Genomic DNA, 72,089 nt, shown 5'->3' with positions numbered 1-72,089 from the left:
AGCAGAAATCCACCAAGGTGTAGTAGAATGTCACCACAGTGGAGCAGGAGGGCATGGGGAAATTAGAATGGCCTCTCTGGCTGAGACAAAACAGGCTGCATGTTCATTAAAGGCCTCTATGGCCATGACTGGGCAGGCCGGAAACCTGGGGACCACCTCCAGAGTCGTGTCCGGACAAGCAGGAAACTCTACAACAACCTCCTTAGTTGTGTCAGGACAAGCAGGAAACTCAGGGACAACCTCCGTAGTCGTGTCAGGACAAGCAGGAAACTCTGGAACAAACTCTGTAGTCGTGTCAGGACAAGCAGGAAACTCTACAACAAACTCCTTAGTCGTGTCAGGACAAGCAGGAAACTCAGGGACAACCTCCGTAGTTGTGTCAGGCCAAGCAGGAAACTCAGGACAACCTCCGTAGTCGTGTCAGGACAAGCAGGAAACTCAGGGACAACCTCCGTAGTTGTGTCAGGCCAAGCAGGACACTCAGGACAACCTGCGTAGTCGTGTCAGGACAAGCAGGAAACTCAGGACAACCTCCGTAGTCATGTGAGGACAAGCATGAAACACTGGGACAACCTCCGTAGTTGTTTCAGGACAAGCAGGAAACTCAGGACAATCTCTGTAGTCGTGTCAGGACAAGCAGGGAAATCAGGGACAACCTCCGTAGTTGTGTCAGGACAAGCGTCGGGTCAGGACAAGCAGGAAACTCTGGAACAACCTCAGTCATTGTTTCAGGACAAGCAGGAAACTCAGGGACAAGCTCCAAGGTCATGTCAAGACAAGCAGGAAATTCAGGGACAATCTCTGAGGTTGTGTCAGGACAAGCAGGAACCTCGGGGACAACCTCCATGGTTGCATCTGACCAGATAGAGTTCAATGGTCTTAACAGGGCAGACAGGGGGTTTAGTGTTGGCCCCTGTGGCCATAGCGGAGCAGTCAGGGGACATGGCCAGCTCAAACACACAAAATGACTATTGCCATCACAGAAAGCACTGTGGACAAGGGATCAACCTCTGGGACAGACAGTGCTGAGGCCGCTGGGCTTAACAGCGCAGGCCTTGGGATGCTGGCTGCTCTCGCTGACATCAACGGTGGAACCGCAACACTGATCCACCCAAGACAGATTTGGTGGCAGGCATGATGGCTGAGGATTTAGGGATGGTGGCCATGTTGGCTGGAGACATGCTGTGGTGGCCATGATGGCTGACGTCTGCGATGGACCAAGCTCTGCGGCCGTCGGAGCTTGGAATGCATAGCCCCCCACAAAAAATATTTAGGTGATGCATCCTTCTCAACTTTTTATATTCAGTCCCCAACTAAGCAAAGGCAAAAACCAAAGGCAGCAGAGGCGACGTGGATCCAGACGTAATCCAGAAACTCAGAAAGCGACCCTTGAGGACCATTATTGTAAAATTTTGTACTAAGTGGTTCATTAAGTCTGGGGGGGGGGGGGGGGGGTGAAATAAATTATGGTCCGGGAAGTGAGTGTGGTATGCTAATTCCAGGAACTCACAAATGTAGTCAGTCGAGGCAGAGGCGAGGATCTAAGTGCAGAGAGGATGTGTAGGTATTAGGGAACAATATGTAATATTTGGTGAATAAAGGGGTAACTATCAGGGAAATTATCAAATTATGTATTTTGAAAAGATTTTTTAATCAAGGGGTAATTATCCATATAGTTACAGGCTGAGTGTGAATCTGTGGGCTGTGAATTAAAATGGTGGTTGTTCCCCACTTGTTTCATGAGGTTACAGTGTAAGTATAGTATAACCATGTACACAATCTAAAAATCATTCAAACATTTATTTGAAAAAACAACTTAATTGGAAACAGATTTATGATACTTCTTATTCATTTATTACATTTTTAAAATATTTTTTTTTAATTTCAAATACTATCGTCCTGACCGAAAGAGGTATGTTTTGTCCTTTTTTTTAATTCTCTTGCTGTTGTCAGAAGCGATAGTCTACAGTTTAAAAAGTTAAAATATTGGTATTTTTCTTACACTTATCGTTTCAGTTCAGAAGGCATTGATTCATCCATTTGGTTCATATGGATTAACTACATTATTGCTGTAGATTGTATCATAGGACTGAAACTGCTCTCATCAGAGGTAAAAATAATTTATTCTTATTATCTGATCGTGGTTGTATTTCTCTATTAATGATGTTTCATTAAAAAACTAAGTTCGTGAGGAGTACGTTCAAATGATCTATCCAATCATGATGTCATTCCAACCAATTAGTAATCAAGTCAGCAATCGGCAATTAGCATGTCTATCATTTAGCTCAAGTGGATAATCACATTGATACCCAGTCAACTCACCAATGTTTCTTGGCAGGTTTTCAGCATCCAGCCCTCTCCTCGGACAGAACGGCAAATGTGCATACCATTTATTCTATCAGACTTATTTGTAAGTGTGAACTTGTGAAGTGTTATTCGATCTTAGTGCTGCATTCGATACTATTGGCCACAACATTCTTCTGAATAGACTCGAGTTATGTTGGCAATAGTGGAACTGCATTGGCATGGTTTAAATCGTACTTATCTGACCGTTATCAGTTTGCAGCAGTAAATGAAGAGATGACACACCGATCACAAGTTCAGTATGGGGTACCGCAAGGCTCAGTGTTAGGACCGCTGCTCTTCACCCTGTATCTGCTCCACTGGGAGATATCATTAGGAAGCATGGCGTTAGTTTTCATTGTTATGCTGACGATAGTCAGCTCTATATTTCCTCACGCCCTGACGAAACTTACCAACTCACAAGATTAACGGAATGCATAGCTGATATAAAAAAATGTAGGAATAGTAATTTCCTGCAACCTAATTCTACTGTGAGAAGAGTATTGAAAAAGTGCCCTTTGTAAAATGATTGTAAAAAAAAAAAACTGTAATTTAACAGCAACCGAGATCCCAGAACCCACCGCCGATCTCTTTGCTGATCTCAGAGATGCGCTCGCAGACGCTCCGGGTCACTCCCTCCACGATGGAGCTCAATGCGCTGAAGTTAGCCACGTTATACATGTGTGTGTCCTCCGGCGGGGAGGCAATGGCTCTCAGCTCGTTCTCATCGGCGCTCTTTATCCCTGCACACATTCATACAAACACATGGGAAACAGGATATAAAGAGTATCATTAGAGATCAGCCCTGTCCAAATACCCATGGTTTATGCTTTGACTTGTCTACTTACATGACATATTTCTGGAGTTCAAAGTGTTCAAGTGGGCATAAAGACTGCAAGTGTTTTAAGATTTTTGTTTACTCCGTGGGACACACTTAAGCACTGTGTGATTGTAGTGCTTCATTTTCAAATATTTTACAAACTACATCAATCTCATTCAAAACTACACAAGGCACAATGGGAACACAATACACCATGAATAATGACATAAGACACATATGAAGCAAAGGAAGCTCATGACAAGATCACATGGGGCAAGAGAATCACAGGACAGGAAACATGGGTGTAACCTGGGTGAATTTGATATAATTGAAGGTAGTAAAGTAAAAGTAAAAGTAAAGTAGTTATGCTTATATGTATGATGTGTTAATTCAATACATGAAAACATATATAGTGACTTTTTCTTTAAAGGTTTTCATTTCGTTTGGTTGAAATACACTTGCAGGAAAATGTGATTTTTGCAAGCAAGTTTGATCATTTCTTTTGTTATTGGATAAGGGATTGCAAAGCCCACCTTCTAGAAATGTATTCGTGACAGCGATTGGCTGTTGTGAGAAAAGGTAAATATAAAATGTGAATCAGGAGGTGCAACAGAAAAAATCCAGATCGGATTGATGTGATCTATTGTCATTTGTTTATTAACTACCAGTGTGGCCACAGTGTCACGTTCGCACAAAGGAATGGTAGCGATGACTCAAGTGTAGAAAATTATAATTTATATAAATTAAAAAATAAACTCAAAACAAAACCCACGAGGGGGAAAAACACATAATCATAAAACATAAACCAAAGACTCAAACATACCAAGGAATCACGGGGAACCGGGAGACATAGACGAGACATACACAAGGATCCAACCCAGACTGACAAACACAAGGAGCTTATAAGGGGAAGAAATCAAGAGGGAACAGGTGGGAGAAATCAACACTAATCAGATAACGAGGGGGAGAGATCAGTCAATGACAGGAGCACATGCAAGACATTACAAAACCCACATGTGCACACAAGACAGGACAGGGATGTGACATTACCCCCTCCTTAAGGAGCGGCTACCAGACGCTCCACTAGGGCCGGAAGTGGGGTAGACCAGGGGGGCACGGGAGGGACAGACCAGGGGGCACGGGAGGGACAGACCAGGGGGCACGGGAGGGACAGACCAGGGGGCACGGGAGGGACAGACCAGGGTGGCACGGGAGGGACAGACCAGGGGGGCATGGGAGGGACAGATCAGGGGGCACGGGAGGGACAGACCAGGGGGGCACGGGAGGGAAAGGGGAAACAGACAAGGAAGGAATAGACAAGGGAGGGGTAATCAAGGGAGGGACAAGGAAAACAAAAAGTTCAGGAGGCCATGTTGGCCCACAAAGTTCAAATGGCCAGGGCAGCCAACCGAGGTCGGGAGGCCCACCGAGTTCAGATGGCCGGGGCAGCCTGCAGAGATCAGGCAGCCAGGGCGGCGCGGGCAGAGCAGGGTGCCAGGGAGGCATGGTGAGACCAGGACGCCTCAGTAGAGCGGGCAGAGCAGGGCGCCTCGATGGCGCAGGGAGAGCAGGGCGCCTCGGCGGCGCTGGGAGAGCTGGATGCCTGGGAGGTGTGGTGAGAGCCGGACGCCTTGGAAGCGCGGTAAGAGCTGGACGCCTGGGAGGCGTGGTGAGAGCTGGACGCCTGGGAGGCGTGGTGAGAGCAGGACGCCTGGGAGGCGCGGTGAGAGCTGGACGCCTGGGAGGCGCGGTGAGAGCAGGATGCCTGGGAGGCACGGTGAGAGCAGGATGCCTGGGAGGCGTGGTGAGAGCAGGATGCCTGGGAGGCCCGGTGAGAGCAGGATGCCTGGGAGGCACGGTGAGAGCAGGATGCCTGGGAGGCGTGGTGAGAGCAGGACGCCTGGGAGGCATCTCCGGCCCAGCGGCGTCCACCGGAACATAGTCCACTGGCATAGGGACAACCGGAACACGATCCACGGGCACAGGTACACGATCCACCGGTACAGGGACCACTGGAACACAATCCACCGGCACAGGGACCACTGGAACACTATCCACCGGCACTGGGACCACCGGAATACGATCCGCCGGTATCGGGACCACCAGAATAGGCACGGAGGGAGCCTTCCTTCTCCTCCTCCTCCGTTTCCAGACCACCGGAACAGGGTCCACCGGCACTGGGACCACCGGCATCGGGACCACCTGAATAAGATCCACCGGTACTGGGTCCACCGGCACAGGGACCACCGGAATACTATCCACCGGCACTGAGACCACCGGTACAGAGTCCACTGGAACACGGACCACCGGAACAGGGATCCTCTCTCTGGCAGCTCGTTCCTGCTCTCGAGCGAGACCCTCCACCATTGTCTCAAATGTACCCCCATCATAAATAGTTCTAAACAGCCAGTCCTTGGGCTCATCCAGTGCATAAAAGAACAGGTCCTTAAGCTTTAATCCCTCCGCCGCTCCAAGGAACTTGATCGCAAACTTCCTCAGATCAGTCCCTTGTTGGCGGAGGGATGCTAAGGGTCTGAAACCTTAGGATGCGCTCATGTTGGGGGCACGAGATACGAGACGCGCTTCTCCTAATGGCCGGCTAACTTGCTCGGCTTTAAATATACAGTCCGCCCTTATAATTATCCCAAAGATTAATCAACGCAACGGTCAGCCAACGACTCAAATCGAAACCAAACTATCACTCACTACCTGTGCTAAAAGCCAACAATTATTATTTGATAACGGTTGGCAATTGCGTACAGCGCGCTTCAAACTGCCCTGGTTAAAGTGCAATTTGTGAATAGCTCCCGGAACAAAGTTATGAATAAAAAGAATAAGTGCATCGGTATTTAATTCCGATTACTCAAACAAACCAATTCAGAAGGTGCATGAAAGCATTTAAGATGAAACCGGGCAAATGTAAATGTATCTGGTTGTTTAAACCACATGTGTAAATTTTACTCCTGGCAAATAATTAAAAAATAAATGTGTGAGAGCGTGTTATGTTGTAGTCAGATAGATATGATGGTGCTACTGCAACATCACTGCAAATGAGTAAAGCAAGCCAACGCAAATGGCCGTAAATTAAACTTTAAAATAAGTCACACAAAACACAATCATCTTCAATATAAATTAATGAGACTAAATGACCTTACCGGTGCTTAGGTCGCTCTCTCTCTCTCATATTGCGATCTTTGAATTTGAAGTGGGCTGCTGAATAAAATGCTAGAATCTTTTGCTTTGATGTGAACTCCGTTAAATGAGCATATACCGCGGGAATTGAAGATCGGATTTATATTAATTTTGCTGAAGTGTAGGCTGTAAGAAAACCTGCATCTTCTTTTTTTGTTTTGTTTTTGTTTAGATTGTGTAGCCCGTTTCGGGTTTTTTTAGCGCCATTGCGAGCAGTAGGATAGCCTATCAGCCTGCCTCAGCTCGTCAAAAATGCCTTAGTGGTGGTATAATAACTAGCCTACTTTGTTTTTGATGTCAAAGTAGTTATATTTTGTTTCGTTTCTTTATTAAGTTCATTTAGAAATTTTTTTAGAGCAATGTTTTGTTTGTTAAATTAAAGTTTTAATTTTTTTATGTGACGACCCAGTGAGTCAACCGCATTTTTAATAGTCTCTCAAACCAACTCTTGAATTGTCTTGCCTATATAAACTTTAATTTAACAGACAAAAAATTGCTCTAAACATTTTTCGAAATGAACTTAATAAAGAAACAAAACAAAATATATCTACTTTGACATTAAAAACAAAACTGAACTATTTTAATGGCTGCAACAATGTAAAAAAAAAAAAAAAAAAAAAAAAACACGGGCTCCAGCCGGACTCGGGCTGAGAATTTTGATAAGCTGTGGGTTTTTACTAAGGAAAATGACTAAAATAGTAACTCACAGTGACTTGGATAAGTAACTTTAATCTGATTACTGGTTTGGAAATAGTAACGCGTTAGATTACTCGATACCGGAAAAAAAGTGTGGAAAAAAGTGGAAAAAAAACGGCTCGGGTTATGTATATAACCCTTGTTCCCTGAGAGGGAACGAGCACTGCGTCGAAACGCTTTGGGGATGCTCCCTAAGCATCAGCGAATCTGAAGCCTGAATAAACACTAGTCCAATCCGATTGGTCGTGCTTGATGACGTCATTGTGACGGCGTACCCAGAAGTATAAAAGGGGGGCCGGCGCATAATGGCGGCAGTTTCTTGCTCTAAAGCATGCGCTCCAGGCGTGCCGAGGTGTGGCGGTACGACGCAGTGCTCGTTCCCTCTCAGGGAACAAGGGTTATATACATAACCCGAGCCGTTCCCTTATCGAGGGAACTTTCCACTGCGTCGAAACGCTTTGGGGAACGAGTACCCACTAGGCCACACCGAGGGTAGCGCCTGTCCTAGTGTGAAGCCGGAGACCGGGCACAACTAGGGTTGGAGCACCCTCGCGCCAGGCGTCGCAGGGAGATCCAGGCTATAGAACCTGATAAAGGTGTGTGGAGTAGCCCACCCCGCCGCCTCGCAGATATCCTGCAAGGGGACCCCAGAAAGGAGGGCCACCGAAGAGGCCATGCCTCTGGTGGAATGTGCCCTCACGGCTACAGGTGAAGGCAAACTGCGCACCTGATAAGCCATGGTTATTGCCTGGACAATCCAGTTACTGATAGTCTGGGTAGACGCAGGCAACCCCTTCTTGGGTGAGCCAAAACACACCAACAATTGTTGAGATCTCCTCCACTGTGCGGACTTCGCCAGATACAGCCTGAGTGCCCTGACCGGGCAGAGTAGGTGAAGTCTCCCCTCTTCCGCCGTCACGTGAGGCGGAGGATGAAATGCCTGCAGAACCAAAGACCTGACCACCCTCGATGGGACCTTAGGCACATAGCCCGGCCTAGGGTGTAAGATGGCCTTCACTCCACCCGGGGCAAACTCCAGGCAAGTCGGCGTTACTGCCAAGGCCTGGAGATCCCCCACTCTCCTTAGAGAGGTAATGGCGAGTAGAAAAGCCACCTTAAGGGTCAGATTCTTAGGTTCTGCTGACTCCAGTGGCTCGAAGGGGGCCTCCGCCAACCCCTCGAGAACCACTGCCAGGTCCCAGGTTGGAACTCTGGACTGAGCCACAGGCCTCATCCTCCGAGCCCCACGGAGGAACTGTACAACCAGCTGGTGCCTACCCAAAGGCCCATCACCCAGAGGAGTGTGGAAAGCCGCAATGGCAGCCACGTACACCTTGAGTGTGGACGGGGTTAGGCCCGCAGAGAAGCGATCTTGGAGGAACTCCAGCACTGAAGCCACTGGGCAGTTAACTGGGTCCACCTCACGCCCCCTACACCAAGTGGAAAATACATTCCACTTGAGGCTGTACAGTCTCCTTGTGGACGGAGCCCTGGAGCTGAGTAAGGTCTCTACCACCTCTGCCGACAGGCCAGCCTCTAGGTACCTGGCCCCCTCAGGGGCCAGACCCAAAGGTTCCAAATCTCCGGCCGGGGGTGGAATATCGTCCCCGCCGCCTGAGACAGGAGATCCCTCCTCAGAGGAATCTGCCATGGATGACCTGCCAGCAGGGCTATGATATCTAAGAACCAAACTCGCGTCGGCCAACAGGGTGCTACCAGAAGTAGACTGACCCCCTGCCGACGGACCCTCTCCAGGACTCCCGGGAGCAGAGCAATCGGGGGAAATGCGTACAGACGCAGCCTCGGCCACGTCTGCACCATGGCATCCAACCCCAACGGGGCTGGATGCGTGAGGGAGAACCACAGTGGACAGTGGGACGTCTCTCGAGACGCAAACAGATCCACTTCCACTGGGCCGAACCTCTCGCATATGGCCTCCACCACTTCGGGGTGGAGCCGCCACTCCCCGGGCCTCAGCCCCTGCCTCGACAGGATGTCTGCTCCCTGATTTTGAACCCCCGGGACATACATTGCCCTGATGGACAACAGTTTCCCTTGGGACCACAGGAGGATTAGATGCAGATGCAGAGAGGATTAGATTTTATAGCCTTCGTGTAGAACCAGTATCTTCCCGTGTACTCACTTCTCATAGTCGGTAGCACCGAAGTGCCCGTTCTAGTGTCGGTTTGCTATGCCACTCCCTCTCATGGAACGGATACGTGCGCTTATATGCTTCAGTCGAGTTCCCCAGTATAGCAAACCCAGTCGAGTCCTTCGCAACCCGCGGCAGTCAGATGTGGCGGAGCATCTGACGCCAGGTCTAACACTCGTATGCAGTGTGGAACTTGTGTTAGGCTGGGTTCCATATGTAGTGACCCCCACGGCGGTCCCATATGTGTATTCTCCACGGTACGGCTCCCTACGGTGAGCCCGTGTCTTTCCCTTGGCAGAGCCCGCTCTGCCGTCTCAGTGCAGTGACTGCCACCCCTCGGACTCCCGTATGTAGCACTGCCTACGGCCAGTTCATACGTGTAATTTCCACATGGTATCCCCTTTCGGGGTAGTGTGGCTTCCGCAGCGGCCTCCAGGGGCACGCTTTCCCAGCGTTATCCAATAGTCCACTGATTGGGTCTTGTGGGATGGCAGTGTGACTCTCCCTGCAGGAAATTCCCCGACCGCTGAGACGGGTCCGAGGGACTCCTGCAGGCCGCTGAGACGGGTCCGAGGGACTCCTGCAGGCCGCTGGGAGTGGTAAGAACTGTGGCGTTTTCCATACGGATCCCAATTCGTCTGTCTAAGTCCGACGTACGCCGAACGTGACCGACTGAAAGGGAAAGTGTCCGTTCCCTTCTTCAGGGAATGAGGGTTACATACGTAACCGAGACGTTTTCCTGAGACCCTTGGGAAATTGTAATTCTTCTGGTTTACACATTCTTCTTTTATTCTATATTTAATTATATTATTATTATTATTAATTGTTTATTGGGAAAATACAGACTAAATTCCTTGTTTAAATTTGGTAGTTTAAGTAGACGCAGTGGTGTTGTTGGTTACTTATTTGAGTGTAATATCTTCTGAGCCCTATATCAGTAAGAGGTTATAGAATTGTCAGTTGAAGTTTAACAGGAAGTCCAATTAATTAGTCGAGGGACAAAATAAAATAACCTGTGTGTTCACCCTAAAGAGCTTGGTAAAGGGAAAATCTGTCTGATTAGGGTGTTACATGAGTATGAGAACTTAAATATAAAACACACAGATCTGACAATCTAAGCTGTGTGTGTATTGCTAATCTGAGATAAAATAACTTGTGCAGTAGTATGTTGGTCTTATCTAATATATAATGAAACTGTTACAGTTGATTCTGTTCTCATACCGATAGCAAACAGCTCGATCTCAGCGTCTCTGAGTCTCTGCGCAGGAGACAGAACATCATCCTGAGATTTCCCATCCGTGATCAGAATCACAATTTTAGGAACGTCAGGTCTGGATCCAGATTCAGGTTTAAAGCTGTTCTCCAAAATATACGTCAACGCAAGACCTGGAAAAAACACACACGAACACACAGATGCATTAAAAGTGTGTGTGTGTGTGTGTGTGTGTGTGTGTGTGTGTGTGTGCTTGTGTGTGCGTGTGTGTGCGTGTGTGTGCGTGTGTGCGTGTGTGTGTTTGTGTACCTGTGAGTGTGTTTCCTCCTTTATAAGGCAGATTCCTCACAGCGTCGATCACAGACTCGTTAGTTCTGTGAGTGTTCAGATGCCACTCGATCCGTGGATCCCCACTGTACTGCGCCAGCCCTGAACACACACACACACACACACACACACACACACACACACACACACACACACACACACACACACACACACACACACACACACACACACACACACAATTAACACAGACTTCAGAAACACAAATAAAAACACAAGACTGCAGACGCACCAACACGTGTGTGTTCAGAACCAACCACGAAGGCCCTGACAAGGCTTTCCAGAAAGTTCCTCAGAGTTTGGAAATTAACCCGGCCGACACTCCATGATCCATCCACCAGAAACACGATATCTGCGAGGGCTGGAGTTTTACATGTGAAGACGTCCTCTATATAGAGAGACAGGCAGATTATATTAATTGAGATTTTATTCACAACTTGGTGTTTCCACTCGGCATTTTTATGCATTGTCCTAAAATGTGCCCAGAAATGTGTTGATGTAAACCTGGCTGCTTGCTGGTTACAAATACAGAGATAAAAAGAATAAATTTTAAATAAATTTGGAGAAAGCAGGCTGAGGTGGACCTAAGTGGACCAGGGGAAAGGATGGTTGGAGAGGGAGAGGGTCAGGAGACAGAGGCAGAGCAAGTGAGCAGAGTGAAGATGATGACCAAAGTAAAGCAGGCAGTGCTGGCGGCCCCAGATGATCACCACAGGTGAGCAGATAGGACTGGATAACTCCACAGCGGAGCAAAAGACCACCATAGCACTGCAGCCAGGACTGAAGATCCGTATGGTGGAGCAGGCGAGACTGGAGAAATTAAAATGGCCTCTCTGGCTGAGACAAAACAGGCTGGATGTTCAGTAATGGCTTCTGTGGCCATGACTGGGCAAGCAGGAAACTTTGGGACAACCTCTGTGGTTGCATCTGGACAGTCAGAGTTCACCAGGAGCGGGCACGTGGAGACTCGGAGCAAACTCGTGGGGAACTGGGGTGGCAGGATCGCTCCAAAAGTCTGTATGCAAAACAAATATTTGTGCATGCCAGCAAACACGTGTACTTTGTGAGAGGATTTTTTCAACGGCTGGAGAAATTATATGTAAAAAAAAAAAAAAAAAAGAGAAGTCCTTCAACAGCAGAGCACTTAATATTGTTTTAATAAAACTGTTATGTAACAAATGTGACACATTGTGACTTTATTTATTTTGTTAATCTTCATTTTTTCATGACCAAAAAATATTTACATTGAGGAGGCTACAGCTTACAAAACCAATATCATGCAGCTGTCAGACAGAAGGATCATTTTAAGGTTATTTCTGATCAACACATGCAAATGACCACTAGGTGTCGCCGTAGAGACGGGTGTCAGATTGTTTCGAAGCTTCCACAAAATATGGCACATTTGCTTTAACTGTTTGAGGTCTTCATGGCCTGCTCATCCCTACTTTCCAGGCTGTAATCTAAAGCGTTACAACAAACTAATTTAAAACTGGGAAACGCAGAGAGCATGAAAATGCAAGACACACAAAACATGGACTGACGAAGCACAGGACACAAGGGCTATATATACACACAGAGGACAACAAGCTTAACAAGGTAACAAGGTGATGAGACACACCTGGGGAGAATAATCAAGGACCAATGGACTACAAATCATGGCACAAGAAACACTTCAGGAACAAACACAAGGAATTTGTAACAATATAATACACAATCCAATAAATAATCTGCTACAGTTATCATTCATTTTATGTAAAGAAATTTTACACAAGAAAAAAAAATTGTAATTCTATCTTTAATTCTGGGATGAAAAATGCCAACAAGTGGCAGCTGCTTTCTTAGGCATAGTTGTGTTTGATTCTGAGACATTTGTGCACTAAGTCTAAAATAGTGGAACAAAAATCTCAATTCAAATGAATCAAACAGAAGACATCAGTGAAACTGAAAGCCTCTTGATCTACAAATGTGGATAGTAAGATATATTTGTAAAATGTTATGGATAATTGTGCATGCATTTGATAATACATTTCATCTTGTATAAAAGATCATTTTCTGCTTAACGTATTTGACCTACTTATATTTAGCAGACAAACGGGTGTACCTTGTGCATGCGCGATGAGGACGGATGTGAGCATCAGGAACAGCAGCGCTCGGACCCGCATCCTGTGCGCTGATAAACACACAACACACATAAATCACACACTTCAGTAACTGTTTTACATCTACTTGTTCAGCAGACACATTAGAAACATCATCAGTACAGCACAATTCACAATGTATTGTTATTACAAACTGCAAACAATGAATTATAAGTCTTGTAATATTCACAAAAGAAAAAAAAGTGATAATTAAAAATAGTGTGCAGATTTTCATTGCGGTTCAGTGTTGAAAATATTGAGAACACTTCACTAATAAAACCAAGAGATACATTTGACTATTTTTAAAGAAAACTTAAGCTGTTTTGAGGCTTGGTTAAATTAAGGACAAAGGAGACCTATTTATGTTATCCCTCGTGCATCCTTGTGGACATTTTTGTCTTTTTCAGTTTATTTATTTATTTATTATTATTATTTTGACCATGTTGCCTGTGTTAATGCTAACAACATATATTTTGGCACAGTTGCGTATTTTTACTGGAATTTTACTATTTCAATCCCATTTCCTTAAAAAAAAAAAAAAGGTTTTCACTGGGTACACAAAATACTTCCTCTCAGCATCATTTGAAAAAAGATATTTGTGACATCAACCTCAAATTTGGATCACAACTTGTTTAAATATATGGCTTTGCTCTAAATTTACTCTAGCAGTGTTAGAGATCAACATCTTTCAACACCATTTTTTTTCATAATGTTCATTAATAATTTTCATAAACTTTAACCTCTGTAACTTTTTGGGCAGTTCACTTATATTTGTTTTTGACTTTAACAATAGTAAAAAGGGTCTTCTTTAAACAGATTAAAGACTGTGGTTTCAGTGGGGACATTTTTGTCCAAATGATGCTGAGAGGAAGTATTTTGTGTAACTAGTGCACAATTTATCATTTTTTAAAGGAAATGGGGGTGAAATAGTACAATTTCATGTGCCAAAATGCAGTTAGCATTAACACAGGCAAAATGATCAGAAAAACTAAACTCAAAGCACATAGCTGAAAATTAAGAGTTACTATTGAAATGAAGTATTACCCTAGTGAAACAGAATACTACTTCATAGTATAGCTACATGTATTTGTGACACACTATAAATTGGTAAACCTAAAGTCACACTAATTTTGTACTTAATTCATTTTAGTTGTACAGAAGCAGTGCTAAAGTTAAACTAAAGTTGTATTGAATACACTTGTTTGTGCTAAAGTGGAACTATCCCAAGTATACTTTACTGGAGTGTATTAGGAATACACTAAAGTAATAAAACGTCTTCTTTCACTATTTCAAACTAACTATATGCTGTTTTCCATATTTGTCATAATTATATTAATGTTTACATATATTAATGTTTGTAATTACTGCTTTATATGTATGAAAAGCTGTTTTCAAACCTTGCAAAATTGTGGAAAGTGCTAGATTGAAAAAAAAAAAACTGCATTAAACTATAGCCTACCTGATATTCAAAGTGTGGGCAAATTATTGAAAAGGTTAAGGTCATAATTATAAACCTTACTTCATGATTATACTCAAAACACATTTCCTGTAAACCTTTATCTAGGTCTATACTGTTTTATACTGAACACGTAGAACTCTAATACAGTTCATTGATCAACAGGTCAACAGAGGAGTACTTCAATATTTAACAAATTCAATCGTTTTATTTGCAAATTGCTTATTGTTACATTTGCGCTGGCAAAAGTTTTGTAAATCCTGCCCTTACAGCCCCTGTTAGCAGAAACAAACTTGATGCTTCAGTTTATGCCTCACATTCCCTTTAGTTTGGAAAGCTCATCTAAAAATAATTTCATCACTCTCAGATTTGAAATACCTTGGCCCTCATTTATCAAAAGTGCGTACACCAAATTTCCACGGTACACCTTGCGTACACCCAAACCCACGGTGACTTTGAGATTTATAAATATGGACGTTGGCGTACGGCACGCTCCAATCCTACGCCAGCTCAGGAGGTGGTGTATGCACGTTTGAGTTAGTGTGAAAATGTGCAGAAAAACAATTCCTAACACCACAAAACTCACTGACAAGATATGCTATATGACCCACTGTTAAAAACCACAACAACAACATTTAGTGTTTATTTTTGTGTGACTTTACCAAAGCGTTTGATTTGTAGACATATGTAGGCTATTCCTCCAGTCGCGAGCCTGTGCGCTTTATCTGACGTTTCAGGCCCGGCAGCTGCGCACGGACTGGGACTAAAATAATTCAGACTGACAAAATAATAAAAATGACCTTCTTCTTTTAAATAATAATAAAATCAATAAAAACGACATTCTTCTTCTAAATAACAAGCGTCATTAATAATAATAATCATAATAATAAGAAGAAGAATCTTACAAATTGTCATGTAATTAGTAATGTGAATGAATATACTCCAGATCACATCATCATCACTGTCGTACACCCCAATACATGCCGTGACACGAAATTAAATGCTAATTGTTTCAAAACGTGCTGTAAAATAATGCAGTGATGGTAATTTATCATCCAAACAGCTTTAAACTGCTGGAGTGCGCTTCTCAACCCCCACACTATTAACAGTACTCGTAATCTGGGTCCATATTTTGTTTTTGTGGGTGCCTTTAATTCCACTCTTTAAACTCCCAAATAAAACAATTTCGTTATTTTTTTCCACTTCCCTGGTGATGGTCTCAATGGGCACGTCTCAATCATCTCACTAGTCCACTAGTCAGGGCACTGATCAGGGAGTCAGCCCATTGACTTATGTCCTAATCAGTGCCCTGACTAGTGGACTAGTGAGATGATTGAGCGCGCCCGATCTCCACGTCGGAGAAGTTTCGTTTCTTTGCCGTCTTCTGTTTGTCCATGGCGTAAAATGAGGGCGTGGGGGAGGCGGAGACTTGAATATATAGGGGCGTGTTATTCTAATGACGATCGTTTTCAGCCGCCGCATTTATCAAGGGCAAGTATTGCGTACACCTGGATTGCAGAGGTGCGCACAGCTTCATAAATCAGGCGGTGAGAGGAGTGTAAGCATAATCTTACGCCAACATATACACCAGTTTCTACGCAAGATTGATAAATGAGGGCCCTTGTGTTTGGCAGCAATGAGTTTCTAGTTGTCTTTTCCGAGTTCAGTTGTTTAGCAAAAGGGAAGCAAAACCGATTGTTGGCGAGTGTGATGGCATTGGCTTCATCAAAACATAGATCAAGCATAAATGAACTTTGGGTTCATCCAGTGGTAGGACGTTGGGGCAGGCAGAAGGGGTCAAGGTTTAGCTTCAGCAGTTACGCTGTTTTCAAGTCATGTCAGAAAGAATGTATTTGCACATAAACATGATTATGAGTTTTGGTAACTTTGGATTTTCTAAAGACTTTCTGAATTTGGCGCGTGACGGAGTCTTCTACAAACTATACTACAAACCCATAAATATATTTACTGACATATCGCTTGAGACTTACTGATATAAATATTATAATTACACTTTATTTGGAGTTCTTCTTTATTGCACAATGTGTATTTCTTAATGTTAAGCCTAAAAAGTGTTTAATATCACTATTAATAAGGATAGTATGATCACTGTATAATTTAAATGCAAGATTTTTAAAGTACATCTTGCAATAGTTCCACTTTAGCACAATCAAACATACTTAAGAATATCTTTAGTTGGACCTCAGCACTATTTCCTGATAACTAAAGTACATTAAGTACAAAATTACTTACTTACTTTAGTTAACATAAAGTTCAGTTGCATGGTATTTATATTAAGTGCATAGAAATAAATGTATTTGTAGTATATTTAGCATAAAATAAATGGGCGTCGGAACCATTGTGTGTGTGCGGGTACCCCTTAACCGAGAAACTTATTAAGAAACTTATTATTAAACACATGTTAAACGCTTTATTTCCCCTTTTCTAATATTTTCTCTTTTTTATTGAAAATAAATACCTTTTTGATCTGATATGTGATGGGGAAAGGGAGTAGAGCGAGTGTGGCAAAAGACGGATTCGAACCAAAAACTTCAAAACTTGATGCCATGCGTCTTACCCCTACTCTATAGCCACAGTAAAAAAATTCCGTGATTTCTGTAATTTTGTCTGGCCCAATCAATCGTTTCGCAAGCGGTACTTTTTCTGTCTGGACACGGAGCATAAAAAACATGCAACTTGTTCATTATCATTATCTGAGAATTTGTTTTTTTTATGGCAGTTAAATGAATATAGCCTTTTTATTAGACTATTGGTATTGACTGGTTTGAGGTCTTTTTTGGTATAGGAAAGAGATATGGCCTCAAACGCACCATAATGCAGGAAATCACATCTATGAAATCGTTTTTTTTTCTGGGGGAGAACCCCCAAACCCCCCGCAAAACAATTTCCCCACCTATCATATTTTGCCTTAGCCGCTACTGACCTGACCACTTTGCTTCCGACGCCCATGATTTGTAGTAAATTTTGCATAAAATAAATGCATTTCAAATACATTTTAGTGTATTTCTTTTTCACTAGGGTACTGTTTGTGTTTTTGAGTGAAGGGAAACATCTGTTAGTGTTTAATGATCAGTTCTGCTGGACTTTTGAGAGAGTTCTGATCATTAGCATTGTGCAGAAGAGCAGATCTTATGGTTAGGCTGTGGATAACTGCATGTACTAATATTATTATTACTAACATTATGTCCAATGAGCAAGAACTTTCCTAATGCCAGTGCCGTTTGCTTCTACTTGTGCTGTACAACAGAACTCAAAGGGAAATATAAACAGGTCATTTCCATTCACTCTGATTCACACACTTTTGATGAAGAATGTAGGTGATTTTACATCGTTTATTCAGGTAGATTCCATTAATGAAGTCAAGCCTTAAAAACTACTCAGATATATCATGTTTAATATTGTTACCATAAAGTTTTAAGTAAATAGCACATCTTTTTTTTTTTTTTTTTTTTTTGCATTCAATCCTGTGCACAAACACAACTTGTAATCACACACTTCAGTGCAAGTTCTTCTTGTAGCTAATGAGACTTAAATTAATGTGTTTTTTTAAATAAATAACAGAATATCATGCTCACCTACGGTTAAAAATTAATGATCAGATCAGATGAGGCGAATCAATTCAGTGCAGCTGGAGACCAAATGACTCAAAGAGATTCTGAGAAGACAAGAACAGAGAAAAGATTAACATAAACCACATCTACAAAAACAACATCCTTCCACAGCCGGTAAGCTTGAATAACTTAAGAAATTACTAAGATTAAACATGTCAAGTAATTATATGTACAGCCTGCCTGCCAAGAGCGTGAACGATACATCCACACACTTTATTTGGTCAATTTAAAATACATGTCCCTTCATTCTCCCACCATCAAATTAGTGTAAATCTGAGCCTGTGAAAAGGAGAGAACATACTTGAGTGTAAAGTTGTGAAACTTTTTTCTTTCTATGCAAAGAGTGTTGCATATTTCTAAAAGTGCAATACAGAAAATAGTGGAACAGTTACATGATATATTTTTTTTTTTCAAAGTGTTATGCTCTTGATACAAATAGGGAGATACTTGCCAAGCATAACATTGTTACATATATTTACATTTACATTTAATCATTTAGCAGACGCTTTTATCCAAAGCAACTTACAAAAAGGGGACAGCAATAGAAGCAACGAAACAAACAAGGCCAACAACCTGCAAGTGCTGTAAGAAGTCTCAATTAATCAAGCACAGTACACACAAATATGGATGCTGGAAGGCCAGCTAGAAGAGCATTAATAATCATATAAAATCAGGTTGTGCAAGATGTTACAGATACACTTTTTCAAACAAATCCTATTTTTGTAACAACTTCAGCAAAAGGCAAATTTAGGACAGATTACAGAATTTATTTTGTATTTTACAGAGCAGTTTGAACTGTTCGACTCTATCGAATATTTGTATGACAGGGCACAAAAAATTCTTACGTCTATGTTTCAATTGCAAAGCAGCTGAAGTGTTTACTGGGTCATTGACTGATTTTGGACAAAGTTGTATTTAATCAAGAGTCTTTGTCTGGCCAATACAAGTCTTTTCAGGATGGAAAATATTACAAGGAGAAAGAGCCATAGTTTTGGGTTTATACATAGATGACTTTGAAGTCTGCAACCCTCTCTGCACTTCTAGAAAGATTCAAAGCCACTGCTGTATATTAAAGCATTCTGAATTTGGCTTCAAAATGCCATTCAAGTCTAAATTGAATGAATCTAGCATTTCTTGGAAAGACTGATGATGCGATAGTTTGGTTACGAGAGGTTCCTTGATTTATTGGTTATGGATATAAAGACTCTGGAACAAGTGGGGATATTTGTTCCGGCTCTACAGCAGTATGTGAAAGGAACTGTGTTTTGTGTCTGTGCCGATAACCTTGGATTACACGGCCTTGCAGGCTTCCAATTAATTTTTATTGTTGACAACTTTTGCAGATTCTGCCTAATAAGTCATAAACAAATTGCCAGCACTGAGCGGGAGATTCTGGTGAAGAAACTTCCGTAGTTTGAATGGTGTGAAAAAGGAGTGTGCTCTGAGCAAGCACTTATCATACGTTCACCCATCTACAGGATTTCCTGCCATTTACTTACCCTTAAAGGTTTTCCAAGCTGGTATATATTAATTTGTTTTGTTGAAAACAAAAAAAGATATTTTAAAGAGTTTGTAACCAGGCTGATTTAGGCTACCATTGACATGGAGTGTGTCAGACATGATTTTGACCACTTCGTTAAGTTTTGTTTTGAAGAAAGCCTTTCTTTAAAGTTCCATTATGTTAAAATCCAAAATATGTTACTTTTAAAATCTGTAATCACAAAATATTCAGTTATTTGTATTTACTGAATACTGAATTGTGTTCAATGTCACAATATTAATGTTTTTGTTTTTTGCATGAGGCTTCTTTCAAAAACATTAAAAATAGTAATGTCAAATGCTTTGATAATAATAAAAAATATAAAATATAATAGGCCTTTGTAATGTGCCTTTGGGTCTCTCTTTATATTTTAACTATATTCTAAATAAACTACAAAAAAATAGTATATGTTTATTTTTGTAAATGTTGTATAGATTTCCCCTCTGTCACATACCTGACTCAAAGGCGCATCATGTAGCTCATCATGGGTTTTTTGTTTCTCTCAGGTGTAAATCAAAGCATTATTCATGATCCTTCACTTGCATACAATAAAAAGCCTTTGTAAATAAAAAGTGTCTTACAAAATTTTGATCAATTTTTTAAATTTTTTATTGAATGAGTACGCACATTGGCCCTCATTTATCAATCTTGCGTAGAAACGGGCGTATATGTTGGCGTAAGATTATGCTTACACTCCTCTCACCGCCTGATTTATGAAGCTGTGCGCACCTCTGACATCCAGGTGTACGCTTTACCTGCCCTTGATAAATGCCGCGGCTGAAAACGATCGTCATTAGAATAACACGCCCCTATATATTCAAGTCTCCGCCTCCCCCACGCCCTCATTTTACGCCATGGACAAACAGAAGACGGCAAAGAAGCGAAACTTCTCTAACGTGGAGATCGGGCGCGCTCAATCATCTCACTAGTCCACTAGTCAGGGCACTGATTAGGACAGAAGTCAATGGGCTGACTCCCTGATCAGTGTCCTGACTAGTGGACTAGGGAGATGATTGAGACGCACCCATCGAGACCATCACCAGGGAAGTGGAAAAAAATAATGAAATTGTTTTATTGAAGAGTATAAAGAGTGGGAATAAAGGCACCCACAAAAACAAAATATGGACCCAAATTACGAGTACTGTTAATAGTGTGGAGGTTGAGAAGCACACTCCAGCACTTTAAAGCTGTTTGGATGATAAATTACCATCACTGCATTATTTTACAGCACGTTTTGAAACAATTAGCATTTAATTTCATATCACGGCATGTATTGGGGTGTACGACAGTGATGATGATGTGATGTGGAGTATCATTCATTCACATTAATAATTACATGACAATTTGTAAGATTCTTCTTCCTCTTTTTATTATTATTATTATTATTATTATTATTATTATTATTATTATTATTATTATTATTATTATTAATGACGCTTGTTATTTAGAAGAAGAATGTCGTTTTTATTGATTTTATTATTATTTAAAAGAAGAAGGTCATTTTTATTATTTTGTCAGTCTGAATTATTTTAGTCCCAGTCCGTGGGCAGCTGCCGGGCCAGGCGGGCTGGTAAAGCGCACAGGCTCGCGACTGGAGGAATACATATGCCTAAAGATAAAATGCTTTGGTAAAGTCACACAAATTAAACATTGACGTTCATGTTGCACAAAAATAAACACTGAATGTTGTTGTTGTGGTTTTTAACAGTGGGTCATATAGCATATCTTGTCAGTGCGTTTTGTGGTGTTAGGAATTGTTTTTTTCTGCGCATTTTCACACTAACTCAAACGTGCGTACACCACCTCCTGAGCTGGTGTAGGATTTGAGCATGCCGTACGCCAACGTCCATATTGATAAATCTCAAAGTCACCGTTAGGGTTGGGCATCGAGAACCGGTTCCAACTTGGAACCGTTTAAAAAATAACGATTCCATTGGAATCGTTTAGAAAATTTGTTTTCGGTTCCGATCATCGGTTCCAAACGTTATTTTGGTTTCCATGGCCACCTGATTTCCGGTGCCTGCTTGTTCTTTAGCCATGGAAGTCCGGTAAACGGCGCTCTGAAGTGTGGATTTATTTCACTTTTAAAAAGCCTGGGTCGAAACAGTGCAACTAGTGTTGTCAAAAATATCGATACTGAAATATCTGAAAATATACAATAGCCTGCTCAGTTTCTACAATATCGATCCCAGCTGCGCCCTCCTCTCCTCTCCTCTCCTTCTCTGACCGACAGTTGACGCGCAGCCGCATATTCTCACTCAGCCCGGTTAACCCTCTGAGCATGGCGAACGGGCATTCTGCTGGACTTTTCCTTACGACAGCGTGTTAGTGTCAGTGTGTGTGATCGGTCTGAATTTCGCACGGGATTGCACATAATTCTACGAATCCCTCAGATTTCAAGCTCACATCTGAAGCGCACACACACACACATAGCCTACCGTAATAAAGCCCCCTCTGACATACAAGTGCAAATATTTGCTTCTTCCAGCTTATTATTGGTCAAATACAATCAACCAAATTGTCAGTGCACATTTTGAAAAGTATTAATGTAAACACAGTCGTAAACAATTCAGGAAGAAATGAAGAATGAGTAACAGGAGCAGTGTTCAGGATCCATGAGTGCGGCAGTTCTTAAAGGGACAGCAGTCATTTGTTATTCAAAGTCAAACTACAAAAAGACAAACGATCACACTGCTCTTGACTGATCAACTTGTGTAACTTTAATGGTTTTATATGAAACTATTACATTTTTTGCAAAAAAACATTATCCAATGTTATTTTAAATTTAATTAGCCACTTTGCATTTTTTAATTCAGTTTCTTACCTGAATGTTAGACCTACCTGAAAAAATAAAGCAGTCTATTTCATGTATATATTTTATTTTATTTTATTCATTTGTGCTATTTTTTGTAATATGTTTATTTGTTCTTATTTAATTACTGTTTAGTCGTCTTTTTAAATTCAATTTACCATTCGAAATCAAGCTTACTTGTGCTGTGTGTAAGCTATTGCAACACAATTACCCCGTTGTAAAAAATACTGTCGCCTTTGGCTTGGCTTGCTCAGTTGGGGACACTAAAAAAAAAATGATTAAAGTTATTCAACTTATTATACAAATAAAATGTATGAATTAGGTCTTATTTAATTTTATAAACTATAATACTGATCTGCCAACATTGTTGCTATATGATAAATTAAAATAAGCTGATAACATCACTGTTTACTCCAGAACGACTGTACAGCCAAATCTAACTTTGTCGCAATATTGTCCTGTTTGACACTGTGAAGCTGCTATGACACAATCGTGATTGTAAAAGCGCTATATAAATAAAGTTGATTGATTGATTGATTGATTGATTGAGTTACCAAATATTTGTGAGATAATTTTAATAGTAATTGATCAATGTTTATATATGAGAAAAAGCTTAAAAGCTTTATCATATAAAGTGATCTCTTCAGAAGAAACGTTTGATTATATAAAAAATATATAAAAAATATCTAATTGACAGTATATGCAGCGTTTTTCCCCCGTGGTATTGAAAATAGCATTGAATATCGATGTGACATGTTTTGACTCCACCCCTCAAAGAATCTGAATCGAGAATCGAAAAGAACCGGAATCGAAAGTAAGAATCAGAATCGGAATCAGAATCGTTCAAATCAAAATGATGCCCAACCCTAGTCACCGTGGGTTTGGGTGTACGCAAGGTGTACGCTGGAAATTTGGTGTACGCACTTTTGATAAATGAGGGCCAAATGATTCACGAGTTCACACTTACATATAATTATATAGAGTAATATAAATGCGTATTTGGCGTGCTGTCCGGGGGGAGGGATTCAAGCTTGAACTTGGCCCGAACCCAGAGTACCCCCCAAAATGCTGAGAGCATAGGACAGCCGCCTGGCTAATTACCCCCCAAAAAGCTGAGCTTGGCGGGCTGGCATTCGGGAAGGGGCCCGGTTGCTTGACCAGGGGGCCCCTGATGTTGGTTTGGTGTGCGTAGGTGGTAGATTTTCTAAAAGAAGAAAAACAGGAAAAGAGAAATATGACTCTTTCACGCTACGTGGAAACTTTCCACTCTTTCACGCTACGTGGAAACTTTCCACTCTTTCACGCTACGTGGAAACTTTCCACTCTTTCACGCTACGTGGAAACTTTCCACTCTTTCGCGCTACGTGGAAACTTTCCACTCTTTCACGCTACGTGGAAACTTTCCACTCTTTCGCGCTACGTGGAAACTTTCCACTCTTTCGCGCTACGTGTAAACTTTCCACCCTTTCACGCTGCGTGGAAACTTTCCACCCTTTCACGCTTGCGTGGAAACTTTCCACCCTTTCGTGCTGCGTGGAAACTTTCCACTCTTTTGTGCTGCGTGGAAGCTTTCCACTTTCTTTTGTGCTGCGTGGCAACTTTCCACTCTTTCGTGCTGCGTGAAAACTTTCCACTCTCTTTTGTGCTGCGTGGAAACTTTCCACTCTTTTGTGCTACGTGGAAACTTTCCACTTTTCCCGGTGACTCGCTGAAAAACATGAAAGAACAGCATGAGTGTTTGACTGGGAGATTAATTGCTTCATCCGCTGGGCCTGTGGGCTTTAGCTGATAAGGGTTTGGTGGGCTTTTTTGATGTGGAAACGGTTGGTCCTGATGTAACTTTGGAAAGTGTCTGAGGACCATCTCCCGAGATCTTGGATCTGCTGTTGGGAGAGGCCTTTTTGAGCTGCTGTGGTTGCAGCACCAATGCGGAATGAATGGCTTGAGAAGTTTTTTGCTGGGACACCTGACTGCTGGAGAACGGATTTTAGATGTTTTTGGAACCAAAAGCGTGTCACGGGTTTGTTTGATTCGTCTGTGAATAGAGGTTCCAGGGGAGATTTAGCTTGGGAATTTCTCCATTGGAGAGAAGCCAGAACTGACTGGTATGGATGAATTGGTGATGAGAGATTAAAAATTTAGATAAAATGGCCTTTTTTGGTTTGGTCAGTCTTACTTCGCTTAATCAAATAGGAGATTGTTTCTCCATCTAGTACTGATAAGTCTGAGATGGTGGGATGGCTTTTGGGGTCGAATTTTGAAGTGATAGCAAGTTCTGAGCATCTGAGAAACCCAAAAAAAGGCTAGGATAAACATGGCATCTAGTGTCTGGGCGGTATGGAGAGGTTGGTAGCCTGTGCGGAGGGTACGGATACATTTGTTGAGGATGTCTAGTGTTATGGGTTGTCTGGTGTCAGGACGGGTGGGCTGAGATTTTTGAATCCCTTTGATCAGGAGGGAGGTTTGTGAGTTATTTATCTCCTGAGAAGGAGCACCATACATCAGTTTGTGGAAAAACTGAATGCCGCTCAGGTAACCTTTAATAGACCCAACTTGGAGGCCTTTAATGGTATTGAGGTAGGAAATAAATGAGGTGATTGAAAGGAGAGTGAAATCGGGGAACGGTATGTTGTAGGAAATGTGGAATGCTCTGAAATTTCTCCAAGCGGTCACGTTGGTTTGGAGGGTCCTAGGAGTCCTTGGAGGATGGCGTCGAGCGATGCGTTGAGGAGGGGTTTTAGCGGGTGGGTTACGGGAATATTAGTTGCAAATAGTGAGGTACTGGAGTTGGGAATTTGTCCGCCTCTGGAGCCAGCGTCCTGAATTTCTGAAACAAAAAACGAGACAGGGAATCAGCGATTTGGTTCTCTGATCCTGGGATGTGTTTAGCAATTATGGTAAACTGATCACAAGCTGAAATCCAAGTGAGGCGCCTTAGAAGTGGCATCATGGAAGGAGCATGGGAATGACCTTTATTTATGCAATGCACTGTTGCGTTGTTATCGCAATGCACTAAAATGCTTTTAGTGGCCCACTCTTTCCCCCACAGGAATGCCGCTAATACGAGCGGGTAAAGTTCGAATAGCGCTGAGGAATGTGTTATGTCCTGGAGCTCCAGTGGCCAAGGAGAAGCAAACCAGCGACCTTGATAAAATCCACCAAACCCGATTGAGGGGGCGGCGTCTGTGAACAATTGGATGTCGATGGGGCACGAAACGAGGTTGCTATAAAAGAAAGATAAGCCGTTCCATTGGTTTAGAAATTTTAGCCATAACTTGATTTCGTCGCAACATGCTTGAGTTATGGAGATGAGATCCACTAGCGAGTGGACGGAGGATGCGAGTGAGAGGAGATGCGATATGAAGGGACGACCCTGCGGAATGATGCGCATGGCGAAGTTTAAATGGCCGAGCACGGATAGAAGTTCGCGTTTTGAACAGTTGGATTTTTTGAGGAGAGTAGAAGAGACGAGAATTATTCAATCAATTTTCTCTTTGGGCATGGATGCCTAGAATTTGGTTGAATCTAAATTAAATCCGAGGAATTCGATGGATGTAAAAGGGCCCATGGTCTTCTCCTGTGCTATGGGAATTCCGAGCTCCGAAAAAACATTTTGGACAGTGAGGATATGTGCGGCTGGGATGGCGTCGGGGGGCGAGATTATTAAAAAATCGTCTAGTAGGTGAATGAGGTGAGGAATGGCGTAATTGTTTGACAAGATCCAGCAAATAGCTTCTGATAGCATGTCGAAAATTTTGGGCTGCTTTTGCAACCAAAGGTTAAACGTACTGCAAAATAGTATTTCCCATGCCAGTGAACTCCGAATAGGTGCCAATTATCTGGATGGATAGGCATTACTTTGAAAGCAGATGTGATGTCGATTTTTGCTAACCAAGCACCTTGACCTGCGATTTTAATCATGTCGATTGCTTGGTCTATGTCGTGGTATTCTAGTGAAAATTCATCGAGTGGAATCAAGCTGTTTATGCTTGGGAACGGGGAATTGTGCAGTGCTGATAGATCGATAATTAGACGTTTTTACCCAAGAATTTTTTTGTGGCTATTCCAATGGGGCTGATACGAAACAATTTGAATGGGGGATTGTCAAACGGGCCGATCATGAAGCCTGATTCCACCTCTTTTTTAATGAGGTTGTCTACGACTTCAGGGTCCATGAGGGCGGATTGAAGGTTATTGCAGATGGTGTTTTGGGTAATCGGGCATTCTACACCGGGGTTAAAGCCGTTTTTGAGGCCTGATAGTAAGTAGTTTGTAAATTCTGTATTTGGGTGCTGAGCTAGTTCGAAGTCCATACGTGAAATATTTACGGGAGTCGATAAGTAATTTCTTTGTTTTTTATTCACAGATTTAAATACTGGACATACAACGCGGGCATGGGCGCCGCCACAGAATTTACAGATATGCAAATACCGGCAGTGCTGTCTGGTACATTTACCAGCATTAAAATGATTGCATAGCTGCCTGTTTCCTTCGAAGGAGGAAGCGGTTACGTTGGTGGTTGCTGTGCGCGGTACGTAACTGGTGGATCGGACTGTGTTTGTCTCCGGGCAGGGTTGAGGGGTTAACCTGCGGGCATGATGTTGTTTCATGCATTACTGACCTGCAGACTGCACACGAGATGTTTTTGCATCCTAAAAACACCCTGCTGTGGAGATCTGGGTCGAGTGCACCCCAGTATGCACATTGGTTCCACTGTGCGACTCGCACTACACTTTTAGCTGAAAAGAGTTTATGATACGTGTAGAAATGCCCTCCCCCATAGGACAGCGCGAGCTCTGCTATGATTGCCAGGTAATCATTTAGTTCGCGCCGCCTATGGGGGAAAACTGAGCAGATTATTTCAGTAAAACGAGAAAAAGCAATTGAAAACTCAGGAAAAGAAAGAACGCGGGATGAATGTGTATTTGTAGTTTTGAGAGTAACAGAAAAATCCCCGCAGTCTATTTGGCGGACTGGTTCGGCTGCGGGGAGCATGGAGAGAAGAGCGGAAAGGTCTATGTCTGCACCTGCAAGGATCTGTACACGGATGTTTTGTGCCACTGGAGGCGGTTCCAAGGCGAGTGCGTTGGATTGCACGGGCATCGATGTTGCTGTGAATAGAGTGTGTTGTGATTTAGCCTGCAAGGAAGAGTTGGGATGGTTATACGCCGGGGCTGCGGATGTCGGCGGCAGCCTCCCCCTTTGATTACCCTCTGTGGCTTGGGAGAAAAAGTTAGTCGGAGGAAAGGAAGGAAATGAAGGTTGGTAGAGTGAAGTGTGCGCTTGAACTGCAAGCGGGGGCGTGCTCGCCTTGTTTGTGGGGGCTTGTTTGCGCTACCGGAGCTGCGGGCCACTGGCCGTGGGCGGGGTTAAAACCTGCTGGATAGAATTGTTGGAAAGTTTGGGCCTGTGCCGCTAGCTGGTTTCGCCTAGCGGTAGCATCTGCTACAGGCGCTGGAGGCCACTGGAAAGGAAGAGTGTTATGAACTGCCGGAGCATAGACCTGAGAAGCTGTGGGAAGGCCGGCGTGCCCGGCTGCATACGGCGCTGCGGCAGCAGAAGCCGCGATGAAGAGTTGAGTCGCGTCGGGCAGTGGGAGAGGCCCAGCTCCCGCGGGATCTGGTGTGTGGCCCAGGCTAGCTGAAGGCCTGTTGTCGTGGCTTGCAGGGCCGAGCGAGCCGGATCTTGTGCGGGAATCCGATGGTGGTATTTGCACTATGCGGGCTCTGCTCCGCTTTTGGGCCGACTTGGGCTTAGGAGAGAGGTTAGTTTCTTGCAAAGACACACAGAGATCATACAGTTCTGCTTTGTTTAATTTTCGCGAAGCCTGTATGTCCGCGTTACCCAGCGCCTGCCTCAATCCTGCTACGGTCCACTTCCCGATAGGTGGGATTGTCGGGACGGCCGAGCGGTAGGAGGAGGCTGGGGAGGAGGATGGAAGTCTTGCTGGGGGTGGTGAAGATTGGCCTCGGCGTCTTGGCGGGCACAAGCCTGATCGAGCAGGTGCACGGCCGCACGAAGAAGCCTGGGGCTCGATTCCAATGTCCAGCGGCAGCTGGATGTCACTGGTGCCGGCTGGATGTGGCGGCGTATCCCTGGGGGTGTCGCTTTCATCGTTGGACGAATGGCTTAGGCGTTGAGACATTTTTAGCACATGGCGAGCCAAGATGCTGAAAAACTGGTAAGACTGCTGTGTGTATATATGCACCTCTCGTTGATTAGCTGAGTGCTATCCACCTGTGTCAATTATCTGAAAGCCCTCCTCCCGAATCTTTGTTAATGAACATCGTTAAATGTCACAATATTACTGACATTTATCACATATCACATCAGTTTGAAGCAAAAACTCTTGGCAACATCACCCACATCAAAAGTCTTGTGGACACATATCTATTGTGTGTTTTGTGGCCTTAATTTAGTGATTTACATTTTTTGTTTTTCAAAAACAATGCATAAACGTTATTCTCTCAAAAAACTATTATTTACATTCATGTTCCTCATGTATTATGTGGGGTAATATATATTATGGTGGCCCAGTTTGTGCTGAATACAGTGTAATGGCACTTATGCCATTAATGTGTTCATAAGCAACTGAAAAAAAGCAAAAATGTCAGAGCATGTGAAAACTTCTAAAGGGTCTCAAAACTGTGCTCTAGGGGTTAAACAATCTGGTCTTAAAAATGTAGACCATAAGCCAAGCACTAGAAGTAGCTTAGGGTAAACCAAGCTTGTGTGAAGAAAAGGTAGTAAAAAGTCACTGAACCACAAACTCACAATCAAAGAAAAACCACACGTGCACTGATACCTAAATCCCAAACCAATAACTTTATCGTGATAGACGCTACAATTCACTCTGCACCTGCATTATCGCAGTTGGAAACAGACAATATTTTGTCTAAAACAGCACAATGATAACATTTATTTTATTAAACTGTTGTATAATATCAGTAGAGTATTATTTTGGACCAAAAAACAGAACTTACAGTGTGATACTGTGTATGCTGTATATCACAATGTAAATATGAGGCCGTTTTCACACTGACAGTTTAGTTTGAAAAAGGCCATAGTACACATGAAACATTGGTAATGTGAAAGCTGTCATGTGAAAGCTGTCATGCGGACCCAGGTGAGCTGAGCCCAACAGTACTGAATTCGAGATTGCCTGGAGAACTGTGCCACAATTCATGTGAATGTGAAATTAACACGGACTCGGGTGCTGAAGAAAAGTAACATGCGCATGCGTTTTATCAGATGATGATGTATTATAATACTTTTGAGGTGGCTGTGACTCTGAGACATAACTACTATATTAAATAAATGAACAAATTTAAGGAAAATAACTTAAGAAGAAACTATATATACCTTCAATTAAAATATAACAGTTTTAATCATCACTACTCACAAAAGAGTCTCCAGTTTGTAATGTAGATCATCCTTCAGATCAGAGAGCAGCTTCACTCTTGAATCTCTTATTCAATATCAGATTCAGTTCTCTCAGGTGTGATGGGTTTGATCTCAGAGCTGAAACCTGAGCAACACAACCTTCATTGGTAACTCCACAATAACTCAACCTGTAGAGAACAATGACACTCTTCAGTCTCTTAGTTCAAGATCTACAGCTTTTTTTATTCTCACCTTCAAATTCACACCAAAACACCAAAGTGTATTAAATAGCAAAAAAAATTATAAAATAAAAAATAGATGCAGCTCACTACTAATTGGCGCTATGGTGAGCTATTTTTAGGCCAGTCCCGCGGGTGACTCATGTGGTCCTTGTGGGCGACCCTGATGTAGATAATCCTTCAGATCAGAGAGAAGCTTCACTCATGAATCTCTTATTCTGTTCAATATCAGATTCAGTTCTCTCAGGTGTGAGGGGTTTGATCTCAGAGCTCAAGCCAGAGCAACACAACCTTCATCTGTAACTCCACACTAACTTAACATGTAGAGAACAATAACAAATCTTCAGTCTCTTAGTTCAATATCTACAGTTCAGATCAGCAGGAACTTCACAATCAGAAAGAGATAATGAATCCACGGCACCATTAACAGGTCCAGTCTAAGGTTCAGATCCGCTACATGCTCCTTGAGTGGGTTAGTTTCAATATCATTAAAAATTGAAGAATCTTTTATTTTATCTGAGTACCTCTGAATTGTTTACCATTTTGGATGTTGTCACCAAGAAAATCAAAAGAGAGGCTTGTGAAAATAAATTAGACAGGCCAAAATCAACCTGTTCTTATCAGACCTGAGAAAGGAGCTGTAAAATATATATTGTGATGGTTTTTGGTACTTACACCACAAATATATATTTTTAAGCACATCAACACCTAAAATAAAACTCCAGAAATGTGTACCATATGACACCTTTAAACACAAAAATGCCTTACAACGCCGAATATTCAGTTTCCTGATAATATAATTCACATATCAAAGTGTTGCAATAAATTCTAATAATAATAATAATAATAATAATAATAATAATAATAATAAGTAAATGGTGGTCTAATGGGGGTACTGATTATATGGAAAAATAAATGGACTTGAACTTCCATAAACTCATAAAGTTGGTCTGGATTCAAAGTGAAGCGTTTGCGTGACTGTAAACGAAATAAGGCTTTGTTTTTTTCCCTTTTTTCCTTTGATCAGCATACATGCAACATATGCCTAATGGATTCTCTTATTCATTTTGAGCTTGCATTTTTAACAAGTCCATACTTCATAACTTCATTATTAGTTAAAATAATGTGTCATAAGTCTCACGCGTAAATCTTTGGCAAAAGCCAACAATGCATGGCTAAAAATTATCCATTTTTATTTTATGCCAAAAATCACTAGAAGATTATGTTCCGTGCATATATTTTGTACATTTGCAGAAATGTATTAGTAGTAGTAATTTGCACTTCTAAGGACTTCATTTGGACAACTCTTTAAAAGAGATTTTCTCAATATTTAGATTGTGCATGCCTGATGTAATTTTTGGGGTGCTCTATATATATGGGTATGTTTACACGACAACAAAGTGTATGTGTATATGTGTGTGTGTGTGTGTGTGTGTGTGTGTGTGTGTGTGTGTGTGTGTGTGTGTTTCACACTTATATCCACCAATCGGGTGGGCCAAGTAATACATCTTTTTATATTCCAATCAATTGCAGGTAAATGTGAGATAAATCATTGTGTTTGTTTGATAAAGATGTTTTGCGAGCCCTGTGAGTCAATTATTCTGGTTTCCTCTTTCAAAACAATTCCTCACATAAGCTGACAGGGGAGAAGAAGCTCATTAAATATGAAAATCTTATCCAATCCTAGACGTGGGTGTTTACTTACAAGTCTTCAGTGCAGCACACCCAGCAAAACTGAGCGTTCAGGAGAGAGCCTCAAAACCAGTGAAGAAAATAACCTATTACTTATTCATAGAGATGTTTTTTAATGTAAAATCCACACGAACATCATAAGTTGACCTCAGACAACAGTATAATAAAATAAAAAATGGCAGTTCATGACACCTTTAAAAACTTAAAACTTCACAAATACAAAATCATAGGGGAAAAGAACAGGGCTCAGGAACAGAACAACCAACATAATGCAACGATAAGAACTGACAAAGAACAAGACTGAACACAGGGTTTAAATACACAGGCAAACAGATCATGGAAACGAGGCACACCTGACAAGACTAATGAGCCACACCTGAACTGAAACTCAAATCAACATGAAAAACTATATAGAACTAAAAAATAAAGCACAGGAAACACTTTAACGTAAAAGTCCACAGAGACATGGACAGAGACACAGCACATGTGACAAAGCCCCCCTATAAGGAGCGGATTCCAGACACTCCACAATCCAACAAAAAACAAAGTCCAGGAGGGCTGCCTTGAGGGAGTGATGGAGGGCCAGGGCCATGCAGGGGAACAGGCCCAGGATCGGCCAGAGCATGGACAGACCTGGGCCATGAAGCATGGATGGACCTGGACCAAAGAGTGTGGAAAGACCTGGGCTGTTGAACTTGGGCAGACCTGGGCCGTGGAGCATGCACAGACTTGGCAGTTCGGTAAGCCATGGAGGCACAGGCCATTCAAGAGACCAATGGCAGTACTGGTAGCTCAAGGGACCATGGCAGTACTGGGTCAGGGGCTGGAGCACTCTCTGGACTAGACAGGGTCTGGAGACAGAGAACCAGCATTAACTTCTGGAGCAGTTTGAGCTCCAGTAGCTCGTCTGTTTGATCGGACCACACGGGCCAGCCTTCGCTCCCCACGGTCATCAATGAGCCTTGACGCCCATGACTCTGTCACAGGTAAGTCTGTTCAGTGTTAGAATTGTAAATCAGCTCTCTGAAAATAACAACACGCTTACAAATGTCCTTTATTATAAAGTAAGATGCAAAAAGACACTTTACAATCAAAACAATTGACAAAACAAGGTTTTTGTGGTGATTGATAAACAATAGATGTTGAAATAAGGACAGTATTTATTCTCTGTTTCTTTTTCAGATCAAACTCTTATGGTTTGGTGTGGTAATGAAAGTGCACGACGCAGAGGAATACACAGGAACAAGTATTTAATCATAAACTTGACGAAGAACATAGAAATACATAACCAAACGCTAATATAAATGATGACGAATAGAGAACTCAGGGACTAAATGGACAGGGCAAACAAAGGAACTAATGAGGTGATTAAGGAACCGACTTAACACAGGGAAAGAAGGTCAACACAAAGCATAGTGGGAAACGTGGTGAAAACAAGACAAGACAGAGCAGACATGATACAATCACACACGCCATCCTAATAATGCCGTAAACAGGAGCACTTCTGATGGTGTCTTCGTCTTCCTGTCCATCATCATCATCATCTCCATCATCATCATCATCATCTTCTTCCCTACTGTCACCTAATTGGGTAAGAAGAAAATGAGAAAATGTGTTTTATATACAGTAACATTTACTGATGTAAAAGCTATTATATTATATAATATAGTTTTTACATTTGAAAGAAACCCCTTCCAATAGTACTGGATATTATTTATTATTTGTTCACTCTCTTTATCCAGCTAAAATCTATTTAATATAGAAATTGTCTTTGTTACGTATGGTAACCCTCGTTCCCTGAACTGAAAGGGAACGTTTTTTCTGTCTTGTATTTTTGTTTTTATTATTTCTGTCTACATTCTTTTCTGTAGTTTGGTTTAACGTCTGAATTTAAAGACATATGCTAATATAAACTGATATTCCCCCAGTTTCAAAGACAATGCTTAAATTAGTCCCAAGCTAAAATGTATGTTTGAGCGGTTTTAACTGAAAAAAAACACTTGCACTGACATACCTTAAAATATGTCACTGACATTTTTTTTTTTTTTTTTTTGTCTCACAATGCCAGTTGGGCACATTTATAAAAGTTAGTTAAATGGTAAAAAAAAACCTGTGCATGAAATTGCCATTAAGTGTTTATTGCTCCAGATTGCCATCTGTGTCTGACTAATTATTGACTTAGATGACATCACTTTTTTTTAAATAAAAACTTATAACATCAATTTCTAAAGAGTCAGTACTTTTGACATCACTATAGGGTCACTATCTGTATAGGGTTGAGTATACATGTTGTCAATTTAGATGATTTAATGAGTTTAGCCAATTATTCCTCTCCTATAGCAGTGAATGAATGGAATTTGATGCAATACTGACGACTGCATAAAATTCTCTAATATCTTCAATCTTGCAAGTAAAGTATTGTATTGGAACTGGGTTGGGTACTCACATGTGCTCTAAATGACTCTCAGAGCTTCGCTGGACGAGTTGGGGTAACCCAGAAGCCCTTGACCTCAGAAGTCTCAAGGTCACTGGGAGCGTCAGATTGAGGATATGGCACTGCCTTGCCTGAAAACACAGACACAGAAACTGACATCTCCTAAAGAAACCTCTAACAGTGACAGACACGGTGATGCTCCATCTGTGCCTGTCCCACTTCCTTTCCCTCGCCCTTGTTCCATTCCTCTCCCTCGCCCTTGTCCCACTCCTTTCCCTCGCCCTTGTCCCACTCCTCTCCCTCCCCCTTGTCCCACTCCTCTCCCTCCCCCTTGTCCCACTCCTCTCCCTCCCCCTTGTCCCATTCCTCTCCTTCCCCCTTGTCCCAATCCTCTCCCTCACCCCTTGTCCCATTTCTCTCCCTCACCCTTGTCCCACTCCTCTCCCTCCCTCTTGTCCCACTCCTCTCCCTCACCCTTTTCTCAATCCTCTCCCTCGCCCTTGTCCCATTGCTCTCTCTCGCCCTTGTCCCACTCCTCTCTCTCGCCCTTGTCCCACTCCTCTCTCTCGCCCTTGTCCCACTCCTCTCTCTCGCCCTTGTCCCACTCCTCTCCCTCGCCCTTGTCCCACTCCTCTCTCTTTTGCCCTTGTCCCACTCCTCTCTCTCGCCCTTGTCCCACTCCTCTCTCTCGCCCTTGTCCCACTCCTCTCTCTCGCCCTTGTCCCACTCCTCTCTCTCGCCCTTGTCCCACTCCTCTCTCTCGCCCTTGTCCCACTCCTCTCCCTCACCCCTTGTCCCATTCCTCTCCCTCGCCCTTGTCCCACTCCTCTCCCTCTCCCTTGTCCCACTCCTCTCCCTCGCCCCTTGTCCCATTCCTCTTCCTCACCCTTGTCCCACTCCTCTCCCTCCCCCTTGTCCCATTCCTCTCCCTCGCCCTTTTCCCACTCCTCTCCCTCCCCCTTGTCCCATTCCTCTCCCTCGCCCTTGTCCCATTGCTCTTCCTCTCCCTTGTTCCATTCCTCTCCCTCGCCCTTGTCCCACTCCTCTCCCTCGCCCCTCGCCCCTTGTCCCATTCCTCTCCCTTACCCTTGTCCCACTCCTCTCCCTCCCCCTTGTTCCATTCCTCTCCCTTGCCCTTGTCCCACTCCTCTCCCTCCCCCTTGTCCCATTCCTCTCCCTCCCCTTGTCCCATTCCTCTCCCTCGCCCTTGTCCCACTCCTCTCCCTCTCCCCTTGTCCCATTCCTCTCCCTCCCCTTGTCCCATTCCTCTCCCTCGCCCTTGTCCCACTCCTCTCCCTCCCCCTTGTCCCACTCCTCTCCCTCTCCCCTTGTCCCATTCCTCTCCCTCACCCTTGTCCCACTCCTCTCCCTCCCCCTTGTCCCATTCCTCTCCCTTGTCCCACTCCTCTCCCTCGCCCTTGTCCCACTCCTCTCCCTCGCCCTTGTCCCATTCCTCTCCCTCTCCCCTTGTCCCATTCCTCTCCCTCCCCCTTGTCCCATTCCTCTCCCTTGTCCCACTCCTCTCCCTCGCCCTTGTCCCACTCCTCTCCCTCGCCCTTGTCCCATTCCTGTCCCTCGCCCTTGTCCCATTCCTCTCCTTCCACAGAAGTTTGAAGGTCTGGCGCTTCTGCGCACTGTGACCCTCAGAATATGCTGACCCCGCTCTGGGATTTCACACTTCATGGCTGATTTACTGTTGTTCCCAATGGCTTCCTCTTTGTTATAATCCCACTAACAGTTGAGCGTGGAATATTTAGTAGTGAGGAAATGTCAGGAATGGACTTAATGCACAGGTAGCAACCTATCACGGCCCCACGCTTGAGTTCACTGAGCTCCTGAAAGCGACCCATTCTTTCACAATATAGTTATGACTATCCACCCTATCCAGGTTTAAGACTTTTATTGTTTACAAACCTCATCTTTGGAGTCAAAAGTATCCTCTCTTTATGCCTTAATTAATGCTGTATAGTAGGTCACTGTAAGATCTATTATTCTATATTTACCAGGGGTGTGACGAGATACTTAGCTCACGAGACGAGAGATTTGTCCTTAAGAGAGATTAGCGCAATCACATCTTCAGTCATTCTTCCTCTGATGAGACGGACCCTTTCTTGAAAAGTGCACAAAAACCCAATTCAAGTATTGATCTTATCGATATTTAGATTTTTAAGATGATGCGAATCTCTGCTGATACTATCAAAACAATTAGTTGTATCTGAACACCTGCACAAGCGTTAGTCTTTAAGTTTCATTACCATCTATACTAAAAGCCAAAATAAAGAAACTATTTTGTACTGTAATGTAAACATGGATCATGTATAATAAACTGCAGTGAATGCCAAAGGGTAAAGAATCCCATTCTTGTTTTTTAACGAAATTTTAAAAAAGAAAAAAAAACTGTGTAATGCTCCTGTTAGTGTTGTTTTAAGAACCCACCGCTGATCTCTTTGCTGATCTCAGAGATGCGCTCGCAGATGCTCCGGGTCACTCCCTCCACGATGGAGAACAATGCGCTGAAGTTAGCCAAGTTATACATGTGTGTGTCCTTCAGCGAGGGGACGATGGCTCTCAGCTCGTTCTCATCGGCTTTCTTTATCCCTGCACACATTCATACAAACACACAGGGACCAGGGTATAGAGAGTATCATTAGAGATCAGCCCTGTCCAAATACCCATGGTTTATGCTTTGACTTGTCTACTTACATGACATATTTCTGGAGTTCAAAGTGTTCAAGTGGGCATGAAGACTGCAAGTGTTTTTAGGATTTCCATTTACTCAATGGGACGCACTTAATGACTGTGTGATTGTTGTGATTAATTTTCAAATATTTTACAAACCACATCAATCTCATAAAAAAAAAAAAACTGGCCAAGGCACAATGGGAACATGAGGACTATATACAGGTCCTTCTCAAAAAATTAGCGGATTGTGATAAAGTTCATTATTTTCCATAATTTAATGATAAAAATTGAACTTTCACATACATTAGATTCGTTGCACACAGACTAAAATATTTCAGGTCTTTTATTGTTTTAATACTGATGATTTTGGCATTCAGCTCATGAAAACCCAAAATTCCTGTCTCAAAAAATTAGCATATCATGAAAAGGTTCTCTAACCAAGCTATTAACCTAATCATCTGAATCAACTAATTAACTCTAAACACCTGCAAAAGATTCCTGAGGCTTTTAAAAACTCCCAGCCTGGTTCATTACTCAAAACCGCAATCATGGGTAAGACTGCCGACCTGCCTGCTGTCCAGAAGGCCATCATTGACACCCTCAAGCGAGAGGGTAAGACACAGAAAGAAATTTCTGAATGAATAGGCTGTTCCCAGAGTGCTGTATCAAGGCACCTCAGTGGGAAGTCTGTGGGAAGGAAAAAGTGTGGCAAAAAATGCTGCACAACGAGAAGAGGTGAGCGGAGCCTGAGGAACATTGTGGAGAAGGACCGATTCCAGACCTTGGGGGACCTGCGGAAGCAGTGGACTGAGTCTGGAGTAGAAACATCCAGAGCCACCGTGCACAGGCGTGTGCAGGAAATGGGCTACAGGTGCCGCATTCCCCAGGTCAAGACACTTTTGGGCTACAGAGAAGCAGCACTGGACTGTTGCTCAGGGGTCCAAAGTACTTTTTTCGGATGAAAGCAAATTTTGCATGTCATTCGGAAATCAAGGTGCCAGAGTCTGGAGGAAGACTGGGGAGAAGGAAATGCCAAAATGCCTGAAGTCTAGTGTCAAGTACCCACAGTCAGTGATGGTCTGGGGTGCCATGTCAGCTGCTGGTGTTGGTCCACTGTGTTTTATCAAGGGCAGGGTCAATGCAGCTCGCTATTAGGAGATTTTGGAGCACTTCATGCTTCCATCTGCTGAAAAGCTTTATGAGCTTTGATAAGACACACATGAAGCAAAGGAAGCACATGACAAGATCACATGGGGCAAGGGAATCACATGACAGGAAACATGAGTATGAGAACTGTAGTGGACAGCAGAATTCCAGGGCCCAGTTTATGGCCGGGCCCCTCTTTGCCCATAACAGTGGACAAAGGTTTGCTCCATTTTGATTGGATCTTGTTGGACTAGCACAAACAAGATGTCCAACCCATCAGATAAAGATGCTTGGACAACATCCAGACACCTCTTTGAGGGCAAGAAGAAGACCTCTAGTACCAAGCCCAGGAAGGACAGGACTTCTCATTGGTCCACATGCAGTTTCTGCCCTTCACCCATCTAGAGATGGATCCCTAATGACCTGATTTGTGACGGCCATAAACATTCCTCAGGACTTCAGCAGTAGTGGGTGAAACAAAGAAAGACCAAAACTGATCCATCCAAATCCATTCACAACTATGTTTGGAAACCTTAAGACTGATGTAAACTACACACATCCATCTCATACTTATTCAGAGAAATAAGTATTCTCAGTGACAGCTATTTGTAATGCAACATCTTCCACAAATTCAGCTGTTAATGAACAAATGAATAAACACATGACAGTTCAATCTTTTTCCATCATGTGTGGTGTCTATTTGTTTAGTATATTGCCAAGGGTATTCTGATGGTGGTTTGGAAAGTGAGAAATGCATTGATGAACTTTAAAGACCCTTTAAAGACTTCTAACTGTGTAGAGTATGCAAATGAGTTCCACAGGGGAAAGAATGGTGGGCCACACTGTGTGCCCTCTCTGATGCCAGCAGCCAATAGCAACACTGGAATGGAGAAGCGCCAAATTGCAATCTCCTCCTATACGGAAAAGGATAAAGGTACCCTTTCAAAAGACACTCCTTGTTCTGAGTCTGTCTGCCGAGGATTAGACTGTGAAAGAGCAACCAGGTCCTGAGTCTCCTCCACGCAAGAGACAAACAGTTCACCAAGTTCTGAGTCTGTCCGTTGAGGATTAGACTGTGACAGAGCAACCAAGTTCTGAGCCTCTGGTTTAACCAGAGAGACAACACAAGATCCGAGGATCTGAATCTACAGCTTGTGAGGCAGCAACAGATACGACAACATTCTGAGCCTCCAGCCTGTGAGGAAAGAGACATTAACCAACACTACGTTCAGAGTTTTAGTCGAGCGAGACGACTACAGCACGTCCCGAGTCTCCATGCTAAAGAGACCAGAGCAGATTGACCAACTTCTGAGTGTCTGGTCCAAAGAGGCAGAAGACACACAGAGACATTTGCAACAAGGTTAAGCTCAGGAGAGCAAACCTTCACTTCAAGGTTCCTTCGTCTGCGTATTCCAGATTAAGGACCTTCTGCACCTTCTTCAGGGCCTCATCTGCGTGTTCCAGATTTTAGGACCCTTTGGTGCCCCAGGAGATCAGCATCCCACAGATCTTCGTGTTCAAGGCTGTTGAAACGGATTCCAGCTCCTTTCTTCACTGCACTGTCTCCCAGCAAAACCATTGGAAGAAGTCATCACCATCGGACTGCTTACTCAACCACGTGGAACGTAAATATCACTTAACCAAACCTCTTTCTAGAGACCTTGGCATTGTTGTATATTATTAGTATATGATTTTCTAATTTACATTAGAGGTAATATAACTGATGCTAGTTAATAACAAATAATCTTTCATTTATTTGTTTGATACATAATAAGGTTCTTCACCTTAATTTCAGAGAAACAACAGTTTATCTTTCCATAAGATAACATAACTCTTCTATAGCCACACTTAACTTACTCACATGTATTTTATGCATTTTACGCACTTTATTCCTTTATCATTCATTGTATTCATTAAGAAGTTGTGTTGATTGTTCTGTTTATCTTTTGTTAATAAAATCTATTTTATTACAATTGTGTCTTCCTTGTGCTGATAAGGCAGAAAAGGCTCTACAAGTTAGAAATCTCACCAATCTTTCAGATAAATCAGCTGACCAACTCTCCCCCCTTTACATTCATTATAAATGACTGGGCAGCCTCCTGTGCGGAGTGTTCTCATACAGCCAAGGTAAAAGGCCTTGACTAGTGTCCCAAACTAAGAGGGGGGAAGGTGGTCATCTGATGTACTCATAACCACACCTTAAGTGACGTGTGATCCAAAATTCACAACGTCAGCGGTGAAGTGAGTACCAATCACTCTCTTACTTAGTGTCCTTGGGTGGACAAAAGTAAAAATCACTACAGAACTTAAATATAAAACACAGACCTGACAATCTAAGCTGTGTGTGTATTGCTAATCTGAGATAAAATGACTTGTGCAGTAGTATGTTGGTCTTATCACCCATCTCTAATGTATAATAAAACCGTTACAGTTGACCCTGTTCTCATACCGATAGCAAACAGCTCGATCCCAGCGTCTCTGAGTCTCTGCGCAGGAGAAAGAACATCGTCTTCTGATTTGCCGTCTGTGATCAGAATCACAATTTTAGGAACGTCAGGTCTGGATCCAGATTCAGGTTTAAAGCTGTTCTCCAAAATATACGTCAACGCAAGACCTGGAAAAACACACACGAACACACAGATCCATTAAAAGTGTGTGCTGTATGTGTGTGTGTGTGTGTGTGTGTGTGTGTGTGTGTGTGTGTGTGTGTGTGTGTGTGTGTGTGTGTGTGTATGTGTGTGAGTGTGCGTGTGCGTGTGTGTGTGTGTGTGTGTGTGTGTGTGTGCGCGTGTGTGAGTGAGTGAGTGATTTAGTGAGAGAGAGAGAGAGAGAGAGAGAGAGTAAGAAACAGTGAGTGAGTTTAAGAGTGAGTTTAAGAGAGAGTGAGAGAGTGTAAGAGAGAGAGAGTGTGTGTGTGTGTGTGTGTGTGTGTGTGTGTGTGTGTGTGTGTGTGTGTGTGCGTGTACCTGTGAGTGTGTTTCCTCCTTTATAAGGCAGATTCAGCACGGCATAGATCACAGCCTCTTTAGTGCTGTGAGTGTTCAGATGCCACTCGATCCGTGGATCCCCACTGTACTGCACCAACCCTGAACACACACACACGCATGCACGCACACGCACACGCGCACACGCACACATGCACACGCACACGCGCACACGCGCACGCGCACACACACACACACACACACACACACACACACACACACACACACACACACACACTATTAACCCACACTTCACAAACGCACTCCAAATAAAAACACAAGACTGTAGACGCACCAACACGAGTGTGTTCAGAACCAACTACGAAAGCCTGGACGAGACTTTCAAGAAAGTTCTTCAGAGTTTTGAAATTAAACCGGCCGATACTCCATGATCCATCCACCAGAAACACGATATCTGCGAGAGCTGGAGTTTTACATGTGAAGACATCCTCTATAGAGAGAGACAGACAGATTATATTAATTTAGATTTTATTCACAACTTGGTGTTTCCACTCGGCATTTTTATGCACTATCCCAAAACGTGCCCAGAAATGTGTTGATGTGTGGCTGCTTGCTGGTTACAAATACAGAGATAAAAATCCTGATTTGGAGAAAGCAGGCTGAGGTGGACCTAAGTGGACCAGGGGAAAGGATGGTGGGCCAGGTCTGTGGAGAGGGAGAGGATCAGGAGACAGAGGCAGAACAAGTGACCAGAGTGAAGATGATGACCAAAGTAAAGATGTTGTGGTGGCCATGATGGCTGCGATGCACAGAGCTCTGCGGCCGTCGGAGTTTGGATTGCATAGCCCCCCACAAAAAATGTTTAGGTGACGCATCCTTCTCCGCTTTTTATATTTAGTGTCCCCAACTAAGCAAGCCAAAAACCAAAGGCAACAGAGGCATCGTGAACTCAACCTTCTCATGTACATGCATGTGACTTTTGTCGGAAGCGTTAGTCCACAGTTTCAAAAGTTAAAAATATTTGTATTTTTCTTACACTTATCGTTTCATTTACAAAGGCATTGATTCGTCCATTTGGGTCGTACGTCATTATTGCTGTAGATCATATTATAGTAGTGAGACTGCTCTCATTAGAGTTACAAATGATTTACTCTTATCATCTGATCGTGGTTGTATCTCTCTATTAGTGTTACTCGATCTTAATGCTGCATTCGATACTATCGACCACAATATTATTCTCAATAGACTCGAGTTATGTTGGCGTTAGTGGAACTGCTTTGGCATGGTTTAAATCGTACTTATCTGACCATTATCAGTTTGTAGCAGTAAATGAAGAGATCACACCGATCACAAGTTCAGTATGGGGTACCGCAAGGCTCAGTGTTAGGACCGCTGCTCTTCACCCTGTATCTGCTCCACTGGGAGATATCATTAGGAAACATGGCGTTAGTTTTCATTGTTATGCTGACGATACTCAGCTCTATATTTCCTCACGCCCTGCCGAAACGTCTCAGGTTACGTATGTAACCCTAGTTCCCTGAGGGAACGAGACGCTGCGTCGAAACGCTGTGAGAACGCCTCTGCGTTAATGCGTCGTGAAGCGCCTGTAGAACCATTCCATCGGAAAAAAGATCGATCGTCGGCGTGATGACGTCATCGACCGGAAGCTATAAAGCGTCCGTGAAAACAAACAGGAACTAACTTCTGATAAAGCCTGAAGTAAGTGATCACGGACACGCCGGGAGTATGGCAGAGCGACGCAGCGTCTCGTTCCCTCAGGGAACTAGGGTTACATACGTAACCTGAGACGTTCCCTTTCGGGGAACTCGAGCTGCGTCGAAGCGCTGTGAGAACGCTTATTCCCACATCGCCATAGGACCAAGTGTCTCGTATGTGTGAAGCCGAAGCGCACACGGTTACGAGAGAACCTGTGCCCCTACTGTAGATGTCAGGTCTAGTTCGTAGAACCTGACGAAGGTAGACGGAGACGACCATCCGGCCGCGTTGCAGATATCGTGGAGGGAAGCCCCCGACAAAAGTGCTTTTGAAGCAGCCATACCCCTGGTTGAGTGCGCCCGGACAGCCAGTGGAGACGGCTGCCCGGCCGCTTCATAAGCAAGTGAGATGGCCTCGACCACCCACTTGCTCATCCTCTGCTTGGATACTGGAGCCCCCTTCTTAGGGGGTCCGAAACAGACAAATAATTGCTCAGATTTTCTCCACAGGGCAGCTCTGTGGACATATGTATCCAGTGCCCTCACAGGACACAGCAGATTTAACTTTTCCTGGTCTGACGTCTTAAACGGAGGAGGACAGAAGGCTTGTAGAGTGATGGGGCCCCGTGGGCTCGTAGGAACCTTGGGGACATAACCCGGCCCGGGATGTAGAAATGCTTTCACCATCCCCGGCGCAAACTCTAAACATGAGGGCCCTACCGACAGGGACTGAATATCTCCTATTCTTTTAAGAGAAGAAATGGCCAACAAGAAGATGGTTTTCAGAGTGAGGAACTTATCTGAAACCTCCTCCAGAGGTTCGAACGGTGGTCTGGACAAGCCCCTCAGAACAATGGCCAAGTCCCATGCTGGGACCCTCGAGTGCATAGCCGGCCTCAACCTTAAAGTGCCACGAAGGAAGCGTGCAATTAGAGGGTGTCTTCCCAAAGACACTCCACCGAAAGGGACGTGGAAGGCACCCAAGGCCACCACGTACACCTTTATTGTGGAGGGGGTCAACCCTGCCGAGAACCTTGCCTGCAAGAACTCCAGCACTGTACCAACCGGGCAGTTAACTGGGTCCCACTGGCGTTCTCTGCACCATGCTGAGAAAAGTCTACATTTCAAAGCGTACAGCTTCCTTGTGGATGGAGCTCTGGAGTGTAGGATGGTCTCTACGACCTCGGCCGAGAGACCCTCCTCTATGAGCCTAGCCCCCTCAGAGGCCAGGCCCACAGTTTCCACATCTCCGGGCGTGGGTGCAGGAATCTCCCGCCCGCCTGAGAGAGTAGATCCCTCCTGGTCGGAATCTCCATCGGAGAGCCTTCCAGGAGAGATATCAGGTCCGAAAACCATACTCGGGTCGGCCAGTTCGGAGCCACTAGAAGTACCTGGGCCCCGTCCCGGCGTACCCTCTCCAGAACTCCTGGAAGCAAGACAATCGGGGGGAAGGCGTACAGAGGCAGCCTCGGCCACTCCTGTACCATGGCATCCAGCCCCAGCGGGGCCGGATGGGTCAGAGAAAACCACTGAGGGCAGTGGGAATTCTCCGCTGAAGCAAATAGATCTATTTCTGCTTTCCCATAAACCTTCCAAAGGAGCTCCACCACCTCTGGGTGGAGTCTCCATTCCCCGGGCCTCGGCCCCTGTCTCGACAGGCTGTCTGCTTCCTGATTCAGGGCCCCCGGGATATATACTGCCCTGATTGACAGCAATTTCCCTTGGGCCCACAGGAGGATCCGATGTGCCAGTTTGTCCAATGGACGAGACCTCAGACCCCCCTGGTGATTTATATAGGCGACCACGGACGTGTTGTCTGTCCTGACTAGTACGTGGTGGCCCCTGAGGTCGGGCAGGAACTGTTTCAATGCAAGAAACACTGCGAGCATCTCTAGCCGATTTATGTGCCAGTGCCGCTGATGTTCCTGCCATAGACCCTGGGATGAGCGACCACTCATGGTCGCCCCCCAGCCCGTGAGAGAGGCATCTGTCGTTAGCGTTACGCGACGAACATGAGCCCCCAACACGGGACCCTGAGATAAAAACCCCAGGTTTTTCCACATGACCAGAGCACGTAGGCATCGCCGCGTGACTTTGATCGTGCGGAGCGGATTTCCCCTCGGGGAGAACCCTTTCGTTTTGAGCCACCACTGCAGTGGCCTCATGTACAGTAGGCCAAAAGGTATCACGTTGGACGCTGCTGCCATGAGACCTAACAGTTTCTGGAACTGTTTCACAGTGACGGCTCGGCCTAGCTTCTGCTCTTTGACGGCTGCCAGGATCGATGCTATGCGTGTTGGCGATAATTGCGCCCGCATAATTACCGAGTCCCAGTTCACACCTAGAAAAGTGGTTCTCTGAGCCGGAGAAAGCACACTCTTCTTGGCGTTCAGCCTCAACCCCAGCTTCGACATATGGGCGAGAACAGCATCTCGATGCTGAACCGCCATCTGCTCTGTATTCGCTAGAATCAGCCAGTCGTCGATATAGTTCAAAATGCGGATGCCCTGCAGACGCAGCGGCGCCAGAGCTGCATCCACACACTTGGTGAACGTGCGGGGTGACAGTGCTAGACCGAAGGGAAGTACACGATATTGGTATGCCTCTCCCCCGAAGGCAAACCTCAGGAACTTCCTGTGATGTGGAAGGATGGAGACATGAAAATACGCATCTTTGAGGTCTATGGTGACAAACCAATCCTCCGATTTGACCTGCGCTACAATCTGTCTGAGTGTAAGCATCTTGAATTTGAGCTTGGCCACCGAGCGATTCAATAGCCGCAGATCTATTATCGGGCGTAAGCCCCCATCCTTCTTCGGCACGATGAAGTAACGGCTGTAAAAGCCAGACTCCCTGCTGGGAGGGGGAACCCTCTCTATAGCCCCTTTTTGCAGGAGTGTCTCTACTTCCTGTGCCATTACCAGAGCCTGCTCCGGGCCCACCTCTGTAGGTAGGACACCGCAGAAAGGAGGTGGCCGACTTCTGAATTGAATGGCGTACCCCTTTTCTATTATCTGCAGGACCCAATGAGATATATTTGATAGACGTTTCCACTCGTCTAGAAAATCTACTAAGGGAACCAGCCTCTCGAGGCTGGCCTCTGGTGTATTTTGAGCAACAAGCACAGTGCCCTGAAGCGGCGGACCGGCAGGGAACGACTGACTTGACTGCTCGGGGGCCCCCCGAAGGGGGTGCGGACCACCCTCGGGTGGCCCGCGGAGACCGACTGCGCCCCGGCATTGCGGCGGGGTTGGCAGCGCGGCCCCCCGAGGGTGCCGTAGGGAAACGGGTACCGTTGGCAGGGGTAAACACCGCTTCCCTACGGGAGGAACCACCCTCAGCGTCCTGACGCTTCTGGTGTCAGGAACGCTTCGACGAGGCCTTCTTGGCGATCAGGACTGTCCGCAGATCAGCCCTGCCCCTCGAAGGCCTCGTCTGAGAGCGCCGCCCCTCGTCCCCACGCTGAGGGGGAGCTCGGGCAGCGACGCTCTGCTTTTGTTGAGCCCTGTGTGAGGAGCTCGTACTCGGTTTGGGCTGCTTGGTGGTATCAGCAGCAGCCCCAGGGACCTGGACCCGGAGAAGGAGGAACTACTTGAGCGCCGCAGCTTGCTTTTTTGACTCCTGGAACCTCTCGGTGACAGTGTGGACTGCGTCACCGAAGAGGCCTCCAGGAGAAAACGGCGCATCAAGCAGAAAGGCTTTCTCCCTCTCCTTGATGTCTGTGGGGTTCAACCATAAATGTCTCTCCGTGGCCACCAATGCTGCCATGGAGCGGCCAACACATCTGGCCGTCTCCTTGGTGGCCCGGAGAGCTAAATCAGCTGACGTTCTCAATTCAGCGACAATATCTCCCCCCACAGCATCACTACTATCCAGATCCCTCAGCAGGTCAGCCTGGTATGCCTGCACGATAGCCATCGTGTGCAGGCATGCAGCCGCCTGACCCGCTGCCGAGTACGCTTTACCCACCAGCGCCGACGTTGTCTTTAAAGGTCTGGTGGGTAAAGTCGGGGCCTTAAGGGACGATGCCGATGAAGGCGAGAGATGGCTCGCGAGCGTCTCTTCAACCTTTGGCATCGCCCCATAACCATACTGTCTCAGCCCGCTGATGTTACGGTAGACCGAAGTCTGCGGGCTGAACACACGATATGATGCCGGTCTCCTCCACGATCTTGCCACCTCGGTGTGCAAGTCGTGGAAGAACGGCAGGCCCCGCCGCTGAGGTTCTGAAGCGCGAGATGGCAGGAAGCGTTCGTCTAGCTTGCTATGACGTTTTCTCCCTGCCTCAGATCTTTCAGTGGGCCAGTCGATGTTTAATCTGGCCACTGCTTGCGTCAAAACCTCAACTAGCTCCTCACTAGCAGGGGACTGAAGTGGCGAGTCTTCAGTGTCGATGCTTTCAACGTCCACCTCCTCAGAGCTGGACAGATGAAGCACCGGCGACTCTCTCGGGGGGGAAGAAACCGCCATGCGTGCTTCCATGCCCCGAGAAGAGCCGCTGGATGGAGCAGGTGAGGGCAGAGATAAGGCAGCGCCCGTCTCTAACCCCTCTGCAACATCCAATTGTGATCCCCACGACTGCAGCCTTCGCTCCGCCTCGGCGGCAGCGGGACCAGAGCCGCGGGGAACACGAGCCGAGGCACCCTCCTCGAAGAGTGCCCGGCAGGAGCGCAGCGTTCTTAATGGCAATCGCTCACAGTGCTCGCAAGCAGCCCCCTCGAGGGCTGCCTGGGCATGCTGCGCTCCCAAGCAGGCTACACAAAGAGAGTGTGTATCCCCGCTCGTGATGTAGCGTGGGCAGGGATGAACACACCTCTTGAAATTGCTGCTTTCACTCGCCATATTCTATCTATTTTCTTTTCTCTTTGTTTGTTAATAATGAAATATTTAACAAAAAGGTGGAAAAACTCTGATATAGACAGACAAAAACACCAAATAGACAGACAGGTTCACACAGATCGCTTGCTGAAGGCTCAGAAGCTAGTTCCTGTTTGTTTTCACGGACGCTTTATAGCTTCCGGTCGATGACGTCATCACGCCGACGATCGATCTTTTTTCCGATGGAATGGTTCTACAGGCGCTTCACGACGCATTAACGCAGAGGCGTTCTCACAGCGTTTCGACGCAGCTCGAGTTCCCCGAAAGGGAACTTATCAATTCACAAGTTTAACGGAATGCAGAGCTGATATAAAAAATTGGATGAATAGTAATTTCCTGCAACCTAATTCTACTGTGAGAAGAGTATTGAAAAAGTGCCCTTTGTTTTGTTTTTGTTTTTTTTAAAAAAAAAAAAAAAAAAAAGAAAAGAAAAAGTGCCCTTTGTAAAATGATTGTAAAAAAAAAAAAAAAAAAAAAAACTATAAGTTAACAGCAACCGAGATCCCAGAACCCACCGCTGATCTCTTTGCTGATCTCAGAGATGCGCTCGCAGATGCTCCAGGAAGCTTTCTGAACCAGTGAAGCTTTCAGCACAGTTGTATCAGAAAAAGGTTCATTACTCGAAGCTTTTCAAGTCAGAGCTCAACGAGGCCCTCGGCTGGTGAAAGTGAGGAGGGAAAGCGCTGTGTCGCAAAATGTTTTGCAACCGACGCATTATCTAGAAGCAAAAAGTGAATTAATGGATTGATTAATAAATTAATCAATATATTATATATGACATTATATGACACAATCTGTTCCATTGCATGCTCCTAGTAACTTAAACCAATAAAGATATGATTTTGTATTGTGAATGTGAACATTTTTCCTGTTTGTAAACAAATAAAACTCACGAATAAAGGAAGTATGCTAAATAAATGCATGCACAGAAGGAAAAACACACACACTTTCACATGATTATAGAAGGATAAGCCTATACTTGTCTCTAATGTATGAAGTCATAGGCTAGTTCGGATTAAATAAATAAATAGATAAATATATGCGGCAGAACAAAAGCCAAATAAATGATCAACTTTATTGGGCAAAATCAAATGAAAGTGTTCCCACATTTCAGAACGCCCTCTCTTTGCAACAGGGTCCATAACAAACTCGCGCAATGCAAAAAACCTGCTCAATGCAACGCAACACACCTCACAGGCACGCCCTGTGTCGCGCATTTTTAAACCTTTCTGAATCAGTCACGTGGGTGTTTGTGAAACGAAGCTTCAGACGTCATTGGTCACGTGGTTTTGATAGAACGAATCAAGCATCGATACAAAGCTTCACAGAAAATAGTTTCATTTTTTTGACACACGCTTCGGAGCTTTGGTGTCACTGTTAACATCACTAGGAACTAGCAGGATCATACCGGGACCACTTGAGTGCACTTTGTGCTATTTTTCAGAACGGGCGGTCAATAGAATGTTTTGTGGAGGAATTTCTGGCTATCTGCCATCTCACTCACTTGGATGAATCCTCTCTGATAGACTGTTTCTGGAGCGGGTTGGACAATGACATCGCCCAGCTGATGCCATGGGAAACCATCGGATGGACCCTGGCCCAGTACATCGAGCAGGCTTTGCAGCTGTGTGGGTCGTCTTTTACTGTGCGCAAGGCAGAGGAGGATCCACCCTTAAAACATTGTTTTGAGCATAGCTCACCACAGCCCGCAGCACCAGTCAGCGACACGTTGGCCATGGTGGCCATCCGGGAGTGGAGAGGATTGGTGTCCAGTGTGGACGATCCACCGCTGACTTCAGCGCGAGTAGCTGGCATCCCGAGGCCTTACTCAAGCCCGCCGCTTGCTACGCACTCAAGCCCGCCGGCTCCGGTGTCCTCTAGCTCTTTAGTCGCAGTGCCGCTTGACTCTGAGGTAGACTTTTTGATTATTGGTCTACCTGTAATGGCTACAGCCATTTTGTGTGATTGGGCTGCACACACTTCACCTATTTCCCCAGATGCAGCGGTGGCAGGTATTTCTGAACTCTCTTCGGTCCCAGATGTTTCTGCTGTGAGCACTATTTTGGAAAGTCATGTGATCTCTGATGCCTCTCTTATGGCCACTGACCTTGTTGCTGAACTCTCCCCGTTCCTTGGTGCCTCGGTTTTGTATGCTGACAATGTTTTGGAATTCTCTGAGTTCCCAGTTGCCTCTGTTTCGGTAACGGGTACCGTTTCGGAACTTTCTGTGCTACCTGACAGCTCTGTGTCCCCTGATGGCTCCATTTTGACTAATGAGGCTGTTTTTGAACTTTCTGTGCCCCCTGACTTTAGTATATGTCTAGCTGCAACCATAGAGACCACTTATGAACTCCTTGTCCGTTTAGAGAGGACTACCCCTCCTGAATATTCTGCCAGCTCTGTCATGACTAAGGAGAAGGATTTTGAATTCCCCACCTGTCTCTCTTTGGCCTTAGGTGCCAATTCTAACCTGTCTGTTCCTTCTGTTATAGTTTTGCCAGTCTTTTTAGATCTGCCGTGGACGCCTCCCTGGCCGCCTGCTCCTCCCTGGCCCCCTGCTCTGCCTGCGCCTCCTTGGCCGCCTGCGCCTTCCTGGCCGCCTGCTCTGCCTGCGCCTCCCTGGCCGCCTGCGCCTCCCTGGCCGCCTGCGCCTCCCTGGCCGCCTGACCAGCTTGTTCCACCTTGGTCCCTTGTCACGCCTGCTCCATTTCAGTCTACAGGTCCTCTTCCTCTCCACGGTCCTGGCCCTCCATCCCTCCCCCTGTTCTGCCGCCGTTCCACCTTCCATCTGGACTTTTGTATAGTTTTCTTTGAGCATCTGGAAGCCGCTCGTAAGGGGAGGGCTCTGTCACATTCCCTGTGTGTTTTTGTGGACTTTTATGTTATTTCCTGTTGTGTGTTTAGTTTTGTAGTCCTTTGTAGTTTTTCATGCTGATTTAGTTCTTCAGGTGTTTTCTATCTGTTACGCCCCCTTGTTTCCTTGTTAAGCTTGTGTATTTATAGTACTTGTGCTTCACCCGTGGTTTATCAGTCGTTGTACGTATGTATTGTTGTGTTGCCATGAGCTCCTTGTTTATCTTTGTTTTCCTCAGTAAATGTTCCTGCACGTAGATCTGCTTCCTTGTCTGCTCATTCCACACTCATCGTTACAGTCCCATAGAGAAGTGAGGAGTTCACCACTTCTAGGAGATCTGCTTCTAAACAGTTAAACACACTTTTGAAGAAAGAAGTGCGGAGTGTGTCTAGGGCACAGGTTGATCTTTTAAGATGCTGTACTGTGTCTTCTAAAATTTTGCAGTCAATAGCTTCGAAATCTGACATTTTCCGAGGGTTTGGTATGATCTGACTGACCCCGGCGCAACTAGAGGATGTGCTGATCGCCTTTCTGATAATATTGATTTTCTCGGAGAAGTAGGAAGCAAACTCACTGCATTTACACATTTATGTTGATTTAACAGTTGGCCTCAGAGGGCAGCGAAGCATTCTGGGAATTGTTGCATTTCATCCCCAACTCTTAGACTAGAAGGCATCAAATAAAATAAAAAAATCACATTTCTACTACATTAATGACCCAGTTTAAATACAGATTCATCTTCCCAGCACTGAAGTACCCATTAAAGTTCAAAACCTAATTCAAACCACACTAATTCATATTTTTGTTCATGAATCATGTTGAAATGTATTTTAAGTTTAAAAAATGAAATACTATTAGTTGTATTTGAAAACCTACACAAGTGTTAATCTTTCAGTTTCATTACCATCTATACACAAGGGCAAAACATAGAAACAATTGTGTACTGTAATGTAAACAGGGGTCATGTAACATAAACTGCAGTGAATTCCAAAGGGTCAAGAAAGCTCATTTCGTTTTTTAAAGAAACTTTTCAAAAGATAACACTATATAATGCTCCTGTTAGTTTGTTGTTAGTAAATTTGAGACATGAATGAAGTGTTTTGGTAGTTTTAGAGCAGTTTGAATGTAAAATTTACTGCTGTGACAAGTTGAGAGTTAGTTATAAGAAATATGTGAAGAGTATTTAAAAAGTGCCCTTTGTAAAATTATTGTAAAAAAAAAAAAAAAAAAAAAAAAAGAAGTAATATAACAGCAACCGAGATCCCAGAACCCACCGCTGATCTCTTTGCTGATCTCAGAGATGCGCTCGCAGACGCTCCGGGTCACTCCCTTCACGATGGAGCTCAATGCGCTGAAGTTAGCCACGTTATACATGTGTGTGTCCTCCGGCGGGGAGGCAATGGCTCTCAGCTCGTTCTCATCGGCGCTCTTTATCCCTGCACACATTCATACAAACACATGGGGAACAGAGTATAGAGAGTATCATTAGAGATCAGCCCTGTCCAAATACCCATGGTTTATGCTTTGACTTGTCTACTTACATGACATATTTCTGGAGTTGAAAGTGTTCAAGTGGGCAAGAAGACTGCAAGTGTTTTAGGATTTAATTTACTCAATGGGACACACTTAAGCACTGTGTGATTGTAGTGCTTCATTTTCAAATATTTTACTGACTACATCAATCTCTGCCATCTCTGCACCAATAAAATAAAATACGCAGCACTTTACATTTTACAAATTAAATTATATATAAGTTTTCCTAGACACAGCGCATAATTGGGGCATGACAGCTCCAAAGCGGTATTAGAGATTTAGATTAAGAGTGCGGATTTAGTATCGATCACAATATTCTTCTGAATAGACTCGAGTTATGTTGGCATTAGTGGAACTGCTTTGGCATGGTTTAAATCGTACTTATCTGACCGTTATCAGTTTGTATCAGTAAATGAAGAGATGTCACACCGATCACAAGTTCAGTATGGGGTACCGCAAGGCTCAGTGTTAGGACCGCTGCTCTTCACCCTGTATCTGCTCCACTGGGAGATATCATTAGGAAACATGGCGTTAGCTTTCATTGTTATGCTGACGATACTCAGCTCTATATTTCCTCACGCCCTGACGAAACTTACCAATTCACAAGATGGACGGAATGCAGAGCTGATATTAAGCTATAGATATAGGCTTTCCTGTAGCTCAACCAGTAGAGCGTGGTGCTAGCAACACTAAGGTCATGGGTTCGATTCCCAGGGAAAGCAAGAATTGACTATAATGTAAAATGTGCACCTTGAATGCAATGTAAGTCGCTTAGGATAAAAGCGTCTGCCAAATGCGTAAATGTAAAAAATTGGATGACTAGTAATTTCCTGCAACTTAATTCGGATAAAACTGAATTTTTAATTATTGGACAGAAAAGCTCCACAAGTAGTAACCGAGAATACTGTCTAACACTTGATGACTGCTCTGTCAAGCCCTCGTCGTCAGTGAGGAACCTGGGTGTGCTCTTTGATACCAATCTTTCATTTGAAAGCCACGTTTCTAGCATCTGTAAAACCGCATTCTATCATCTTAAAAATATATCTAAATCACGGCACATGCTTTCAATGCCAAATGCTGAACAGTTAGTCGATGCGTTCATGAGCTCAAGGATAGATTATTGTAATGCTCTACTGGGTGGTTGCCCTGCTCGCTTAATAAACAAACTCCAGCTGGTCCATGATAGATAGATAGATAGATAGATAGATAGATAGATAGATAGATAGATAGATAGATAGATAGATAGATAGATAGATAGATAGATAGATAGATAGATAGATAGATAGATAGATAGACAGACAGACAGACAGACAGACAGACAGACAGACAGACAGGCAGGCAGGCAGATAGATTATTGGGTTAGGGTTAGCATAGTATATAATATCTCGACTATATTATAATTAGTCGAGAGACACAAAATAAAATAACCTGTGTGTTCACCCTAAAGAGCTTGGTAAACGGAAATTCTGTCTGATTATTGTGTTACATGAGTATGAGAACTTAAATATAAAACACACAGACCTGACAATCTAAGCTGTGTGTGTATTGCTAATCTGAGATAAAATGACTTGTGCAGTAGTATGTTGGTCTTATCACCCATCTCTAATGTATAATAAAACCGTTACAGTTGACCCTGTTCTCATACCGATAGCAAACAGCTCGATCCCAGCGTCTCTGAGTCTCTGCGCAGGAGAAAGAACATCATCCTGTGATTTGCCGTCCGTGATCAGAATCACAATTTTAGGAATGTCAGGTCTGGATCCAGATTCAGGTTTAAAGCTGTTCTCCAAAATATACGTCAACGCAAGACCTGGAAAAACACTCACGAACACACAGATGCATTAAAAGTGTGTGTGTATATGTATATGTGTGTTTGTGTGTGTGTGTGTGTGTGTGTGTGTGTGTGTGTGTGTGTGTGTGTGTGTGTGTGAGTGTGTGTGTGTGTGTGTGTGTGTACCTGTGAGTGTGTTTCCTCCTTTATAAGGCAGATTCCTCACAGCGTCGATCACAGACTCGTTAGTGCTGTGAGTGTTCAGATGCCACTCGATCCGTGGATCCCCACTGTACTGCACCAACCCTGAACACACACACACACACACACACACACACACACACACACACACACACACACAATTAACCCACACTTCAAAAACATTCCAAATAAAAACACAAGACTGTAGACGCACCAACACGTGTGTGTTCAGAACCAACTACGAAAGCCTGGACGAGACTTTCCAGAAAGTTCTTCAGAGTTTTGAAATTAACCCGGCCGACACTCGATGATCCATCCACCAGAATCACGATATCTGCGAGAGCTGGAGTTTTACATGTGAAGACATCCTCTATAGAGAGAGACAGACAGATTATATTAATTGAGATTTTATTCACAACTTGGTGTTTCCACTCGGCATTTATATGCAATATCCCAAAACGTGCCCAGAAATGTGTTGATGTAAACCTGGCTGCTTGCTGGTTACAAATACAGAGATAAAAATCCTGATTTGGAGAAAGCAGGCTGAGGCGGACCTAAGTGGACCACGGGAAAGGATGGTGGGCCAGGTCTGTGGAGAGGGAGAGGATCAGGAGACAGAGGCAGAGCAAGTGACCAGAGTGAAGATGATGACCAAAGTAAAGCAGGCAGTGCTGGCGGCCCCAGATGACCACCACAGGTGAGCAGATAGGACTGGATAACTCCACAGCGGAGCAAAAGACCACCATAGCACTGCAACCAGGACTGAAGATCCGTATGGAGGTCATCACACAATGGAGCAGAATCTACTGAGGCATAGTAGAAGGCCAGCACGGTGGAGCAGGCGAGACTGGAGAAATTAAAATGGCCTCTCTGGCTGAGACAAAACAGGCTGGATGTTCAGTAATGGCTTCTGTGGCCATGACTGGGCAAGCAGGAAACTTTGGGACAACCTCTGTGGTTGCATATGGACAGTCAGAGTTCACCAGGAGCGGGCACGTGGAGACTCGGAGCAAACTCGTGGGGAACTGGGGTGGCAGGATCGCTCCAAAAGTCTGTGTGCAAAACAAATATTTGTGCATGCCAGCAAACACGTGTACTTTGTGAGAGGATTTTTTCAACGGCTGAAGAAATTATATGTAAAAAAGAGAGAAGTTGGCTAAGTCCTTCAACAGCAGAGCACTTAATATTGTTTTAATAAAACTGTTATTTAACAAATGTGACAAATTGTGACGTTATTTATTTTGTTAATCTTCATTTTTCATGACCAAAAAATATTTACATTGAGGAGGCTACAGCTTACAAAACCAATATCATGCAGCTGTCAGACAGAAGGATCATTTTAAGGTTATTTCTGATCAACACATGCAAATGACCACTAGGTGCCGCCGTAGAGACGGGTGTCAGATTGTTTCGAAGCTTCCACAAAATATGGCACATTTGCTTTAACTGTTTGAGGTCTTCACGGCCTGCTCATCCCTACTTTCCAGGCTGTAATCTAAAGCGTTACAACAAACTAATTTAAAACTGGGAAACGCAGAGAGCATGAAAATGTAAGACACACAAAACATGGACTGACGAAGCACAGGACACAAGGGCTATATATACACACAGAGGACAACAAGCTTAACAAGGTAACAAGGTGATGAGACACACCTGGGGAGAATAATCAAGGACCAATGGACTACAAATCATGGCACAAGAAACACTTCAGGAACAAACACAAGGAATTTGTAACAATATAATACACAATCAAATCTGCTGTAGTTATCATTCATTTTGTGTAAAGAAATTTTACACAAGAAAAAAAATTGTAATTCTATCTTTAATTCTGGGATGAAAAATGCCAACAAGTGGCAGCTGCTTTCCTAGGCATAGTTGTGTTTGATTCTGAGACATTTGTGCACTAAGTCTAAAATAGTGGAACAAAAATCTCAATTCAAATGAATCAAACAGAAGACATCAGTGAAACTGAAAGCCTCTTGATCTACAAATGATTCTATGTGGATAGTAAGATATATTTGTAAAATTTCATGGATAATTGTGCATGCATTTGATAATACATTTCATCTTGTATAAAAGATCATTTTCTGCTTAACGTATTTGACCTACTTATATTTAGCAGACAAACGGGTGTACCTTGTGCATGCGCGATGAGGACGGATGTGAGCATCCGGAACAGCAGCGCTCGGACCCGCATCCTGTCCGCTGATAAACACACAACACACAGAAATCACACACTTCAGTAACTGTGATATCTTTTGGTAACTCCTAGTTAGCTGTTTGGGCTTAACACTTAGAAAATAAAGATATAATAAAGACATGACACACCACAAGTTATTCACTGTCTAACTGTTTTTTTTATTCTGTCATTTGAGGGTCACAACAAGGATACAAGTGTACAGGGCTCCACCTAGTCGTAAGTGCCAACATACATCACTGTAACTGTTTTACATCTACTCGTTCAGCAGACACATGAGAAACATCATCAGTATAGCACAATTCACATTCACACACAGCACAATTCATAAGCACACACAAGTCAGAACACACACATTTACTTGGCTACAATCTAAACACTTTCACTATGATTTACTCTTTTTTTTTGGTGAAACATTTTTACAATAATTTTTTTTTTATTACATTTAAAGCAGTGAAATCAATTACATACACCATAGAAACTGAGTAAATGGAAGTAAAAAATTAAGTAAATCTGAGTAACTGCATTTGGTACATTAAAAAAAAAAAGTAGAAAAAATTGTGGGAAAACTTAAAAAAACAATATTTATGAATAATATTAACTGTTTTTATTTATGAGAAATATTATCTATTATTGTATAACTTTAATATTAACTGTAAAATACTCGACACATCCACACTTATATATAACATTGACCTTTATTTTCGATGAGTATCATTACAGCAATACAGCATTAGGCCTACTGTTAATAAACATTTAAACTTATGTAACAAACGTTTTAGAAGTAAAAATTAAACATTTAAAAGTAATTCAAGTGTAATCAACCAGTCTGTTATCGATTTATAGCAAATTTCTCGAGCCTGAAATGACGCACGCTCTGCAGGTGGACTTTAAACTTCAGACCCGTCCTGATGCTTCGCTACATAAACAAGCAGTGCACAGTTTGAAGAACATTTTATCATTCAAATGATTTATATTCATTATCTTTAGGAATAAAGTAGTGTGTCTTGAGCAAGGCACCAGGCATTTCAAAGAGACGCCACAATAATAACATAATAATTTTAATAAAAGGATTTTATTAAGCACAGTAATGATTTTATAGATAAATAATAATAATAATAATAATAATAATAATAATAATAATAATAATAATAAATAAAACACACAAGCCTGAATTTCACAGAGGAAATGCACCAGTTCTGCGACGCTGAGAAGAAGGAACTGGGGGGGGGGGCATTGTTTTAATTAAGTAAATTTATTACAGTTTTTCAGTGTGTAATAAATATTAATAATCTTGATTTGAATTAAGTAATATTTGTGGTTCTTGAAACAGATCGATTTAATTCTACATTCAAATATTTGGATAAAGATTTCACAAATCTATTTAGTTTATTTAAAAAAATATTGGTTATTCAAATACTATTTTTTTGTGAAAAAAAACTTAAATATAACTGTAAATTTGAGAGAAAATTAACTGTCAATTCTTTGGGGTGTATGTTCAACTCAAAACATCAAATAAATTATATTTAGAGAAGTTAATAAAGTGAATGTTTACTGTGATATTTACTAAGCCACTGAATTATTTTTAGAGAATATCCTAATGGGGTCCTTCCATAGATATGTATTATTATATATATACTGTACAGCTTATTATATACTGTACAGCTACTTACAACCTAACCCGCACACTAACACTAATAGAAAACCTTCTCTATTCCAAAAATAAAACTTTATTATCTTCATATGTTTTATTGTTTTTACAAACTGCAAACAATGAATTATAAGTCTTGTAATTTTTACAAAAGAAAAATAAAATAATTAAATGATAATTAAAAATAGTGTGCAGATTTTCAATGTGGTTCAGTGTTGAAAATATTTCTACACTTCACTAATAAAACCAAGAGATACGTTTTCCTATTTTTTAAAGAAAACTTAAGCGGTTTTGAGGCTTGGTAAAATGAAGGACAAAGGATACCTATTTATGTTATCCCTCATGCATCCTTGTGGACATTTTTGTCTTTTTCAGTTTATTTATTTATTTTTTGACCATGTTGCCTGTGTTAATGTTTACTGCACACATTTTGGCACAGGTGTGTATTTTTACTGGAATACTACTATTTCACCTCCATTTCCTTTAATTAATAATTTTGCACTAGGTACACAAAATACTTCCTCTCAGCATCATTTGGACAAAAATGTCCCCATTGAAACCACAATTTTTAATATTGTCAGAGTGTGGTGAGAATGTTTGTAATAAAAAGATATATGATATCAACATCAAATTTGGAACTTGTTTAGATTTATTTTCTTTGATTTTCTAGCAATTTTAGAGATCATATCTAGATTTTATATACAAGAATGTTCATTAATAATTTTCATAAACTTTAACTTTTATAACTTTTTTTGGGGTTCACTTTATAACTTTTTTTGACTTTAACGGACAGATCTTCTTTAAACAGATTAAATATTGTGGTTTTTAGTGGGGACATTTTTTTCCAAATAATGCTGAGAGGAAGTATTTTGTGTACCTAGTGCACAATTATTATTTTTAAAGGAAATGGTGGTGAAAAAGTACAATTTCATGAGCCAAAATGTAGTTAGCATTAACACAGGCAAAATGATCAGAAAAACTAAACTCAAAGCACATGGCTGAAAATTAAGAGTTACTATTGAATTAAGTATTACCCTAGTGAAAAAAATATTATGCTTAAGCACAATATTCGTAGTATAACTAAATGTATTTGCGACACACTAATTATTTGTATACCAAAAGTCTGTTAAATTAGAACAACTCATTTTGTACTAAATGCATTTTAGTTGTACAGAAGCGGTGCTAAAGTTCAACTAAAGTAGTATTGAATACACTTGTTTGTGCTAAAGTGGAAATATTCCAAGTATACTTTACAAGTACAATTTAAATATACTCTTGTATAATGCAGAATTCACTCAGCATAAACTTGGTGACATTACAATTGTAATTAAATTACACTTTAAGAGTGTTGAATATATACACTGTAAAAAGTAATAAGTTGACTTTACTTAGAAAAGCTGTGGAAACTGATTGCCTCAAAATTTTCAAGCAAATTAGGTCATCATTTTTGACTTGATACTACTTACTACTACTTTGTAGAGTTAACTTGTGTATTTGCAGAGGTTACCACAAAACTTGAGTACAAGTAACTCATTTCAAAAGTTCAGCCAACTTACATATATAAGTTGGGGTTTGTAAGCAGAACTAAAACAAAATAGTTCTTTTAACTAGTTCTTTAATGTCTGCTTGTTCATTTTACTAGAAGAATGTGTGGAAATTGATTGCCTTAAAATTCTCAAGTAAGCTGAACTTAACACTCAGTTAAGTAAGCTTAATTGCATCAAGTTGGGCTTACTTAAACCATTCAAGTCGACATAATTCTATCTGTGAGCTGAGGAAGTGTACTCCCAGAATGCATTGCAGCATGAATAAATTAATCACAGGGCAATCGTAACTCTGTTTTATTATTTTTGGCTTTATTTTACCATTTTATTTGCTGTCTTTTGTCAGTACAACCCCAATAATGACAGCAAATGAACTTTTAATGGCCTTATTAAGTGTAAAAAAAAAAAAATGTTACCATTGTTGTGTTTTGCATGCTGAATGTTGAAGTCTGTGTGTGACTCAAGCATGGTCTATTGTTGGATATTGTCACAAATCTAGAGGCATTATATCAACACAATTAAAAATTTGTCAAAAGTGTTAACAATAAAATTTTAAAAGATCATTAATTAGTATTACATTTTTTACATTTTTTATCTATATGAGTAGATGTGTATATATATATATATATATATATATATATGTATGTGTGTGTGTGTGTATATATATATATGTGTATATATATATATATATATATATATATATATATATATATATATATATGTATATATATATATATATATATATATATATATATATACTTATTTCTTCCCTTCCTTTGAAATCAGATAACTGTGATTTCTTGTTGCATTGCTGCATCAATAGGAAGATATTTATAGTAATATAAATTAAGTTCCAAGTGCCCAACCAAAGGGAACACCGATCACCACAATGGTGAGAAATTTTAGGAAATCAACATACATTTATGAAGTCAGCTTATGTGTTGCTCTCCCAAAGTATTTAGTTGTATTTTCAATAACATTCAAGATGACTGGAAAATGAGTGAATACAACTAAGAAGAACGACGACTGCAGAAGTGGAGGAAATGAGTGAAAAGTCTATTAAGAATTGCCCCGCCTCAACCTTTTGCCCGCCCACCTGTTTTTTTTTTTTTTCCTTTGGCAAAATGGTACTCAAGCCAGTCAAGTAATGTTTACTTGGGTTTTCTAAGTAACAAAGGCATAGCATGCAAACAGTTCAGATTACTATATTGTCTTAAGTAAGTTCAAATTATTGACATTAAGTAGAGTTTACTAAAAAGTCTTAGTAAGAACAGCTGTTGGATTTAACAGTGTGAACATGCATTTAGTACAACACACTCAACATTCTTAAGTACAATGTACTAAACTTGCTTAGTTTAGCTATTGCATCCGCCTAAAAGTTCACAATACTCAGTATATTCAAGTTAAATCAACAAATTTTCCAAAATCAGTTAATTTTACAAGTTTTTCTTTAGTAGATTTGACAATTACTTTTTACAGTGTATATATATATAACATTAATATTATACTGATAACAAACTTTTAGTGATATTAAAACACACTGCAATGGCATTCCAAGTACACTTGAAGTGTGCTAACGGCATCATTATAGTGTACTTTAAATATGCTACAATAAAGTAATCTTTATAAATAATGGCACTGCTTATAAATATACCTTTTGCTGACGTTTTACAGACACTCCAGTAAACCAGTAAATCACATATCATCAAAATAACAGAATGGGTACAGATATATGTACATTTAATGTAGGAATTGCCAATCATTTTAATAATTTAATAATGCAACTCCATTAAAGTAGCATTAATGGGAAAAGTGTATTACAGTAGGTTCATTGGAGTGTATTAGGAATACACTAAAGTAATAAAACGTCTTCTTTTTCAAAAATGCTGTTTTCTTTATTTGTCATAATTAGCCTACATATATTAATGTTTGTAATTACTGCTTTATATGTATGAAAAGCTGTTTTCAAACCTTGCAAAATTGTGGAAAGTGCTAGATAAAAAAAACTGCATTAAACTATAGCCTACCTGATATTCAAAGTGTGGGCAAATTATTGATAAGGTTAAGGTCATAATTATAAACCTTACTTCATGATTATACTCAAAACACATTTCCTGTAGATCCTTTATCTAGGTCTATACTGTTTTATACTGAACAAGTAGAACTCTAATACAGTTCATTGATCAACAGGTCAACAGAGGAGTACTTCAATATTTAACAAATTCAATCGTTTTATTTGCAAATTGTTTATTGTTACATTTGCGCTGGCAAAAGTTTTCTAAATCCGGCCCTTACAGCCCCTGTTAGCAGAAACAAACTTGATGCTTCAGTTTATGCCTCACATTCCCTTTAGTTTGCAAAGCTCATCTAAAAATAATTTCCTCACTCTCAGATTTGAAATACCTTGTGTTTGGCAGCAATGAGTTTCTAGTTGTCTTTTCCGAGTTCAGTTGTTTAGCAAAAGTGAAGCAAAACCGATTGTTGGCGAGTGTGATGGCATTGGCTTCATCGAAACATAGATCAAGCATAAATGAACTTTGGGTTCATCCAGTGGTAGGACGTTGGGGCAGGCCAAATGGGTCAAGGTTTAGCTTCAGCAGTTACGCTGTTTTCAAGTCATGTCAGAAAGAATGTATTTGCACATAAACATAATTATGAGTTTTGGTAACTTTGGATTTTCTAAAGACTTTCTGAATTTGGCGCGTGACGGAGTCTGCTACAAACTATACTACAAACCCATAAATATATTTACTGACATATCGCTTGAGACTTACTGATAAAAATATTATAATTACACTTTATTTGGAGTTCTTCTTTATAGCACAATGGGCATTTCATAAAATTAAGACTAAAAAGTGTTTAATATCACTATTACTAAGGATAGTATGATCACTGTATAATTTAAATGCAAGATATTTTAAGTACACCTTGCAATAGTTCCACTTTAACACAATCAAACATACTTAAATACATCTTTAGTTGGACCTCAGCACTATTTCCTGATAACTAAAGTACATTAAGTAAAAAATTACTTCCAATTTAGTATACTAAAAGTACAATTGCAGGGTAATGGTATTAAGCACTTAAAAAATAAATGTATTTTCAGTATATTTAGCATGAAATAAATGCATTTCAAATAAATTGTAGTATATTTATTTTTCACTAGGGCACTGTTTGTGTTTTTGAGTGAAGGGAAACATCTGTTAATGTTTAATGATCAGTTCTGTTGGACTTTTGAGAGAGTTTTGATCATTAGCATTGTGCAAAAGAGCAGATCTGAATGTGGCTTCAAAATGCCATTCAAGTCTAAATTGAATGAATCTAGCATTTCTTGGAAAGACTGATGATGCGATTGTTTGGTTACGAGAGGTTCCTTGATTCATTGGTTAAGGATATAAAGACTCTGGAACAAGTGGGGATATTTGTTCCGGCTCTACAGCAGTATGTGAAAGGAACTGTAGTTTGTGTCTGTGCCGATAACCTTGGATTACACGGCCTTGCAGGCTTCCAAGAAAGCTTCATTGTTGACAACTTTTGCAGATTCTGCCTAATAAGTCATAAACAAATTGCCAGCACTGAGCCAGAGATTCTGGTGAAGAAACTTCCGTAGTTTGAATGGTGTGAAAAAGGAGTGTGCCCTGAGCAAGCACTTTTCATACGTTCACCCATCTACGGGATTTCCTGCCATTTACTCACCCTTAAAGGTTTTCCAAGCTGGTATAAATTAATTTGTTTTGTTGAAAATAAAAGAAGATATTTTGAAGAGTTTGTAACCAGGCTGATTTAGGCTACCATTGACTAAAACATTCATACCAGCTTGGAACAACTTAAGGTGAGTAAATTAGAATTTTTGGACCCACTTTATATTAGGTGGCCTTAACTACTATGTACTAACCTTTTAATTAATCATTTGATACAATGCACTTATTGTGTACATACATGTTTTTACATTGTACTTACATTTTACAAAATACCTGCATGTAATTACGTCTGTAATTAACTTCTGTAGTTACATTTATAATTACACAGTATGCACTTCCCTTACACCTAACCATACCCTTAAACTGACCCACACCACCACACCTGTCCCTAACCCTACCCTTAAACTGACCCACACCACCACACCTGTCCCTAACTCTACCCTTAAACTGACCCACACCACCACACCTGTCCCTAACCCTACCCTTAAACTGACCCACACCTGTCCCTAACCCTACCCTTAAACTGACCCACACCTGTCCCTAACCCTACCCTTAAACTGACCCACACCTGTCCCTAACCCTACCCTTAAACTGACCCACACCACCACACCTGTCCCTAACCCTACCCTTAAACTGACCCACACCACCACACCTGTCCCTAACCCTACCCTTAAACTGACCCACACCTCCACACCTGTCCCTAACTCTACCCTTAAACCAGACCCACACCACCACACCTGTCCCTAACTCTACCCTTAAACTGACCCACACCACCACACCTGTCCCTAACTCTACCCTTAACCCAGACCCAGCCCATCACCCCTGTCCCTAACTCTACCCTTAAACTGACCCAGCCCATTACACCTGTCCCTAACCCTACCCTTAACCCAGACCCACACCACCACACCTGTCCCTAACTCTACCCTTAACCCAGACCCAGCCCATCACACCTGTCCCTAAGCCTACCCTTAAACTGACCCACACCACCACACCTGTCCCTAACTCTACCCTTAACCCAGACCCAGCCCATCACACCTGTCCCTAAGCCTACCCTTAAACTGACCCACACCACCAAACCTGACCCTAACTTTACTCTTAAACTGACCCACACCACCACACCTGACCCTAACCCTACCCTTAAACTGACCCACACCACCACACCTGTCCCTAACTCTACCCTTAAACTGACCCACACCACCACACCTGTCCCTAACTCTACCCTTAAACTGACCCACACCACCACACCTGTCCCTAACTCTACCCTTAAACTGACCCACACCACCACACCTGTCCCTAACCCTACCCTTAAACTGACCCACACCACCACACCTGTCCCTAACGCTACCCTTAAACTGACCCACACCACCACACCTGACCCTACCTCTACCCTTAAACTGACCCACACCACCACACTTGTCCCTAACTCTACCCTTAAACTGACCCACACCACCACACCTGTCCCTAACCCTACCCTAAAACTGACCCAGCCCATCACACCTGTCCCTAACCCTACCCTAAAACTGACCCAGCCCATCACATCTGTCCCTAACTCTACCTTTATCTCACCTCAATATCAGTAAAAGTGTTTTGCAATACAATTTGAACACAGTAAGTACTTTGTACTTATTTTTTGATGTAAGTACATAGTACTTAAGGCCAACTAATATAAAGTTGGGCCAATTTTTTTTATTTTTCGGTGAACTATCCCTTTAATTTTAAAATCTGAGACATACAAATGGATTGTTGAACTGTAAATTATTGAACTATGTTTGGAAATGTTTTAAGACTGCTTTTTGACTGTTTCATGTCATTGTTATTTTTAGTTTTTTGGTTTTAAGTAAAGACACAGGACTCTTTTGTTTTGTTCAGCTTCAAAAGTTTTTTTTTTTGTTTGTTAAAAAAGACTTGTAGTTCCTTGTTGATGTGTTTCAATAAATTATATAATGTAAACATTTTTGTCTGAGTTTTATGGCCAAATATGTTTTTTTGGGAAATCTGTATTTTTCAAGAGACAGAAACACCGTAAAGCAGCAGGACCAGATTCAGTCTCTCCTTCCACCGTAAAATATTGTGCTGATCAGTTGTGTCAAGTGTTTACAGACATCTCACTGGAAATCTGCCATGTAATAGTTTGCTTCAAGACCTCCAACATTATCCCCATCTCTAAAAAAAACAGGTTCACAGGCTATAACCCCTAGAGGTCAAAGATCATGCCGCCTAAAAATTTTTTTTCTTATCAGAGCCAAAGAGACTCAAATAACTCTGTTGATTTTTATAATTTAGGCAAGTGTTATACATCATTATAATCTGCTAAACGTCTTTGTTTATTTGTTAACACTCACAATAAAACAAAATGCTGTGCTTTTTGCTAAATAAAGAAAACAAAAATGATGCGCAATCTGCAGCCTCTCTGTCTGTCACAAACGCCAGTGAAGATTCCACCGTCTGCCACCAGAGGTCGAACTCACCAGAGTACTAACCTACTTTTCAGACTCAATTTCCCATACACCCTCACTCTTGGACTGATTACTGCCCACCTGTTCCTCATCATCATGCCTACATAAACTTTGCTCTCACACACATTCATTGCGAAGTCTTATTTGCCCCGGTTACGTTTCTGAGCATTTCTTATTCCCTGTGTTTATTCCTGCCTGTGTTTGACTCTGCGTTGGATTACAAACGTTCAGATGCTATAAATACAGTAGTCAATTGTTTTGTGTACAATAGGCTACTTGTTGTAACCATTAAATGTATTTTGTTTCATATTTATGTTTAAATATTATAGCCTAATGTTATTTTTTTATTTTTGTATTAATTAATTAATTAATTTATTTCATGTTTGTTGATTATGAAAAGTGCACAGCATTAGTAAAAAAGGAAACATAAGATGTGCAATATATCAGAAGACATGGAGTGTGTCAGACAGGATTTTGACCACTTTATTAAGTTTTGTTTTGTAAAAAACCTTCCTTTAAAGTTCCATTTTGTTGTTAAAATCCAAAATATTTTACTTATAACATTCATAATCACAAATTAATTAGTTATTTGTATTTACTGAATACTGAATTGTGTTCAAGGTCACAATATTACTTTTTTCCATGATACTCTTTCAAAAACTTAAAAATGTTAATGTCAAATGTTTTGATAATTTAAAATATAATAGGCATTTGTAATGTGCCTTTGGGTCTCTCTTTATATTGTTAACTATATTCTAAATAAACTACAACAAAGTGTATATTTATTTTTGTACATTTTGTAAATGTTTTCTGTGTACAAAAAAAAGAAGGTTTTTTCTAAAGATTTCCCCTCTGTCACATACCTGACTCAAAGGCTCTTTCTTTATGCAGCTCATTATGGGTTCTTTAGTTCTCTCAGGTGTAAATCACAGCATTATTCATTATCATTCACATCCCTTCGCATACAGCCTTTGTAAAGAAAAAGTGTCTTACAAAATTTTAATCAATATATGTTTTGTTTTTTTGGTTAATGAGTACGTACAATGTGTTAAACGCCACAATATTACTGACATTTATCACATATCACATCAGTTTGAAGCAAAAACTCTTGGCAACATCAACCATTAGTCAAAAGTCTTGTGGACACATATCTATTGTATGTTTTGTGGCCTTAATTTTGTGAGTTACATTTCTTGTTTTTTTTCAAAAACAATGCTTAAATGTTATTCTCAAAAATACAATCATGTACATAAATGTTGCTCATGTATTATGTGGGGTAATATATGTATCATGGTAGCCCAGTTTGTGCTGAATACAGTGTAACGACACTCATGCCATTAATGTGTTTATTAGCAACTGGAAAACCACACATGCACTGATACCTAAATCTCAAACCAATTACCTTATTGTGATACACCCTGCAATTCACTCTGCACCCGCATCATCACGGTTGGAAACAGACAATATTTTGTCTAAAACAGCAAAATATTAGCATCTATTTTATTAAACTGTTGTATAATATCAGTAGCTCATTTGCTCTTGTGTTATTTTGGACCAAAAAACTGAACTTGTGTGATACTGTATATGTTGTATATCACAAATATAAATGTAAAGCCGTTTTCACACTGGCAGTTTAGTTCGAAACAGGCCATAGTACTCATGAAACATTGGTAATGTTTGGTAACTTATCTCACGAAAGTATGCGGTGTGGCCCACCCGGCCGCCTCGCAAATCTCTTGCAAAGAAGCTCCGGAAAGGAGGGCTACCGAGGAGACCATGCCCCTGGTAGAATGAGCCCTCACGGCTATAGGTGAAGGCAAGTTGCGCATCTGATAGGCCGTGGCTATTGCCTGGACAATCCAGTTACTAATAGTCTGTTTTGCCGCAGGCAGCCCTTTCCTAGGTGGACCAAAGCACACTAACAACTGATCTGACTTCCTCCACTGGGCAGACCTCTCCAAATAAATCCTCAATGCCCGCACCGGGCAGAGGAGGTGAAGCCTGCCCTCATCTGCCGTCACATGAGGCGGGGGATTAAAAGCCTGGAGAACCACCGACCGTACCACATTAGATGGTACCTTGGGAATGTATCCCGGGATCGGCCGCAAGATAGCTTTCACTCCGCCTGGGGTGTGACTGCCAATGCCTGAAGGTCCCCCACTCTCCTCAGAGAAGTGATGGCTAAGAGAAAAGCTACCTTAAGCGTAAGGTTTTTGGCCTCAGCCAACTCCAGCGGTTCGAAAGGGGCCTCAACCAACCCGTCGAGCACCACTGCCAGATCCCACGCAGGGATCCTGGAACGAGCCACAGGTCTCATCCTCCGCGCTCCTTGGAGGAACCGTACAACCAGATGGTGCCTCCCCAGAGGTCCTTCACCTAACGTTGCGTGGAAAGCTCCTATTGCTCCTATTGCTGTTAAGCATCTTAAGTGTGGACGGGGTAAGCCCGGCGGAAAACCGTTCTTGAAGAAACTCCAGTACTGAAGCCACAGCGCAGTTAACTGGGTCTACCTCACGGTCTCTACACCACATGGAAAACACTCTCCACTTCAAGTTGTACAGCCTCCTGGTGGAAGGAGCCCTGGATAGTCTCCACGACACCTGACAGACCTTCCTCTATGAGCTCTGCCCCCTTTCCCCCCATGAGACCCAGCAGTCTCTGGAACTGCTTGACAGAGATGCTGTGGCCCAGCCTTATACTGGAGACTTCCGCCTGCACGGTCTCGATACGCGCGGATGACATGCGTGCCCGCATCGTTACCGAGTCCCATACTATTCCCAGGAACGTGATTCTCTGGGAGGGCGTCAACGCGCTCTTCTTCGCATTGAATCTCAGTCCCAAGCACCTCATGTGGGCTAGAACAGCATCTCGATGCTGAACTGCCATATCGTACGATCTGGCCATGATCAGCCAGTCATCGATATAATTCAGTACACGGATGCCCTGGAGTCTTAGCGGAGCCAGGGCTGCGTCCATGCACTTTATGAAGGTGCGAGGTGACAAGGCTAGGCCAAAGGGAAGAACCCGATATTGGAACGCTTCGCCCCCGAAAGCGAATCTCAGGAACTTCCTGTGACTGGGAAGGATGGATATATGGAAGTATGCGTCCTTTAGATCTATCGTGACGAACCAGTCCTCGAACTGGATCTGACTCACGATAACAGGAATAGTTAGCACCCTGAACCTTTATCTCCTCAGAGACCGATTCAGAAGCCTGAGATCTAAAATTGGACGCAACCCCCCATCCTTCTTGGGGACTCTGAAGTACCGGCTGTAGAACCCGACCTCCCTCTCTGGCGGGGGGACCCTGCCACAGCTAGGACCGCTTGGAAGCCTTCTTAGCCTGAATGACCTCCCTCAGGTCGGTCTTCGGCTTCGAAGACTTCCCGCAAGAGCGTCGCTTCTTCTGCCAAGCTCCCTCAGGAGGGGCACGAGAAGCAACGCTTTGCTTCTGCACCTCACGGTGCGAGGAGCCCTGTGCTGGCTGAGACTGCCCACTCGAGGCAGCCCTGCTGGAGGAGCCCCAGCGGCGAGGGATGAACTGGCTGAACTGGGATGAACTGGCTGAAAGGCTGCCTGCTTTTTCTCCTCCTGAAACCTCTCGACGACGGTGCTCACAGCGCCGCCGAAAAGGCCAGAAGGCGAAATCGGGGAATCAAGGAGAAAGTGTCTGCCTCTCTCTCTGATCCCCGACAGGTTAAGCCAGAGATGCCTCTCGGCGCACACCAAACCCGCCATGGAGCGGCCGATAGCACGGGCCGCCTCTTTGGTGACGCGGAGAGACAAATCTGCAGCCTTCCTCAGCTAAGTTACATCCTCCGGGTAGGGACCCTCGCCCTCATCGAGCTCCTTCAACAAGTCCGCTTGGTAGGCCTGCAGAACCGCGAGAGTGTGCAGGCACCCACCAGCGCGACCAGCCGCACTATATGCCCTTCCCACCAGCTTTGACGTCTCTCGGCATGGTTTCGAGGGCAATGCTGGGGCCTTCAATGAAGCTGCTGTCTCGGGTGAGAGGTGGCCCGCGAACGCCTCTTCAACCCTCGGCAGCGCAACATATCCCTTTTCAGACGCCCCCAGCACGTTAGCGAAGTCAAGTGCAGGGGGCGTAGTCAAATGCGCTGAGAAGGGTTTTTCCCACGCCCTGCACAGCTCACTGTGCAGGTTGGGGGAAAACGGCAGACCCCGGTGTGGAGGCTGGGCTCGGCGCTTGAAGAAGCGCTCATCCAGCTTATTTGGCGGCTGGACGTGCACCTCTTCTTGTGGCCAATCTAAACTAAGCTTGGCCACAGCACGAGTCAAAACCTCCACGAGCTCCTCCATAGCCTGCGAGTGGGGTGGCGACTGCCCTACTGCGCCTGCTTCGGTGCTCATCGTCAACGACCCCTCGGAATCGGACAGCATGAGCACCTGATCCTCCGCCTCGTGGGAAGAAGCTGCAGCGCGGGCTTCCACACGTGGCGGAAGATCCTCTGAATCGTCAGAGGAAGAGAGAGATGCCTCAACATTCCCTAATCCTGTTGACAGATCCATCTGCGAGCCCCACGATCTGCCGCGCCGCTCTGCCTCGGCAACAGCGGGCCCAGAACCGCGAGGCTCACGAGGCTGGCCGGCCTCGTCAAAGACCGCCAGCCGCGAGCGCAGCACTCTCAGCGGCAGCTTATCGCACTCGCCGCAAGCCGCTCCCTCGAAAGCGGCCCGGGCGTGCTGCATGCCAAGACACTGCACACAGAGCTGGTGTGTGGCCGTGCCCGAGATGAAACGCGGACAGGGAGGCACACACCGTCTGAACTGCTCGCTCGCCATAATCTCTAATAATATTGAAAGCCCTACGGGACAAACAACACCAAATAGACAGACAGAACACAGAGCGCGACCGCTGAAAGCAGGAAGCTGTGTTTGCTTGTGCCAGCATCCCTTTATACCTCCGGGTATACCGTCACTCGTTACGTCATCACGCAACACCAATCAAGATTGGACTTTTTTTATATGAACTCAGCAGCGTCACGCCGAGGGCATTCCCCGATGTGTCATCTACGATGACGCAGTGCGAGTTCCCTCGATAAAGGAAACTATATTTACTTGCAATAAAAATATGAACAGTTTTAATCATCATTACTCACAAAAGAGTCTCCAGTTTGTAATGTGGATCCTCCTTCAGATCAGAGAGCAGCTTCACTACTGAATCTCTTATTCTATTTAATATCAGATTCAGTTCTCTCAGGTGTTATGGGTTTGATCTCAGAGCTGAAGACAGAGCAGAACTCAACCTAGAGAGAACAATGAGACTCTTCAGTCTTTTAGTTCAAGATCTTCAGCTTAGATCAGCAAGAACTTCACAATCAGAAAGAGACTTAATTCATGGCACCATTAACAGGTCCAGTCTAATATTCAGATCCGCTACTGCAAGCTGCTTGAGCCAGTTAGTTTCAAAATCATAAAAAAAGGAAGAATCCTCTTAAGAGTACCTCTTAAGTTTTTTAGTATTTTGGATTTGTCTTCCAGACAATCAGAAAAGAGGCTCGTGAATATTAATTAGACAGGCCAAAATCTACCTTTTCTTATCAGACCTGAGAAAGGAGCTGTAAAATATATATTGTGATGTTATTTGGTACTTATACCACAAATATATATTCTTAAGCACATCATCACCTAAAGTAAAACTCCAGAAAGGTGTACCATATGACACCATATGTATAAAAAGCCTTACAACACTGAATGTTCAGTTGTCTGATAATATAATTCATATGTTAAAATGTTGCAATAATAATAATAATAATAATAATAATAATAATAATAATAATAATATAGTAAAGTAAATGGTGGTCTAATGGTGATACTGCTTATATGGCAGAATAAATGGACTTGAACTTCAATAAACTAGTAGAGCTGGTTTTGATTTAAAGTGAAGCATTCGACTGGAAACAAAATGAGGCTTCATTTTTTGTTTTGTTTTTCATTGATCAGCATACATGCAACGTATGCTTAAAGGATTATCTTATTAGGATTATCCCATTGTGGTAATTAACATATGAATTTACATTATTAGTTAAAATAATGTGCCATAAGTCTCACCCGTATATCTGTGGCAATAGCCAACAACACATTGTATGGGTCAAAATTATTATTATTCCATTTTTATTTAATGCCAAAAATCACTACGATTTTAAGATCATGTTCCATGAAGGTATTTAGTAAATTTGTAAAAATGTATTATTAGTAGTAATTTGCATTGCTAAGGACGTCATTTGGAAAACTTTAAAGTTTTCCAAATGACGTCCTTAGCAATGCAAATTACTACTAATACATGTTTGCAAATTTACTAAATACCTTCATGGAACATGATCTTAATATCGTAGTGATTTTTGGCATTAAATAAAAATGGAATAATAATAATTTTGACCCATACAATGTGTTGTTGGCAATTGCCACAGATATACGGGTGAGACTTATGGCACATTATTTTAACTAATAATGTAAATTCATATGTTAATTACCACAATGGGATAATCCTAATAAGATAATCCTTTAAGCATACATTGCATGTATGCTGATCAATGAAAAACAAAACAAAAAATGAAGCCTAATTTTGTTTCCAGTCACGTGAACGCTTCACTTTATATCGAAACCAGCTCTACTTGTTTACTGAAGTTCAAGTCCATTTATTCTGCCATATAAGCAGCATCACCATTAGACCACCATTTACTTTACTATTATTATTATTATTATTA

The 72,089-nt window shown here is 42.7% G+C and overlaps 2 protein-coding genes across 2 annotated transcripts in view; both read right to left on the bottom strand.

Moving 5' to 3' along the window:
- The window catches only part of LOC137047435 (collagen alpha-1(XIV) chain-like), a 45,323-nt gene extending 45,268 nt beyond the window's left edge, over window positions 1–55 (bottom strand). The window contains exon 1 of the mRNA XM_067425067.1: window positions 1–55. This exon is cut by the window's left edge and continues 180 nt beyond it. Within this exon, the coding sequence (XP_067281168.1) occupies window positions 1–55 (55 nt within the window).
- A 32,831-nt stretch (window positions 56–32,886) lies between these two features.
- LOC137047276 (collagen alpha-1(XIV) chain-like) lies at window positions 32,887–61,745 on the bottom strand. Its single transcript, XM_067424846.1, has 12 exons — window positions 61,608–61,745; window positions 55,949–56,017; window positions 54,027–54,182; window positions 53,798–53,917; window positions 53,486–53,650; window positions 51,582–51,743; window positions 41,195–41,350; window positions 40,882–41,001; window positions 40,365–40,529; window positions 36,524–36,685; window positions 34,100–34,218; window positions 32,887–33,236 (listed from the first exon to the last, which is right to left on the bottom strand). Exons 2-11 carry the CDS (start codon window positions 56,007–56,009, stop codon window positions 34,118–34,120), a joined length of 1,368 nt encoding a protein of 455 aa, XP_067280947.1. The 5' UTR covers window positions 56,010–56,017; window positions 61,608–61,745; the 3' UTR covers window positions 32,887–33,236; window positions 34,100–34,117.
- Between the last annotated feature and the right edge of the window lie 10,344 nt (window positions 61,746–72,089).

This window comes from Pseudorasbora parva, chromosome 19 (genome assembly GCF_024679245.1).
Source record: "Pseudorasbora parva isolate DD20220531a chromosome 19, ASM2467924v1, whole genome shotgun sequence".
Classification (NCBI taxonomy): domain Eukaryota; kingdom Metazoa; phylum Chordata; class Actinopteri; order Cypriniformes; family Gobionidae; genus Pseudorasbora; species Pseudorasbora parva.
The sequence above is the reverse complement of the archived record's forward strand: the minus strand, read 5'-3'. Positions and strand labels throughout refer to the sequence as shown.

Coding starts and splice junctions, on each gene's coding strand:
- LOC137047276 (XM_067424846.1), bottom strand. CDS start 56,009: ATGCGGGTCCGAGCGCTGCTGTTCCGGATGCTCACATCCGTCCTCATC. Junction 36,686..40,364: donor GATCGAGCTGTTTGCTATCG/GTATGAGAACAG, acceptor GAATGTGTGCAG/GGATAAAGAAAGCCGATGAG. Junction 34,219..36,523: donor GATCAGCAAAGAGATCAGCG/GTGGGTTCTTAA, acceptor CTGTGTTTTCAG/GCAAGGCAGTGCCATATCCT.